This window comes from Muscardinus avellanarius, assembly GCF_963383645.1.
Source record: "Muscardinus avellanarius genome assembly, chromosome: 5".
Classification (NCBI taxonomy): Eukaryota; Metazoa; Chordata; class Mammalia; order Rodentia; family Gliridae; genus Muscardinus; species Muscardinus avellanarius.
Genome location: NC_137790.1, coordinates 63,902,027 through 63,968,123, shown reverse-complemented (window position 1 = coordinate 63,968,123; position 66,097 = coordinate 63,902,027). Strand labels below are relative to the sequence as shown.

General features: G+C 41.3%; 1 protein-coding gene across 1 annotated transcript; it reads left to right on the top strand.

The window, feature by feature from the left end:
* Nucleotides 1-21,909: 21,909 nt before the first annotated feature.
* Nucleotides 21,910-65,332, top strand: DRD3 (dopamine receptor D3; the record flags this gene model as incomplete). Its single annotated transcript, XM_080695803.1, has 6 exons — nucleotides 21,910-22,179; nucleotides 36,189-36,301; nucleotides 48,228-48,370; nucleotides 58,245-58,441; nucleotides 63,196-63,475; nucleotides 65,136-65,332. The coding sequence occupies 6 exons, from the start codon at nucleotides 21,910-21,912 to the stop codon at nucleotides 65,330-65,332; spliced, it is 1,200 nt and encodes a 399-aa protein (XP_080551929.1).
* Between the last annotated feature and the right edge of the window lie 765 nt (nucleotides 65,333-66,097).

Below are 66,097 nucleotides of genomic sequence, written 5' to 3'. Positions count from 1 at the left end.
TGATTGACTTTGTTATGTTTGTTAATTGCATCATGAACATTAGAGAATTTCTCTCTCCCCCCTCCCATTCCCTCAGTTCGCCTTATTTGCTCATCTATAATATCTCCTTATTTATTTAGAGTTCCTCCTATGACTCATTTTCTTTCTAGCTTTCACATATTAGGGGAGCATCTAATTTCTTATTTTTTGTTACTGACTAATCTCAATTTGTATAATGTTCTCCAGTTCCATCCATTTCTCTATAAATGATGTAATTGTGTTTTTCTTTATGGCTGAGTAAAATTCCACTGCATACATATCCCATAGTTTTGTAACCCATTCATCTATTGATGAACATCTTGGGTGGTTCCATAGTTTGGCAATTGTGAATTGTGTAGCTAAGAACATAGATATACATGCATTAGTTTGGTAGTTTGGATTCCTTTCTTTTGGGTCGATACCCAGAAGTGGTATTGCTGGATCATATGGTAAGTTTGTTCCCATTCTTTTGAGGGTCCTTGATACTGTTTTCCAAAGTGGTTGCACTAATTCGCAATACCATCAACAATGTAGGAGAGTCCCCACTGCTCCACATCCTCACCAGCAGGTATTGTTTGTGTTTTGAATAATTGCCATTCTAGTTGGAATTAGGTGAAATCTCAGGGTAGTTTTTTTTGTTGTTGTTTGTTTGTTTGTTTGTTTGTTTGTGGGTCTGGGGATGAAACCCAGAGACATTTAACCCCCAAGCTACATCCCCTGTCCTATTTTTTATTCTTTATTTTGAAACTGGGTCTCACTGAGTTGCAGAGGGCCTCACTAAGTAGCTGAGGCTATCCGCTAACCACGATCTTCTATTCTCAGCCTTATGAATGCTAGAATTACAAGTGTGTGCCACCATGCCTGGCTTCAGGGTAGTTTTGATTTGCATTTCTCAGATTGCTAATGATGTTGAGCATTTTTTAATGCATTTGCTGCCCATTTGAATTTCTTCTTTTGTGAAGAGTCTATTTAGTTTTCTTGCCCATTTTTGATTGGGTTATTTGTTTTCTTAGTACTGAGTTTCTTGAGTTCTCTGTATAGTCTAGATATTAGTCCTCTATTGGAGGAGTTTCCTTTGCTGTACAGAAGCTCTTCAGTTTCATGCAATCCCATGTATTGATCTGTACCACAAAAGAAACTATCAAGAACTTCAACCAAAAGCCAACAGAATGGGAGAAGATTTTTTCCAACTCCTCCTCCAATAGAGGACTAATAGCTAGACTATACAGAGAACTCAAGAAACTCAGCACTAAGAAAACAAATAACCCTACCAGGCATAGTGACACATGCTTGTAATTCCAGCATTTGGAAGGCTGAGAACAGAGAATCACGGTTTGCAGACAGCCTCAGCTACTTAGTGAGGCCCTCTGAAACTCAGTGAGACCATGTTTCAAAATAAAGAATAAAAAATAGGGCAGTGGGTGTAGCTCAGAGGTCAAATGCCCCTGGATTTCATCCCCAGACAGACCAGCAAAAAAAAAAAAAAAAAAAAAAAAAGGAAAACAAGTAACTCAATCAAAAAATGGGCAAGTGAATTAAATAAACATTTCACAAAAGAAGAAATTCAAATGGCCAGCAAATGCATGAAAAAATGCTCAACATCAGCTGGGCGTGGTGGCACACACTTGTAATCCCAGCATTTGGGATGCTGAGACTAGAGGATTGTGGTTCGCGGACAGCCTCAGCTACTTAGTGAGGCCCTTCACAACTCAGTGAGACCCTGTTTCAAAATAAAGAATAAAATAATTTGGCAGGGGTGTAGCTCAGAGGTCAAATGCCTCTGGGTTCCATCCCCAGACACGCAAAAAAAAAAATGCTCAACATCATTGGCAATCAGAGAGATACAAATCAAAACTACCATGAGATTTCACCTAACTCCAACTAGAACGGCAATCATTCAAAACACAAACAACAATAAATGTTGAAGAGGATGTGGAGAAGTGGGAACTCTAAAACATTGTTGGTGGGATTGCAAATTAATGCAAACACTTTGGAAAACAGCATCAAGGATTCTCAGAAGAATGGGAACAAATTTACCTTATGATCCAGCAATACCACTTCTGGGTATCTACCCAAAAGAAAGGAAACCAAACTACCAAACTAATGCATGTATATCTATGTTCATAGCTGCACAATTCACCATTGCCAAACTATGGAACCACCCAAGATGTCCATCAACAGATGAATAGATTACAAAACTGTGGGATATGTACACAATGGAATTTTACTCAGCCATAAAGAAAAACACAATTACAATATTTACAGGAAAATGGATGAAACTGAAGGACCTTATGCAAAGTGAGATTAGTCAGTCACAAAAAGAAGAAATCAGATGCTTTCCCTAAAATGCAAAAGCTAAGGAGAAATGGGTAACAGGAGAAACCCTAGAAGAAGAAGGAGATCATTTAGAGAAGCAAATAAGGTGACCTAACTGAGGGGATGGAAGGGGGGAAGAAGGAAACTCTCTAAAGCACATGATGTACTTAAACAAATATATCAATGTCAATCACTAAGCCAAGCATGGGAAGGAGCGATGGGGAGGGAATGGGGTAAGGATTGGGTAAGGGCTACTTGGGTGATGTTTCAAGTATGTCTCCACAAGTCTTTTATCCCATTAATATGCATGACAACAATGTACCAATAAAAAAAAATCAAAAAAGAATCCTATATCCTCCTTCAAAAATGAAGGAGAAATTAAGATTGCTATATAAACAAAAGCTGAGAAGCTTATTATCACTAGGCCTATCTTGTAAAACATGTTCAAGGTGAAATGAAAGACAGCAATTGAAGCCATAAGAAGAAATAAAGAGCTCAATAAATGTAAATATACAGATAATCATAATAGTTACCATTATTGTATCAACATTTTGTAACATCATGTTTTGCTGTCCATAAGATATAAAAGACTATTATAAATTTTTTAAAAATATTCATTAGTTTAAAAGGTAGTATTGCTGTAACTTTGGTTTGTAACTCCACATTCTGTTTTCTGTATAATTTAAGAGATTAAAGTATTTAAAATAATTATTAATGTATGTTTTGGGTCATATGACACATAAGGATTTAATAGAACATCAACAACCAAAAAGAATGAGGATAAAGATGTAAAGGAGCAGAATTTGTGTATGTTGTGAAGTTAGACTGTTACAAATTCAAATCATAGTGATAAAACTCAAGGGTGCTAAATGTAATCCCCATGGTAACCACAAAAAAAATAGCTAGAGATATACAAAAAAAGGAAATGAGAAAGGAATTTAAACATTTTACTAACAAAAATCAACTAAGCATAAAAGAAGATAGTAATGTAGAAATAAGGTGGGGAGGCTCTAAGGCATATAGAAAACTTAACAAAATGACAGAGTACTCTTATCAGTAATTACTTTAAATGTAAATGGATTACAATCTCTAGTCAAAAGATAGAGATTAACAAAATGGATAAAGAAACACATGATCAACTACATGACATCTATAAAAGACTCTTTATTGTATGCATGCATGTAAATGTATATGTAAATATGTATGTATGTATTATTTTGTATGTGTATGTGACACAGGAGATTGAACCCAGAGGCATTCTACCTCTGAGCTACAACCCCAGCCATTTTTACTTTTTATTTTGAAACAGGGCCTAAGTTGCAGAAGGCCTCATGAGGCTGCTGAGGCTGGCCTTGAACCTAGGATCCTCCTATCCCAGCCTCCTAAGCACTGAGATTAGAAGCATGTACCACTATCCCTGACAAAAGACTCACTTTATATCCAAAGACACAAATTGGTTAAATGTGAAAGGATGGAAAGAGGTTTTTCATGCAAATAGTAACAACAACAACAACAACAAAAAAAAACAGGGGTGGCTATGCTAATATCAGGCAAAATAAACTTCAAATTAGTAATGTTTATAAGAAATGAAAAGGATATTATATATTAACAAAGTATCATTACACAAAAATTGTGCAATTATGAACATTTACATACCTAATAAAAGGCCATCAAAATATGCAAAAAAACTAAAAGAATTAAAAGGAGATGAAGATAGTTCTCAGTAATAGTTGGAAGCTTCAACATTCCATGATTAATAATGGATAGAACAACCAGACAAGGGTAAATAAAGAAACAGAGGACTTAACATAATAAATCAACTAGACCTAATAGATATATACAGTATTTTTCTCTTATCTCAATAGGATAAAGTTAGAAATCACTAACATTAAAACTGGAACATTTACAAATTTGTAGAAATTAAATACGACACTCTTAACCAATGGATCAAAGAAGAAATCATAAGGGAAATTAGAAAATACTTAGATGAAAATGAAACAACATACCAAAAATTATGGGAAACAAGGAACAATGCTAAGGGAGAAATTCATAGCTATAAATGCTTACATAAAAAAAAAAAACAAGGAAGATCACAAATCAACAACCTAACTTTTCAGCTTAAGGAACTAAAACAGAAATAAACTAACCCAAAGCTAGCAATATAAGGGAAATAATAAAGATTAAGTTGGAGATAAACAAAACAGAATAAAAAGACAGTTGAGAAAATATACTATTTTGTTGAAAATACCAACTCCTAGAGCGTTGTTGTTTAATGGATATGGACTTCCAGTTTTCTGGGATGGAAAGAATCGTGGAGGTGAGTGGTAATGGTAGTTGTGCAACATTAGAAATGTGTTTACTATCACTAATCTGTATACTTTATAAATACAGAAATAGTTAAGGTGGTAGATGTGTTTATTTTACCACAATAAAAAATTAAAAACCAAAGCAAAAGGAAAATATTTGTCTAATGTCCATAGTTGCTTCTGCTTGCAGACTTGGTTTTTTAAATTAATATTATAGCAATTTATCCAAAATTAACAATGAAAATCTCACATAACAGATTCATTTGTCTGATATCAAATTTTTGATCACTTAGAGATAACATTTTAATATTTCTTTCTTGTTTTCTTTCTTACCAGAGGATATTTTTTCTTTCTTTTTTAAGGTGAAACTATCATACTTTTTTTTTAGAAAAAATCTATCCTAACATGAAATATGAACTCGAAACAACCAAAACAATCTCAAAAAAGAACAAAGCTAGAAGATGTACATTTTCTGATTTCAAACCTTATAAAGCTACAATAATCGAAACAGTGTAGTACTCCTATAAAGGTAGATACATAAACCAGTGGAGTAAAATAAAAAGCTTAGAAATAAATTCTTCCATATATGGCCAAGTTATTTTTAACAAGGTTTTGAAGAACATTTGGTGAAGGAAATAAGAATCTTTTAACTAAGTATTGTTGAAAAATAATAATTACATGAAAAAGAATAAAATTGGACCCTTACCTAACACCATATACAAATATTAACTCAAAATACATAAAAGACCTAAATGTAAATCTTAAGACTATAAACTTTTAGAAGAAAATCAGGGCCATAAAACTTCACAACATTGAAATTGGCAGTGATTTCTTGGATATGATTCCAAAAGCACAGGCAACAAAAAAATAAACAAACTTCATAAAAAATATTGTACATATAAAGACATAGTAATCAGAATTAAAAGTTAATGATACAATGGGATAAAATATTTCCAAATACTATATCTGAAGGTATATTAATATTCCAAATAAAAATCCTAAAAGGTGGCAACAATAAAATCAAACAGTACAATTTAGAAATAGGTAAAAGACTAAAATAGATAATGAATCTCCAAATATTTTTGTATGACCAATAAACACATGATTATCACTCACCATTATCATAATGTATCTAATTATTAAGAAAATACAAATAAAAACTATAGTGAAATACTACTTCACATTTGTTAGGATGGCTACTTAACATGAATTACCTTGCTCCAGCCCTTTACCTTGAGTTTGTTACTATCTTTACTTGTAAGGTGTGTTTCTTGTAAGCAGCAGATAGATGGATTCTGGCTTTTAATCCATTTTGCCACTTTATGACTTTTTATTGGAGAACTGAGGCCATTTACATTCAGTGTGATTATTGAGAGATAACTTTTAATTCCTAACATGTTAAGATTTTATTTCTATTTGAAATACTGTTTATTCTTCTTTGCTTAGTTGTCTGCTGGATGGAAAATATTGTTTCTCTGGTTCTGGTGTGTGTTACCTACTTCTTCTTTGTAGTTACCTCTTTGAGTATTTTCTCTAGTGCTGGTTTTGAAGACATAAATTCCTTCAGTTTCTGTTTGTCATGGAAGCTTCTTATTTCCCCATTTAATTTGATAGATAGTTTTGCTGGGTAGGAAATTTTTGGCTGGAAGTTTCTTTCAGAGTTTGGAATATGTTACTCTAAGCCCTTCTGGTTTTATGACTTGGTTTGGGAAGTCTGGAGTGATTCTAATTGGTTTGCCTCTGAATGTCACTTGGCCTTTTGTTTTTATTGCCTTTAAGATTCTCTCCTTGGCTTCCATATTGGTCATTTTGACAATTATGTGGCGTGGGAAACCTCTTCTCTGATACTGTCTAAAGGGAGTTCTGTAAGTTTCCTGGATCTGTGTATCTACCTCTTGCTCTATGTTTGGAAAATTTTCTGCTATAATATCTTTGAAGAGATTATTGATCCCTTTGGTTTCACCTTCTTTTCCCTCCCCTATTTTGATTATTCTTAGGTTATCTCTCTTAAAATGGGCCCATATTTCTTCAATGTCAGATTCCTGCTGTCTGATTATTTTCTAAGTTATAAATTATGCATTCATTTTTGGAGTGATCATCTTCTAAGAGCGAGATTCTATTCTCCATATGGCCTAATCGATTGTTTATCGTTTGAATTGATGCCTTTACTTCAATGATTGCATTCTTTATTTCTTTTAGACTCTCTCTAAATTCTCTTTGAAACTCCTGTATTATTTCCGTAGTTATATTCCTGATTTGATCTTCTGGAGATCTCTAAATTTCTGTGTTATCAGGTTCTGATATTATGGGGTTGTGGGCATTCATTGCTCTATTGTTGTTCCCCTTTCCCATGATTTCAGAAGTTTGTGCCTTCTCTGAGTTCTTCCCTGGGTTACCACGACTTCACTTAGGGTGCTCCGGATCTCGAGTTTGTGGTACTCTCAGCCGCCACTACTCCTTTACTGGGTTGCATCGCAAAGTCTCAGACCCAGGGAATTAATCTAGGCTGCGCGAGACTGTGGGGGTGCCCACCTGGCCATTTACCCACCGGGAGCTGCGACTAGGGTGTGTTATCTTTGCCACCACTACTCCTTCTTGGGTTGGACTGCAAAATCTCAGACCCAGGTGATGGGGTGTGTCTATACAGCGCCCAAGGAGATTCGGCCTGAGTGGCCTACAGCCTAAGGCAAAACTTTAAGTAAAGTGATTCAGCAAAAAAGGGGCAAAGATGGCACCTGGAAGAAGCTAGGAAGGCGTGGTTTCCCCATTCATTATGGGTGGGGAGACTGAGCGGTTTTTCCCTTTCTACCTTTAAAGGAGCTTTCCACACACATGAATGGCTCATGTACTGGCCTGGGATTGGCTGTAAACTATGTGCTAGTGATCTTTATCCCGGATAGGCTAGGCTATTTCTCATGGAAATTCCCCTCGTGGCTTGGTGCTATATAAAGGACTGCTTGGAGAGAAATAAATGAGATCTTGCTTGACTTGACTCCCGGCTCGTGGGTTTGTGTTCGAGTCGTTGGTACTCATCATCTCGCCAAGCCCCGTCAGCTGTCGGGCTGGATTCCCGACACCCAGGGAGATTATCAAAGCTGTGCAAATCCCTGGGGGTGCAGTGCTGAGATTTCTCCTTTAGGGGCTGCAATTTCACTTATGGTTATTGTGCACGCTGGTCTGGAGTTGTCGCAGGCATGGTGAACTTGCCGCTGCCACTGGCAAATATAGCGCTGCTGCCATGCCCTTGGCCATGAGGCTGGCATATTTCTTTTCTGGTTTTGATCTCTGTTCTGAGTCCCTGGAAGGCGTGATGATCTTGGCCACTGGGAGTTTTTGTTTTTTGTTTTGTTTTGTTGCAGGTCTGGGGATGGAACCCAGAGGCATTTGACCTCCGAGCTACATCCCCTGCCCACTTTTTTATTCTTTATTTTGAAACAGGGTCTCACTGAGTTGTGGAGGGCCTCACTAAGTAGCTGAGGCTATCTGTGAACTGTGATCCTCCCGTCTCAGCCTCCCAAATGCTGGGATTACAGTGTACGCCACCATACCACTTGGCCACTGGGAGTTTTAGACATTCTTTGTGCTGAAAGACCTTCTGAATTACACCCAAATGATGTGCAGCTGCTCACTTCAGCTCCTTGTTTACCTTTCTTCTCTGGAGCCTGATGCTGTGAGGCAAGATGGCGCTGGCGCGTCTCTGCTGCCACATGCCTACAGACTTGGTTTTTTATACCACTGTTTCTCTAAATTTAATGAGGGAATTTTGTGAGATCATATTCTTCAGTTAGTAAGTCTTGAGTGGGTCTCAATCTTCTCCATTTCTAACAACTTCCAAAGTGAGTCTGATGCTGTTGGTCCTGACCATGACCCATATTTTGTGTAACAAGGTTTTATAAAATTTGTAAATGTAAGATAGACAGCATCTAAGACTCAAACTAAGCACACTAAATAATTAAATGACAGTTTCCTCAAAATGAGATGGGATACAATAGAATTTGAGATGTGCTCTTTTAGAACACTAAATATGACACGTTCTCAAAAGGCTGTATCTCAAGTTATCTATTATCTATTGCTACATAGAAAAATTATTGGCTTACAACAACATCAAATATTTATTTTGATCATGAATCTGAAATGTGGCAAAGTTTTGCAGAGATAGCTTGTATCTGTTCCACATGGCACCAATAGGGACAGCTCAACTGGAGACTGAAGGAGCCATTTTCAAAATGTCTCATTATTGTGGCTGGCAAATTGCTGGTTTTTAACTGTGAGCCCAATCAGGACTGTGGAATAACAGTCTTGGTTCCTTTCCACATTGCTCCTCAATGGGCTGCTTAAGCTTTCTCCTAACATAGTGACTGAGTTTCCAGAGCAACTATCTCAAGAAAACAAAGTAGAAAGGGAAGTTTCCAGTACTTGGAAGGTTGAGATAGGAGGATCATAGGTTCAAGGCCAGCCTCAGAAATGTAGTGAGAATCTCAGCAACCTAACAATACCCTACTTCAAACAAAAAGTTTTTTTAAAAGGCTTGGAACTGGGCACAGTGGAACACACTTGTAATCCCAATACTTGGGAGCCTGAGAAAGGAGAATCACAGATTCACCAACAGCATTAGCAACTGAGTAAGTCCTTCTGAATATCAGAGAGACTCTATTTCAAAATAAAATAGGGCTGGGGTGTAGCTCAGAGGTAGAATGCCCTTGGATTTAATCCCCAATACATTAATTATTCATTAAAAATTTTTAAAGATTTTAAAAGGGCTAGAGGTATAGCTCAGAGGTAGAATGCTCCTGGGTTAAATTCCTAGTATAAAAGAAGACTCCATTCTACCTTTTGCTGGTGGAATGGCAGAGTTCTAAAAGAGACTGAGAAATGGGGTAGGTAGTTGATGTCATCTTAGGAAAATACAGTCAGCCATACCTATTCACCTCAAATCCTTTTATAAAAAAAACCAATCAATTAAGAGTCAAACTTCTTTAACTCTAGCCCATCCTCATATTTCCATTTATGTGTATTTTGGGGAAGAAGAAAAGAACTATAAAGAAGAAGTTGAGAAAATTTTTAAAGAATAAAAGATTATCTGATTAAGGGTATAAAAAACAAGAGGGAAATAGTTTTATGAAAATAGAAAAAGTGCCAGATATGGTGGCACATGTCTGTAATCCCAGCACTTAGGAGGCCAAGACAGGATGATCACAGGTTCTAGGCCAACAGTGAAAAAATAAAAAGGTTGGGGAATATAGTTCAGAGGTAGAGTGCCCTTGGTCCCATCTCCAATACTGAAAAAGAAAGAAAAAGAAACAGGTAAAATGCAAGCATACAGAAAAGTAGATGTAAATGTGAAGATAAATATTATTTACTCACTTCCTTTCCTAATATAGAAAGAGTGGAGTAGGCACAAGTCTGATTGATTGAGAAACACTTTCTGTCATGTGCTGCCATTCTCTGGTAAAAAGAAAGTCTGGAGTTGGTACTGGACAATAATAAATGAATTGAGCTATTTTTCCCAAGAACTGTGTTACAGCCACAGAATGAACTCAAATATAAGACATTGGGGCTACGTCAGACCATTCTCATCTATCTCAAGACTTCACTGAAGAGGTTGGGGACCAGAGTTGATAAAAAGTAACCATATCATCTGATTCATTTACTGTAAATTTGCCACCTGACATTTACCCTCTTAAAATTTCAGGTGATTTCAGTGAAAAACACAGATAGAGCTTGTTCTTCAGACTAGATCAGTATCCCTGCAATCTAAGCTCACCACAATAATCAAATCTTGCAGTTCACAGTGAGAGATTTTAGTTATAATGAGACATGGGAACAAAATATCCTAGTGTTCATATAGGGTCCTGCAAATTGCCTCCTGATACTGGTCTCCAACAGTCCTGGTGAGTATAGCCTCTGGGGAGGTTTAAAGTGGTATGTGAAAGTCATGTTGTACTTGATGATTGGTGCTGAAAGCAGTATTTTCTGTATGTTACCCTGTAGCAGCATTTTAAAGAGCAGAAGAAATTATTTCCACCCTTATACCAATTTCCTTTGAAACCACATCACCTAGCAGGCCATGTATGAGGAGCCCACCATTTCTCCGCTCTCCTTTAACCTCTCACTTTCAGGTTCCAAAGTTAACTCCTTCTTGGATGAAGCAGCCATTGGCTGGTACACAGGAATGTTCCAGTCATACTACTGAGATGGGTTCCTGGAAGAAAGATGAGGAAAGACGATCTGTATTTTTCTTGATTCCTGCCCAGGCATGTCTGTTCTGTAGGCGTCCTGGAGTTCTTCCCAGAAGGCAGATCTCAAAATCTTCAATGCCAATCATGAATAAGAGTTTCATTTCTTTAAAGAATGAAACTTGTTCTGTGCAGTAAGTATGAATGAAAAGTACCAGGTTAAAAGAAGCAATTGTTGATCTTCTTCTACACTGACATGTTGAGAGAAAGGACCACCTCATTTATTCTATTGCCCATACCAATCTCTTCTTCCCCAAGGAGTCAGGCAGCCTGCTGGGGTGACAGCTGAGTGGAGACTGAGTTGACTGCCTAGGTGTATGACTTCAGGTATGTCAGTTAATGTCCCTGTCTGGTGCTTCTACATAGTATTAGACTGAGTCTTTATCCCTCTTTATTTTCCATTGAATTTGTCAAAGAAAGACACTATGGAAATACCGGGGGAAATTCTATCAGCATTCATAGCTGCCCTGTGAACATACACTGTGCACTTGCATCATAGAAAGCCTAGAGGCAGGGCCTTTCCTACTATGTTAATGCATTATCAGGGAAGCATTAGCACTGAACACAGTATTTTCAAATGCTAAATTGAATAACCATAGGACACTGGAATCATGAAGCTGAAAATGAGTACTATGAAGCCCTGAACTCCTTAGACTCCTGCTTCATTCTGTGAGCACACCAGTCTCGAGTTATTCCCTACTTTTATGTATCAGACAAGACACACTTTAGCAGTGCATATTCTCTTGGTCCCCTAATTTAAGGGAAAAGATCCTGGGATTTCTTATTCAAGCCATGAGTTCTAGTCTCAGGGTAAGTTCAATATACTTATGGCATATCACTAATATGCTTATGCCCAATAAATCATAAGCCTCCTTCAATATGGCACCTAGCTGTCTAAGCCCCGTATTAGTCTGCTAAGGCTGTCATAACACAATACCATAGTAACAAAATACTTGTTTAAGTCATCCACAGACGGTGAGAAAATAAATTTCTGTTGTTTAAGTTACCCAGTCTGTGGATCACTTAAACAAGAGAAATTTATTTTCTCACAGTTCTGGAGGCTTGAAGTCCAAGATCAACATGTTGGCAGGTTTGGTTCCTCCTGAAACTCTTTTCCTTGGCTTACAGGCAGCCACCAACTTTCTGTGTCCTCATGTGGCTTTTTCTCAGTGCATTCCTGGTATATCTTTCTCCTCTTATAAGGACATCAGTCCCACTGGAATAGGGAATGCCCTAAAGACCTCATTTTAAATTAGTCAGCACTTTAAAGATCTTATCTTCAAATATATTCATAGTGTAAGGATTCAACATATGTATTTAGGGGAGTAAAATTCAGTCCATAGTAGACTTTATAAAAATAAGTATCATGAGAACTGATGTAAAATGCAGCCAAGAACATGATTTAGAAAATGCCTTCTAAGCTGGGTGTGGTGGTGCATGATTGTAACCCCAGCATTTGGGAGGCTGAGTCCGGAGGATCACAGTTTGTGGACAATCTCAGCTACTTAGTGAAGCACTCCGTAACTTAGTAAGGCCCTGTTTCAAAATAAAGAATAAAAAATAGGGCAGGGGGTGTAGCTTAGAGGTCAAATGTCCCTGGGTTCTATCCCCAGACTCGCAAAAAAGCAAAAACAAAAAAGGAAACACCTTCTAAGTGTCACCATGCAAATATTGCATTATTGATATTATTGTTGTCATTATAATTATTATGTTTTCTGAAATATTTTCAGCCTCCTGAGAAATCTAAAGTTTCTACCTTTGAAAGAATTAGACCACTGTGGCTAAGAGAAGTCTAGACCCAAACCTGACTGTATTAGCTGTGTGAACTTTAGAAATTATGTTAACTTCTCTGGTCTCCATTTCCCTATCTGTAAACAAGAGAAGATAAAAATAGTACCACTTTTCCATTTCCCTATCTGTAAACAAGAGAAGATAAAAATAGTACCACTTTACAGGATTGTTGAGAGAAATAAAGAAGGCAATATATGAAAATGACCAGCTAATAATAAAAGCTCAATAAATAGTGGTTAGTATTACTAATGGTAGGCATATCTTTTTGCTGCTGCCGCCTCTATCTCAGCCAGCAGAGGTCCCCATCATAATCAAATGGGGACTAGCTTCTTAATGACTGTAGGCGTTAAAACTCCCAAGCTCATCCAATGTTAGCAGAGAAAATAGTGAAATAATCACTGCCCTGCCTAAAGGTGAAAGAAAAAATTAAAAACAAGAGAACAGAAAGTAGTCATTTTACCAAGATGTCATGGTAAAATATTATATGAACAGGTGAGCATGAATTAAGATCATCTATGTTCGAGGGTGGACTTCCACTGACACTGCCTTTGGTTCGATCTCATTTTAGCTTGTTCTCAAGCTAGATTAAAACAAACAAAACCCACATAAATCACAGAGTAAGACTGAATTCACAAAGGCTTGTAAAGTTCTCTGAAAACAAGAAGTGCTGCTAAATAAACATTTAATATTTCTTATAATATTCACTCATTTCATCATGATCACCTGTAATACTCCATTCCTTAGTTTTGCTTCCACTGTAATGTATTTTCTTTAACTTTCTTTTCCCAGACAGGCATACACCTCCAAGTTCAATTATTCTGTCAATTGTGTTTTAAATTGTACTCATTTCCATTAACTACTTGTGGTATCAATTTGTTGATGTGTTCCTTCTGAACCAATCATCTTTATGTCCACCGAGTGCTGGAAAGGCGATTAAACTGAGGATGGTGAAAGTGACTCGAAAGAAATTAAAGCATACAGGTTAAAAAAAAAAAGAAGAAGTTAAAAAAAAAAACAAAAAACCCTGAGATTAAAAAAAGCACTGAGGGGAAAACACCATGCACTAAAAAGCACAGTGCCGAAGCAGATAGAGACACAGAGGGAAAAGAAGAGAGCGAGGGAGAAAGGGAATCCTGCTCATGCCTACTCCATCTCTCTTTCAGCACCAAGGACAGAGCCTCTGAGCACCTGACTCGAACAACGTTCAATTTAGGGTCCCTCTCAAATTCTCTAGAGGAAAACGGATGCTTTGGGAAGCAGCTATGAAACAGGCAGTGAGGTCTAACAGAAAAGCTGGAAGAGCAGCATACAGATAATTTTACCTTAGAGGCAAAAATGAGTGATATTCATTCTGTTCATTTCCATAGTTTCTGTGTCCTGGGAAGGCAAAGTTACTTTTGCTTGAGTCTTTCTACTGTCAGTAAATGGCTGCAGGAGCTGATGTGCTAAACTCCTCAATCTCCAGAATCAGAAGAAAAATTTAGGGTAAGTAATTTTGTTTTATTTTTCTCATTTATTATATACTGTGTCATTGGAAGGTTATTTGACTAGCTTGGAGTTCTTTGGTTCTCTAGGATATGTATTAAAATTTCATGCCACTCTGAGAAAACTGTTCTCAGTTTTTCTTAAGTGGTTAGATAGTAGAAACCTGTTCTATTTCTTTTTATTTTCCCTTTTTTCTTCTCCCACAATTGTGTCCTCATGGGCGGGCTCTAGAAGCTACATCAAGGTAGAAATAAAAGATAGAAAATAAAAATATATAATTATTTCTGAGATCTATAATGGAAATTGATTGTATTCCTCTTAAGTGTTTTACTTAACTTTAAAGATCTGTTACTTGAAACTCCCCAATTCAGCACACCAGTAATCTGGGGCTCAGAGGTTGGAGAGGCACTGTTTTCAATGGTCTATTTAAAGTCAGGCTGTTTTCAAGTCAAAATCCAATTATTCCCAACAGAGATGTGTAGTATTTGAGATGATGATTGCATATATTTTCTTCAGTGTTAATATATATATATATATATGTATATATATATATATATATATGATTTTGAGAGCATTATTTAATTATGGGGCTTCAACTTCAATTACTTACTGGAGTTTATTGGGTCAATAGAAGCTTTTGCAACCAGCCAGTTGTTCCAGTTCATGCATTTAGTTTAGTCAAATACCACCAAAATGCATGCATGAATAATAATGCAGCAATAGCAAAGTGAAACTTGAATTCTAATCTTATTCTGCATGTCTGTGTGAATTTTACAGGTGAAGCCCTTTGCTTACTGATACTAAAAGGTCAGTAAAATGTCTGTCCTTGGATAAGAGTCAAGGACAGCTGCTTGTCATGGCCTTGGGATCTCTTAAGAGCCAAAAAGGAGAGGCAATGTGAAAACAATTCTTATTCAAGCATTTGTTTATTTATAGTTGAATATTTTCAAAGGTTTGCATGGCTGGCACTGAGCAGGGGTGCTGAACAAGGAATATACTGATAATATCCAAACAGAAGGGTACCTATAATGGAATATGCATTAGAGCAAATACCAAATAGATTCTATCCAATATTAAACTTAATTTCTAATGCATTGATTTTATCAAGTAATATTTGCTTATTGATTGCTTTGTCTATTGAGTCCCCTCATTTTATCTTTGATTGGAATAATAGAATGCCCAGTCTTTAGAGATTGACAAGAAAAAATAAGGGTGCTCTGCTTTACTGGGAAGGTTTAATAATAGAAAAAAACTCCATTATCTTAGCTACTGGCTCTCAGTAACCAACTATGGTTCTTTACACATTTACCAACAATGCAACTGTACCAGCTTACATTGCTATGTATTTCAATGCACTTGTGAGTCTTCATTAGGAAAACAGACAGCAATTTGCAAGGATAAAGGACCATAGAAATGCTAAAGACTACCTCTAATAATAATGACAATGCAACTCCCACTAGTTCTATGAGCAGTATGCACCTGCATTGACTTCCACAAAGTTTGTAAGGTGATGTGCACAAGGTATTCTGAACAAGAAAACCTTAAAATTAGTCCTCATTTCAGATGTGTCTGCCTCATCTCAATAGTGGAATTGTTAAGAAAAAGAGGTCTGGACTCAGATTTTGGGTGAAATCTGCTCCATCACTTACTGGTTTATGACCTCAGCAAGACACTTAATCTATGAGTCACTTTCTTCATCTGCAAAAAAGGGAGATAATTATAACCCCTACTTTCTTCATTAGATTGTTTAAGATTTAAATATAAGGCTTATAAATGTTAGCTACATTGTATTAATTTTATCATAGAATTTAGCAAGTCTGACTAGAAGCCAAGGCCAGAAAAGTTATGGAGACTGGTATTCAGAATATGACTGAGGAGAAGATAAGAGATGGTACCCTGTGATATGAAGAGAGATATGAAATGAAAACTGCTACCGAGGTGTTTTTTTCTGGGTAAGAAGAACCCTTCTCAACCTGGAAATGGCTGTTGACATCAACCTCTACCAGCACAGACTCCATAAATAAGTTGTGAGTTTAGACTCAGGGAGACCCGAGATCAAAGATTGGCTCAAATCAACCTCTTACACACTGTGCAGTCTTGAAAATTACTGAAACTCTGTCTCTGCTTTTTAGTCCATAAGAGAAGAATATCAATACTCTCCTTTAGGGCTGCTATAAATGTTAAAAAGGGATGATACTTTGAGGTACAAGTGCCTGCCACATAGAAGTAACCCCAAAGTGGTCAAATTTGGAAGGAGATCCCAGTGTTTTTGCTTCTTTGTTTTGGGGTTTTGTTTAATTCAATATCCTTTAAGAAAGAGATTAAAACACTAAGGCCTTGTCAATGTTAATGAGTAGCCAGCTGCCCAGGAGGTGCCCCATAAATGTTTCAGGCCAATTTTATTCAGCACTGAGACACTGAACAACAGCCAAGCAAGATGTATGTCATAGCTGATGGGGGCCTGACCATTGTCTTTCTCTCTGCTTTCTAAACCACATAACGCACTCACTCTATGTGAGACCATGCCAAAAAAGACAAGGATAAATCAATGCTTTATGAGAAAATTTAAAAGCTCCTTAAGTTTTCAATAATGTTAGATATAATGCATCTTAAAAAGAGTAAGGCCTTCTCCACTCTCTCACCACCCATCCAATTTTAAATCCTAACATTCTTTGCTGAGGTCAGCAGCAACCTGCTAATTCCCAAGCCCATTAGACAGCCTGTAATCGTAACATCTATTCACACTTTCTTGTTAACAATGAAAGCTACCATATTCCAAGTGCTGTGTGCCACACCTTGCGCTAGCATAGTGATTCTCAATGGGGAGACAAATTCTGTCCCTTCTCCCAAGGGACATGTGACAATGTCTACAGACATTTTGGGTTGTCACAACATGGGAAGAGGAGTGTGCTTTTGGCATCTAATGGATAGATATCAGGCATGCTGCTGAACATCCTACTATGCACAGGATGTTACCCATAACAAAGAATGATCTAGCCCAAATGATCAGTAATGCCAAGGTTTTACATGTATAATTTAATTTAATATTCCCAATAAAGTGGAGATGATTTATCCTCATTTTGCTGATGAAGAAACCAGTCTATCATTATGAATTACTTTAGAGAGTGATTTTTGAGTTAATGAATTCTTCAAGCTCTCAGCTTTTTCTTACCTGAGACCAGTTTACTATTAATATGTTTATCAGAGGGAGAAAGAAAAAACATCTCAGCCCAGCTCTGTGTTATATAAGCAACTCTGGTTTAAAAAAATCTAAGGAGGAAAAAAGTTGAAATAATTAACTGAGAGGTAGGGAGCAATTTAACATCTCATTGATTTCTGCTTTCATCTTTCACACCCACAACTCATGGAGAACTCATGGACAACCACGGCTTACCCACCTGCTGCTACACAGAATCTAAGACCTGAGACAGCGCAATGTAAAAAAATAATAAATCAGAAATCCATGCTATTGTGATTCCAACATCAAGCTCAGAATTGATTTTCAGAATTGAGGAACTCCCTTCTTATAATTAGCCATTGGCACTCAGCTATACTATTTTTAAGTAGCTGTCAAATCTCTTGGCAGAGTGAAAAGTCCAGCAAGATGATAACAAACATTCCAAGGTCTTATGTTTCCCTCTTCCTTGACAGGTGAGATGAGGCTAAGACATCATTAGCCAACTGCATACTCCAGGAAAAAGCGATTCTAACCACTGTCTTCCCTGGTGGCCCAGCTATGGGGGGAAAAAAAGGTGTTCTAGGCATGAACCTGTTTCAAAGGTGGAAATATCCTTGAACACTCAGAAAATATTCTATTTTTCCAGCAGCAAGGCTATTCCCAGGGTTGAGGATAGCCTTATATGAATAAGAAAATTATTATCAAGAATTGTTAGTATGATTTAAAATACATCGGCTGCAAAACAATGTGCCAAGATAAAAAAAATATTAAGCAATTTTCTGAATTCATCCAAGTTGATCACCCCTTCCAATCACCAATCATTTGTTCATTTTAACATTTTTATGGTTCAGTCAGAATTCTCAGTGCTATGAGCCAAAATTCCTGGAGGCCACAACTTAGAGAAAAGAAGATTTATTTGTCATAGTTCCTGGAGATTTCAGAGATTTCAATCCATGTTACGCCAAGTCTAATCTGCAGAGCGCAGGATGTGGCAGTAGAAAAGAGAGAGAGGGAGAGAGACAGAGAGAGAGAGAGACACCTCAGTGCCACACCCCCAGTGACCTACCTCCTCCAGCCACAACCTAACTGCCTACATTCCAATCTATCCATTAATCTATCAATGCATTTATTCACTGATGAGATTAGAACCCTGTGATTCAATTATTTCACCTCTGAACATTTTTTGCATTACCAAGACACTTATCCAAACCAAGTTAAATGTCTCAAAATAGTCTACACTAAAATGCTTCAAAATGAGGTACAAAATGATGTCCATGATTAGGCGAATCACAGCTTAGGTAAAGATGCCAATACCAAGCTTGTGAGCAAATCCTGGCCACCACACCAGCTTGTACTTTTGCAAAGACCTGAAACAAGAGTTCCTGTAGGTATCTATATAGATCATGTTTAAATATTTTAATGTCATTGTCAATAAACCACTGAAAACTATTTTTAATCTTTCTTACCACTTTGACAAATATAGATTAGTAACAACCTAAAGGGCTAGGCTTAAATTTAGGGTTCTTAGAACTTTAGGGAGTCTATACAAAATGAAATGTATACACCTGTCCTATTGGACTCTCCTCTTTATTCCCCACCTCAGCTAAACAGAAGCTATTCATCTGAGTTTCAACAAAGAGTCACCTTGTGGCTCCAGGAGCCCCATACACACATGGTAATATTACCCTCGGGATGACAGATCCGGAATGAGGCCTGTGATGTCCTGAACACAGGCTGCAAGAAACTGAGTAAAGAATTCTGTGGTCTTGGCACCAGGAGGGTTGTCCAGATGGGGGTGAGGACTTAGTGGACCTGCTACTGGTGCTGTCAGGAGAGTATGGCCAGAGAAGGGTAGTTTAGTCCGTTCAAGCTTCTATAACAAAATAACTTATAAGCAACAGAAGTGTATTTCTCACATTTCTGAAAGCTAGACAATCCAAGATCAAGGTGCCAGCATGTCCTCACAGGCGGGAGGGGCTAGCTAGCTCTCTTTTATAAGGGTGCTGTTCCAAAGTCATCCTCAAATGTACCACTTCCTACTACCATCACCTTGGAAATTAAGATTTCAACAGATGAATCTGGGAGTACACAAACATTCAGACCATAGCAGAGGACCAGAGTGGAGCCCTCTAAAGCACAGAGCCTGGGCAGCAGGCATTCTTGCCTGGACTCCAGGGCCACACTGGAAGGCACAGACATCCCATCTTCCCCTTTCATGTGGCTTCATCACACAGCTACCCTGGACCCACAGGCATTTACTTTAGGAATATTGACTTGACTGCCCAATAGACACATGCCAACCTGGCTCTGAGAGCCCATAGGTCATGGTGCAGCTGATGGAATCTGAGGCCTTGCTAGTCAAAGTCCAAAATCTCCACAGTTTGAGGGTTGGTTCTTCCCAGTGGGGTGGTTAATATGACATTCAGACGTCAAAGGAGAATATTAAAAGAATTATAAAACCTGTAGGCTAGTTCTGCCACCAATAAGACACTGAACTTGAGATATGTTACTCATTTCTCTGGGTTTTAGTTCCCCTGTATGAAGTGCAAGGGCACTGGGCTAGGTTAGAAGTTGAAGACTGAAGTCAGGCGTGGTGGCACACGCTTGTAATCCCAGCGCTTGGGAGGCGGAGACAGGAGGACCGCGCAGGTTCGAAGCCAGCCTCACTGGTTTAAGAGACCCTGTTTCCAAATAAAAAATATAAAAATAGGTCTGGGAGTGTAGGCCGGAGGTAGAAGGGTTCCATCCTCAGTACCACCAAAAAGAAGACGTTGAAGACTGGTGGGTCTCTGGCCTATAATGTGGGATTTCAACAGGCTGGAAAGAAAGTAATGTGGGATTACCTCATAGGGCTTAAACATTTTTAATTTTTAACCAAACTTTTGAAATTAGGAAGTGGCTGGCATGGTGGCGCACGCTTGTAATCCCCACGCTTGGGAGGCTGAGACAGGGGGATGGAGCAGGTTCGAAGCCAGCCACACTGTTTTCCAAATAAAAGAAGTATAAAAATAGGTCTGAGAGTGTAGCCTGGAGGTAGAAGGGCTTCCAGAAACCCCAGTACCACCAAAATAAAATAAAATAAAATAAGGAAGTGTCTAGCTGGTTACAGTGCCACACACCTGTAATGTCAGTACTTGAGAAGCTGAGAGAGAAGGATTGCAGGTTCAAAGCCAGTCTCAGCAACTTAGCAAGACATTAGACTTAAGAAGACTTAAGAAGAGCATATTTCAAAATAAAAGATAAAAAGGGCTAGGGATGTATTTCAGAGGTATAATGCAGCTGGGTTCAATCCCCAGTACTGCCCCTCCCTAAATTAGGAAGTTTTCAATAAAATTCAACACATACTTTTTTACCTAAATATAAAAACCACTGTACTGGCAAGGCATGGTGGCATACTTCTGTAACCCCAGTACTTGGGAGGCTGAGACAGGAGACTCATAGGTTTGTAGTCAGCCTCTCAACTTAATGAGGCCCTCTGCAAAAAGTAAGACCCTGTTTCAAAATAAAATATAAATTAGGGCTGGGAGTATAGCTCAGAGATAAAACTCCCATGGGTTCAATTCCTAATACTACAAAAATACCACTGTACTAAAACCCAGGGCTCTTGAGACTTTCTCATGTTTTTATTTACTCCTCACAAAAACCCCTGCAAGGTGGATTTCATTATCCCCCTATTTAATAGAGAAAGAAATTGGAACTCAGAGAGGTGAAGAAACGTGTCCAAGTTTTTAGAGTTAAGAAAGAGCAGAGTTAGGATTCTAATCCTGCACCAGCTTCCCATCTAACTCGGAATCCAAGCATGGGTCTTCCAGTGGCCCTGCCCAACCTCTCACCCTCGAGCACTCCCACTCCACCACTGCCGCACCTGGCTCCACGCTGGCCTTCCTATCACACTGTCCACACGTCAGCCCTTCCCGCTAGTGCCTGCTTCCCCTGCTGACTGGACCACTCTCCTACTAGATGCCTGTATGATCTGCTCCTTATCTTCTCCAGGTTTTGATCCAACTACCAGTATTTCCATGGAGGCTTGTTGATTGTACTCAGACACACACTTAGACACATACAATCCACAGCCACTCCCTACTTCCCTCTCTAATTTTTCTCCAATATATATAATTTGTAGTACTGGGGATGAAACCCAGATGCATTCTACCTCCGAACTATACCCCAAACCCTATTTTTTTAATTATTTTTTATTTTGAAACAGGGTCTCACTGAGTTGCAAAGTACCTCACTAAGTAGCTGAGGCTGGCCATGAACTGCAATCATCCCGTCTCAGCCTCCCAAATGCTGGGATTACAAGTGTGTGCCACCATGCCCAGATCAAATTATGTATTTTATCTTGGGCATTATCTGCCCTCCCTTCTGAACAGAGACTTCATGAGAAGAATCCCTGTGTACTTTGCTAATTGCTGTCTCTCCAGTGGATATAGGAAGCACTCAATAAATACCTGTTGATTGATGCTTAGATAAAAATGCATCTAAGCATCGAAAACTTGATGAATCTGATATTTACCATCATTGTTTTCTGTCTCCTCCCAGAAACTCTTTGGGATCACACCCCCTCTCCCTCTGAGCTATGGCACCTCTGAGCCAGATGAGTGGCCTCATCAACTCCACCTGTGGGGCAGAGAACTCCACAAGTGCCCACCAAGCCCACCCGCATGCCTACTATGCCCTGTCCTACTGCGCACTCATACTAGCCATCGTCTTCGGGAATGGCCTGGTGTGTGTGGCTGTGCTGAGGGAGCGGGCCCTGAAGACCACCACCAACTACCTGGTGGTGAGCCTGGCCGTGGCAGACCTGCTGGTGGCCACCTTGGTGATGCCCTGGGTGGTGTACCTGGAGGTGAGTGGCTTCAGGCTTTGCTACTCATGACTGTGTGTATGTCTGTCTTCCTTGATCTCCTGGGTTTCAGGCCTCAAAACATTCCCTGCCCAAAATACTCCTTCCCCAGTTCCTGAGCTGAGGGGGAAGAAGAACTCATGCCATTCTCCCTCTAATGAGGGATGGGAAGCTCTTGGGACAGCGCCATCCTCCTATATCAGAACCACGGAGCTGGGAAGGACTGTGTTCCTGTGTGTCCAGTATCCAGCTGATGGGACTTAAGTGACGAGACTTTGCTCAAAAAATATTCAGTGCCAGGCACATCTCAGTTATATGAAGGGTTAAGGGAGAGTCCAGTAAGCCTCTCTTGGGTTCAGTGTATGTGGGGGTGAAGAGAATGGGAGGGATGCCAGGGCAAGAGGGAAGGAGAAATTCTAGAAAAATCTAACACACTTTAATGAATGAGAGGAAAGATAGACTGGCCTGCAAATAGATCAAATTTCTCTTGATGGTTCAGTTGCCCTCCATCTGGGCTCTTTCCTCCTGTGTACTGACTCTCCACAGACTGTACTTCTGAAGGAACAGACTACACCTTCAAATTTATGTTTTTCATACCTTCATTAGTAGTACAAAGTCTTCACCACTCAGACAATGCAGCAGACTCTAGAGAATTCTTCTGGGGAGAAACATTTCTTAAATTTGAAAGTATTTTCATTTGAAAGTGCAAAATAGAGTCAGAAGGTGATCAAGACAAAACATCCACTTGCTGACAAAAAAAAAAATCAGGGTGCCTATGTCTGTTCAAGAAACAGATATTCTTACTAGGAAAATAGGGGATTACTAAAGAGATTTAAAAAAAAACACCTTAATATGCTATTAATATTTCTCCTCTGCACCATGTGTCATTATAAAGAGATATCCAATGAAGGATCAAAATGATGCTATGATTAAGAGAAATTAAGATTCATCAAATTAATATTTCAGTTAATATTAATAGTGGAGGTGACAGTTAATTAAGTATGACATATCACAGGAGAGCAGAAGCTTTGAACACAAGCTGCCTATGCTAGTGCCCATATTAAAGAATGGTTAGGAACTAAAAATAGATTTGTGAGCTCAAGAGGAGCACATAAAGGAAAGAAATAAATAAAATAGAGAAAGGAGAGGAAAAGAAGAAAATAACTAGGCCGATTGGGATAGATCTAAAGGCTTAGGGAATACTTAGGGAGAAATATGTATTTATTCTTCCAAGTCAGGATAATCCTGATGGTGAAGGATCTTGTAATTATCTTGAGTATTCTGTCAACTCAAGTAGGCTGAGTCATTTTTGAAGTCAGAGGCTGTGTCTTTGTTCTTCTTTTCCCTTAGTCCAAACACACTACCTGGCATATAACAGATGCTGAATAATATTTGATCGATGATTGATTAAGTGAACCTGCTCCATAATGTATATATTACATGGGCAATTTCTGCATATAACATCTGCATCTATGACTATTACAGATATCTATTCACTGTTACACATTGACTTGGAGGAGTGAGGGGGGTTGTTATTTCCCATAACAATGAGAAAGGAGTTAGAAGTGTCATATTTCTGTTCACGAGTGAAGTACTCCCAGTACTTGGGTGGTTAAGACAGGAGAATCGCAGGTTCCAGAGCAGTCATAACAACTTACTGATACTCTCAGCAACCTAGAAAGATCCTGTTTCAAAACAAAAATTTTTAAAAAGATTGGGGGTGTAGCTTAGAGGTAGAATGCCTCTGGGTTCAATCCCCTGTACCGCCATCAAAAAAAAAAAAAAAAAAAAAAGTGTGAGGCGCTAGCCAGGTGTAGTGGCATATGCCTATACTCCCAGCTACTTGGCAGGCTGAAGCAAGAGGATTGGGTTTGAGGACAGCCCCAGCAACTTAGAGAAACTCTGTTTCAAAATAAAAAATTGAGCCGGGCGTGGTGGCGCATGCTTGTAATCCCTGCACCTGGGAGGCGGAGACAGGAGGATCGCTCAAGTTCGAAGCCAGCCGCGCTGGCTTAACAGACCCTGTTTCCAAATTTTAAAAAGTATAAAATAGGTCTGGGAGTGTAGCCCGGAGGTAGAAGGGCTTCCAGGAACCCCAGTACCACCAAAATAATAATAATAATAATAATAATAATAATAATAATAATAATAATAATAATAAAAAATTAAAAATTAAAAATGGAAAAGACTGGGTTCTATCCTCAGTACTGAAAGAAGGAGGTGGAGCGGGGACAAGGAAAGAGCCAACAGTGAGCACTTTAAAGACAACTCAGTATGGATTGGCCAATGAGGCATAGCACCACCACTGCCACCTAAAAATAGAAATGCAGGCAATGGACTTTCACTCCATTGAGTATTTCCATTCCTCTTAAACAAAATCAGACTTATGGTGTCTATAACCAAGCCATCAAAGGTTCTCTTTGGCTATCCATTTGTGATTATTCCAAGACTCTGAACCATATTGGAAAAACTCTGTAGATGCTAGCTTAGAAGACAGACATTGAAACTTTTCCACACTGGAAACTCAGGGCATCCCCTTCTAACTACACCTGCCGGTATAGATGTCCCTGTTCCACCGCTAAGCACAGAAGAGCAACTGAGCTTACAGAGAGTCACAGGAAACCTGGCCAAAGGCCTTAATGGGATTTCTGTAGCAGTGTCTATGTTTTTTTTTTAATTAGTGTTGTTTTGTTTTTCCCATGAGAAGAGTTCTGATGGAGCTCTTAGTCCCCCCTCCAAAAAAAAAAAAAAAAAAAAAAAACGAGAGAGAAAGAAAAAAACCACCACCAGGTTATTTGGTGTAAGTGTTCAGTCACCAAGGACATGGTCAAAGAAACCTTTTTTTATATAAAGAAGATTTGAGAAAGCAGAGACATCTCTCTACTGGGAAATCGGCTTGGGGGCCTCGTTTTGGTCTTACCAACTTGCTTCAACCCATAGACACTGCAACTCAGAATCTCTGCGTCTTCTGAAATCAACTAAAGCTCTGTCTTAATACAATAAGATTTAACATAGCCGTCATTAATAAATAGTTAAGATAGAAGCTTCTAGTTCCAAAGACAGATCTCCTATCACAGCCAGTCCATGACTCTTCATCTTAAATGCTTCTTTTTTTTTTTCCTTCCTTTCATTATTTCCTTAGAGGCAGATGAAGAATCTTAAGGAAGCAGAGCTGGGCATGTTGGTGTACTCTTGTAGTCCCAGTATTTGAGAGGCTGAGACAGGAGGCTCATAGGTTTTTCAATAGCCTAAGCAATGTAGCAAGACTCTCAGCAACATAGTGAGACCCTGTTTCAAAATTTAAAAAATAAAATAAAACAGGGCTGGGAGTGTAGCTTAGAAGTAAAATAGTACTGTCTTCAATCTTCCATCACACACACACACACACACACACGCACGCACGCATGCACACACGCACGAGAGAGAGAGAGAGAGAGAGAAAGAACAGACTACTTTCAGCCCACATAAGAACTATGAATATCTAAATCCATGTGTCTCCGAGAAGAGGGAAATGTTACTCTTACTAACCTGTCCTAATGATGGTGCAGTTTGTGTGGCTGCTTTAATTACTTGTTTATACCTAAGAGGAAAGAGTACAGTATTGACCACAGAGAGACAGGACACACATCACTTGGGGGCCAAAGAATTCACCAAGCCCATAATCTTATATGATTTAATTTTAACACATCTGTCTTCTCTAAAGGAAGAATAGTTCATTTTGCCACACACTAGTATGTATGAATTAGAAATGTTTCGATTGTAAATATTGGAAAACTTGACTGGCTATAATTTAAGCAAGTAGGGGCTACTTTTCTCAAATAGAATTCTGAAGGAAGGTGGTTGTTGGTGATGATTCAGCTGCTGCATGGCATCATCACAACCATACTCTTCTGTATGTCCTCATCCTCATTCTTGGCAAGGTGGCATACTTCACATTGTCACAGTATAGCTGCCAAAGCCCCCAGCACTGTGGAAGTATCCAAAAATAGGATGGGTAGAAACAACAAAAGGATAGAGAGAGAAAGAGCCCTTTCTCTGGAATGGCTCAGCTTGAAACACCTCTGTAAGGTTTTCACTGAAGTCTAACTGGGCAGAACTGAATCATGAGGTCACCTGTATCTGAAAAAGAGGATAGAAAAGAAAAAGTTCAAATTTAGATTTTACTTAGCTGGGTGTGGTGGTGCACCCTTGTAATCCCAGCATTTGGGAGGCTGAGACAGGAGGATCGCGGTTCCTGGACAGCCTCAGCTACTTAGTGAGCCTTCTACAACTTAGTGAGACCTCGTTTCAAAATAAAGAATAAAAAAATAGGGCTGGGGATGTAGCTCAAAGGTAGAATGCCCCAGCCCTAGTTTTTGGGTTTTTTTTTGTTTTGTTTTTTTTTTTTTTGTTTTGTTTTGTTTTTGGTGGTACTGGGGTTCCTGGAAGCCCTTCCAGACCTGACCTATTTTATATTTTTGAAACAGGGGCTCTTAACGCCAGCGCGGCCGGCTTCGAACCTGCGCGATCCTCCTGTCTCCTCCGCCTCCCAAGCGTGGGGATTACAAGTGTGTGCCACCACGCCTGGCTTCTATTTTTTTATTCTTTATTTTTAAACAAGGTCTCACTAAGTTGCAGAAAGCGAACCCCGATCCTCTTCATGATTTAGTTCTGCCCAGTTAAAATTGAAAACTAAAAGTAAAAAGTAAAGTAAACTCCCAGTTCTGAGTCTTTCTCCTAACATGGCCCTGTGTTAGAATGCAATTTATCCCAGTGAATTCCAAGAGAAGCAATAGTATGTAGAAAGATATTGTCTACTTCATAGCAACTCCCTACATCCATATTTTATTTTAAAATAAAATCCAATTTTTTTTGCTACATCCAGTGTAACATGAGATTACATGGCTACTGAGATTACAGGGATGCTCCACCACACCTGGCTGGAGAGTACTTTGATAACTAAAAACTGTGATTTATAAATATCTATTTAGGCAATTGTAAGTAAAAGAAACTCCAAATGTTTCAAATTGTAAACAGAATGGATTGTTCTTCGCATTAAAAACTTTAAAAGTCCTCTGATAGGGTAGGCTGTAGACACAGTTTGATCAGGATTCCAACTCCATTTCTCTACAATTCTTTTGGCTCTATCTTCATATATTGACCTATCCCCAGGCAAAGGAATAAACGATAGGCCTCATGTCAATACACCACCATCCACAGCAAGAGAGAAAATCCACACCCCAGAATGTCTAGTAAGAGTGTCAAGATGCACTCTGGGCTGGCTTATGGCTGGCTTATAGATTCTTTGAACTAATCACCAGTTAGAAGCCTAGCTTATGTTCCTCCTATAAAACATATCAATGGCTCATGATTTGATTCCTAGTGGAATCAAAAGACTATGCAAAAGAAGGCACAAGACAGTTGGTAAGTGTGAATCACAGTCAGCTGTCATTGGGAGATCTCTCGTCATTAAGGCACACAGAAGCCCACACTTAGGCAGTACATATTGGGAGGCAATCAGGGGCCAGTCACTGATTTACTTCAGTATTCTCTGTCCTCGGGCCTAGAAAAAAAGTCCATGACAAAAAAAAATTCATGCAGGAAGCCAGGTATCATGGCGCATGTCTATAATCCCAATATTGGGAGGCTGAAACAGGAGGACTGCAGGTTTGAAGCCAACGTCAGCAGCATAGCAATGCTCTCAGCAACTCAGTGAGACCCTGTTTCAAAACAAAAAATAAAACAGGGGTGCAGGTATAGTTTGGAAGTAGAATGCCCCTGATTATTCAATCTCCAGTAACACACACACACACACACACACACACACACGGAGACCTCACAGGTCTTATTTCAGAAACTCCCAGGCTGTCTCTTTAATTCCATTTGCAGCATTTTCTGGAAAACTTTTTTCAGTGCCATACCAAATAGTTCTATCTCAGATTCCCTCTCAAGTTTTTAATTTCCTGCTTTACAGGCTGCAGTCTGTTTGGAGCTCCCTCTCCAAGCACAAACATCCCATTTTGTTCCACTTGGTTAAGCACCTTTTGTGCTGTTTAATGCACTTACCTCAAAAGAGAAAGGAAAAGTAAGTAGCCAGGGGAACATTTGGAAGACAGATAGTTCCCAACTTACAATGGTTCAACTTATGACTTTTCGACTTGATGACGGTGTGAAAGCAATATGCATCCAATAGAAACCATACTGCAAATTTTGAATTCTGATTTTCTCCCAAGCTAACCGTATGTGAGATGATACCCCCATGCAATGGCGGGCAGTATCAGCAAGGCGCAGCTCCCAGTCAACCACACAATCCCTGGGGAAACAACCGGTACCACACAGTGTACTTACTGTGTTGCTAAGCTGTGCTATTTGGCAGTCTAGTTGTATTAAACACATTTTCAACTTATAATATTTTCAGCTTATGATAGGTTTATTGGGATGTAACCCCATCAAAAGTCAAGAACATCTGTACTGAACTCAGAGTACGTGAGTCCCAGTATGGATAGAAGACAAAGACTCAAGGAATAAGAAATGTAGACAACCAAGCTAGAATGGTATGGGTTCAACCAGAAAACACACCACACAAAATGTGATCGAGGTCAGGTGGAGATGACAGGAAAGAACGCCTGGGAGGTGTTCTTAGTGGGGGAGAAGCTTTGGGGCCTTATAATAACATTGGTTATTAAAACTAGCCGGGCGTGGTGGCGCACACTTGTAATCCCCGCGCTTGGGAGGCAGAGACAGGAGGATCGCGCAGGTTCGAAGCCAGCCTCACTGGCTTAAGAGACCCTGTTTCCAATTTAAAAATATAAAATATGTCTGGGAGTGTAGCCCAGAGGCAGAAGGGTTCCATCCCCAGTACCACCAAAAAAAAAAAAAAAAACCTAAAGAAGGTTTAGCCAGGTGCTGTGGTACATGCCTATATTACAGCAGCTCAGGAAGCTGAGGGTGGCAATTTTGAGGCTGGCCTAGGCAATTTAACAAGCCCCTGTCTCAAAATAAATATAAAAAGGGCTAGGGATGTCACTCAGTGTTAGAACACCATTGGGTTTGATCCCATTAAATAAATAAACAAATAAATAAACAAATGTGTGTGTGTGTGTGTGTGTGTGTGTGTGTGTGTGTGTGTGTGCGTGTGTTACTGGGGATGGAACCTAAGGGTTTTCTACCTTTGGACTACATCCCTGACCTATTTTATATTTTTTTATTTGGAAACAGGGTCACACTAAGTTGCTGAGAGCCTCACTAAATAGCTGAGGCTGGCTTCAAACCTGCATGATCCTCCTGTCTCAGCCTCCCAAGTAGTGGGATTACAAGCGTGTACCACCATGCCCAGCTAATAAATGTCTTTTTAATAGAGAATTTTAGTTTAGTTTAGTTTTTGGTGGTACTGGGGTTGGAACCCAGGGGCTTTTCTACCTCTGGGGTATACTCCCAGACCTATTTTATATTTTATTTGGAAACAGGGTCTCAGTAAGTTGCTGAGAGCCTCACTAAGTAGCTGAGGCTGGCTTTGAACCTGTGCAATCCTCCTGTCTCAGCCTCCCAAGTACTGGGATTACAAGCATGCACCACCATGCCTGGCTAATAGAGAGTTTTAGCCTGGCATGGAAGTGCACACCTGTAATCCCAGTACTTGAGAGGCTAAAACAGGAGGATTATAGGTTCTAAATTAGCCTCAGCAATGTAGCAAGACTCTCAGTAACCCAGTGAGACTGTTTCAAAATAAAAAAAATAAAAAGGGCTGAGGGTGTAGCTCAAGGGTACAATGCCTCTGGATTCAATTCCCAGGAGAGAGAGAGAGAGAGAGAGAGAGAGAGAGAGAGAGAGAGAGAGAGAGAAGAGGCCAAGAGGGTTTTTACCATAGTTGAAAAAAATAAGTAAAACAACAATAGATGTTGGTACTCGAAGACCTCCCAGTGGAAAACACAAACAAGAGATTCTCACAATGCCGCACCAACTCTGGATTTTGATAAAAGTCACAGGCTGTTAAAGGTAGAAGGGCTTAGTGATTATTATCCTATTGTCCCTCCTAAAGTGTGACTCACAGCCACAAAAAAATCCTGGCCACCTCCAAGTGATAGGGTTTCTGGCACATGGGCCGAGGAGTCTGCATTGTAAATGAGCGCCTCCAAAATCCTTAGGTGCCTAAGCTTTGAGCATCTTCAAGCTAAACCCCCGTACAGAGGCAGCTGCTTTTTAAAATCATAGACTGAGCCGGGCATGGTGGTGCACGCTTGTAATCCTAGCACTTGGGAGGCTGAGACAGGAGGATCGCACAAGTTCAAAGCCAGCCTCAGCTACTTAATGAGGCTCTCAGCAAGTTACTGAGACTCTGTTTCCAAATAAAATATAAAATAGAGCTGGGAGTATAGCCTGGAGGTAGAAAAGCCCCTGGGTTCCACGCTCAGTACCATAAGTAAGTAAGTAAGTAAGTAAGTAAGTAAGTAAATAAAAACATCGATTATTGAGTTGACCTAAGGTCTACCAAATGGATTTCCAAAGTGACACCAGAAGTTGGCAGTAACGGATCCTCCAACCCCAGTCCCAGCAGAGGCAACTTGTGTGACTAGATGATCAAGTCCCCAAACAACACTTGGGAATGACCAACCTATAAAACCTCCATTTCACAGATGATAAAATTGGGATTCACGAGAGTGAAAAATCCTTATTTATTACCCTAACTTGCCCCATAGCAAACTTTTCCCCTCCTCGAAAAAGAAATTTTTTTTCTAAAAGTGGCAAACAAAAATTGAGTGAAAAGGCTAGAGAAGTGATTCTATCTTTGCCCCCTGGATAACTCCCTAAAACAACTAAAACTCAATCTCTTTAGAGCAGGAATTCTTAACTTGAGGATTCCATCAACTTGAATGTAAATAAAATTACTTCTTTAAAATTCACTAAGCAGAAATTGAACACTTCCGCCAATTATGAACGTAAGCATCAACCCCCAGCAAAAGTATTCCTAATGTCAACAGTAGAAATCACAGATATTTATATTTTCAAATTACATTGGTTGTTGCAGACATCTTGAAATATCATTTGGATTCATCATTACTTAGAAATTAGAGGAGTTTGGGGCCTGCCACAAGATCTGGTTGTTTAATGAGTTGCTAAAGAAGTCCGTGTATTTAAAATACTTTAGCAACTATATTTTTAGTATCATTGGTATCTTTAGGGGATCCAATTTATGTTTTATGTTATTCACTGAAAACCACATTCCTCTGTGAAGAGGACCATGAAGTCAAAGAGATCCATGGCCTAAAGGATGCCTGTGGAGCCCTGTTCTAGCGAGTCATTTCTGAAGATAATGTGATGCTCCCCAGACCTATGTTTTCCAAATCTCCCAGGCAGTAAGATTCACTTGGGGACTTGTTATTTGGAGTGGGGCCTGAGAATCATTTGTTTAACAAGAGCCTCAGGTGAGTTGGGAAGTGCTGCCTTAGGCTGTGTCTGTTGAAAATCAATAGCCACTTTCAGTACCTGAAGACACTTTGCTTCCTCCTGCCTTCTGTATCGCCAAAGGGAGTTTGTTACATTCATTAGCAAGTAAGAGTAACACCACCTGGCTGCCTATAATTCTGAAGTGAGTTATTCATTAGAAAGCATCATGTTGCTAAAGAGCCTTAAATCAATCAGATTTTTTTTTACTTTTTCCTACTTTAAATTCAAAAAAATCACTTTCCTTTTCATGATCTCCCAACACTTTGTATTATTTCACTGTTAGCACTTAGCACATTACATCATAGTTTTTATTCGAGCATCTATCTTCTGGGCCCTCAATTTCCCTGTAACCATTCCTCGAACATCACATACACACACACACACACACACACACACACACACACACACACACACACACATCTTCTGAGGCCTAGGAACAAAGCAGGTTTAATTCATTTCAACACATTCACCCAAGCCAAGCATCAGGCATATATAATGAGCATTCAATAAATAGTGGATGTAGAGGTAACTGTATGGACAAATGTCATCTCTCTTCCCACCTACGGTGTTAGAATGAAATTAAATTGTACATTTCTCAGGCGTGGTGTGCCAAAATGCTGACCTTTAAGAAACAGAAGAGAATAATGATGGATGTTAAGGGGCTGAAATTCCAGCCCCTTTTTATTAGCTACGTGTCCTTGGGCAAGTCACCTCTCTAGGTTTGCACTGATCTATAAACTGGAAATCCTCTTGGCCTCGCTGAGTCGCGATGAGGCAATGTGTGAGGGTTGCTTAGCATGTTCTTTGCGTTCTGCCGCTACTTTATCGATCCCTTCCTATTATTTACATGGTGGGAAAGACTGCAGTACAAATACATATTTTCATTACAAGTTCACCAATTAGAGACTTGTTTTCATGAGTAAGCTCCAGGGAGAGCTAAGTGATGGCACCTTCGTGGGAGTTTAATCAGCTAATCAGGTTGTTTTCTCCTTGACACTCAGCCAAGATCAAGGAGAGAACAGGAATTTTGAGGGCTGATGATGGAGACAGGAAAAGAGGCTAGCCAGAATGAGGTTGCATTCCAGTGGTGGGGGGGGGGGCTGAAAGCCAGGGGACAGCTTGAGGGCTTTGGCCTCTGAGCGTTTAACAAGAGGGGGGCCAGATAAACCTGCCATGTGTGTCCCTTCACCCAGGCCCCATAAGCAGCAGTAACCATTGTGCTTTGCTTTTTTTTTTTTTTTTTTTTACAACCCTGAAATGAAAGCAATCAGGAAGGCATCTCATTTACTAGAAAGGCGATGATACAGTCTGTCATACCAAACTCCCTGGTGAGCACCTGACTTTCTCCTTTCTCGATGTCTACCCACATTCACCCCATTCCAACAGCTGCCTCTCCTGGCTTGATACTTCCTAGTGGCCTGTCAGCCTATGCTAGCCATGTGAACTTTGGCAGTGGACTTAAGCTCTATAAGCTTTAGCTTGTTTCTCTGTGGTGAAGATAATAATAGTCTGTTGACGTCAAATAACAACTCTGCTTTAAAGGAAATAAGAAAATACTTTTTCTGAGCCAAATATGAGTGATCATGTGGCCTGGAACATGGATTCAAATTAACCTGAGTGACATGTTCTGCAATGGAAGAGGATACATAAACTTTTACAGTCACAGGACAAAGAAAGTCATAAATCAATACATTCAAACAATGCATTGATGGTGAATAGGTAAGTGCACTAGGGCCAAGAGGGAAATTCTTCTCTATGAGTTTCAAATGTTATAGCTTCCTCTGCTTTAGGATTGGAGGCCAGAGGTCTACTGAGCAAAGCAATACATTCCAAGAGGTTGACCTAATAGTCATGAGAATGTTAGGTCAGTTACAAAGGTTAAAAGTAAATGGTTATTTTTCTAAAGGGCCTAAGATAGCCCAAGGTAATTCTGGATCTTGACCTGCAGCATTTCATCTCTCCCCAATCATGATGTCCTACTCAGCTGAGGTCAATCTGCAGGATCTTTGAGATAGATGTGGCTTCTGCACAGAACTGTAGCTTCACAGTCCTCTCTCATGAGATTATAACCAGCATCAGAGGGCATGTATGCAAAGTGTTTAGCAGAACACCGGGCACTTAGTAAGGATTCAATAAATGCTACCTATTAGTATGAACACACAGTCCATCGGAGACCATTCAATCTTTCAGAATCTATCGCCCTGCCTAGGCCCTACTTTAGGATCTGGGCTAGCAACACTAATCAAGTACATGTCTTTGCTATAATGGAGTTGGTTAAGTAACATTCAATTAATCTTCCATCAAATGAGATGCTCCTCAAAAAGCTCTAAGAGCACATACTATAAATAAACAAATTCAGTTTTAAAAATCTGAAGTTTCAAAGTTATATAGAGTCCTGGAATGGATCATGTGGGTGGGTGACCCATATAGAGTAAATTTCCAATAAGTGTTAGTTTGTATCAGCCATATTAGGCTTTCGTGCTGATCTCTAGGTATTATATCCGCAGATTCCTTGCTTCTCCAGTTCTCTTGTAAGTTCTTCAAGGAAAGTCTCTGTAGTACATTTTATAAAACCTCTCCACACACATAACGTACCTTCCTTCTATGTACTAAGTGTTAGGAACATCACAAATATCTGTCCTCATACAAGCACCAGTGTAGCTGCTATCCTATCTTCTTACCTCTACTAGCTCCAACACACGTACACAAACACTCACAATTATGCAAGAAAAAGAAAGTAGTTTTTCCCCAATTTCAGACACAAATTGCATAGTATATATGGTGAAATGAAATTTAGTGTATAAAATTCAAGTTTGGGGAATAGCTTTTACAGCATCCAACTGTCCTCTGCAATGAGCAAAACCACCTTTCACTCTCCTGTCTCCCATAAATCATTGTATGATCGCAACTCTTTCAATCAGAATCCTTCCCATCTCCCTTCTCCAAAAGTTTCTCACTCTCAGAATTTCTATAAATTCATATTAGGCCTTTATTGATATAGAGCCAGGTGGTTGAACTAAAAGAAAGTAAATCCTTAACCAAGTGAGCAAAAAAAGATGACTTTGTCATCACTAGTTTTAACTTTTTATTGTTGCTTTTAAGAGGAAAAGAATCCTTGGTCAGTGTTTCTCAAAATAGTCTAAAGATGACCAAATATAAAAATAAAATGGGAAGCTGAAAAGGAAATAAATCCAAGAGAGGATGTTGTTAGGAAGGACAGACAGCCTTCCTTGTTTTACTTGGATAAAACAGGAATGCGGAGAAGAGAGACTTGGTCATAATCAGAAGAATCTTAGAAAAAAAAAAAAAACTGACAGCAGTCTTTCTTTCTGCACATTTAGTCAATATTTGTCTTTTTCTTGAAAAGTTACCTCATGGGCCACTATGACTATCTTTCATTCTTCCTCTCAATAGCCATGGAACCTGCTCATGAACACACAGCTACATCCATGGCATAAAGCTTCAGATTTCTCCTTAAGAACCATGCTCTCCCAGAACAACAGCCCTGTGAGCAGGAAGCTGGCAAAACCCAAAGCCTCAGGGGCCATAAATGGCAGTTTTTGGACACTTGGAAAGTGACAATCTTCTGATATATCTTCCTGGCTCAATTAGGTTATATAAAAATCTGAAAACTAAAATAGAAATGTGTTCGACTACAAATTAAATTACCTAAGTCCCTGACTTTTTTAAGTGTTCCTCAGAGGAGGCTTGGAGCTTGAAACACATGTACAAAGGCAGGAGGTCAGAGCCATCCTCACTAATTCTGAGAGAGGTAGAGAGAATCCATCCCTGTATGATTTCCTGAACCAGCCTTTCCCCTATCTCATGGTGATTGAGATGTGAAGTTACAGGCAGTCACACTGGCATAGACTTATTTTATGTAGGTTCTTATAGATATTGTTTTGGGTTGTTTCCAAGCTTTAGATCCTGAAGCCACATAGATTTTTGCTTCGAAATCATGTTTAATGAAAAATGTGTTTTTAGCTTATTTCCTGGGGACATGGTGAGCTCTCTACTGGGTGAAGAGCTTCAGGGAGGCAGTTTTGGCACCGTGCACATATCTGGCAGATGCCCAAGCTCCTCTGCTACCAACTGTGCATCTAAGGCCAGCATGCATCTCTGGGCACATCACTTAACCACAGAGAGCATTTCCATGTTTGAACAAGATCAGTGATTCTCAAACCTTGGTACGTCGAGGGGTGTTTATCTTTAAATGAAGATTCAAGGGTCCCAGATCCAGAAATTCTGACTCACTAGTTCTATGGAGGATTCAGAAATCTCTATCGTTCATGAATAACTCCCTGTGGACCACTCTGAAACACACTGCACTAACTGATTTAGAAGATCCCTTCCAGCACCTACATGTTAATATTCTTTGAGTTTGACTTTTCTTTAGCAACCATTCTTGGGCAGCCTGGCACCCCCTCGGTTCCCATCTGCCCTGTGGTAATGACAGTACCAGCCACAGAGAGCAGGGAGGGCATGTCGGTATCTCTGCTGAGCATACAGGACAGGGCAGTCAGGAGAGTTGACTGGGCAGCTGTTCCTTTGTTAGGGAAAACACTAACACCCTTCTCTCTGATGCCCAGGTAACAGGTGGAGTCTGGAATTTCAGCCGCATTTGCTGTGACATCTTTGTCACCCTGGATGTCATGATGTGTACAGCCAGCATCCTGAACCTCTGCGCCATCAGCATAGACAGGTAGGGCCGGGCCACTCCTTCCAGGCGTAGGAGAAACATGGCCCAAAGTGGGGGGAGGAGGCACACACTTTGCGTTTGATGTGCTGGGTCACTTCCAAGTAGAACTTGCCCCTGGGATATTTTACTGTCTCTTTTTAAACTATGGCTTTCAGGTGAGAAGAACACGCTGTGACAGGAGAGAAACAGTTATTCTATAGAGCTGCCTATCCCGCTCCTTCCTAACAACTTCTTTTCCTTGGATTTGTTTCCTTTTCAGTCTTTCATGTTAACTCTGTCTTTGGTCATTTCCCCTGCTGCCCTCTCAGGAGGATCCTGGGTTTGTTTTCCCACCATCCTTTAGGGTTTTTGTGATTCTTAAGTGGAAGGAAAGAAGAGGAGGAAAAGGACAGGAGGCGTATTGACTCAATCAGTAGAAAAGTTTGTAGTTGGTTTAGCTGTCTGTTTTTGGTGAAGAGAGGGACGGAGGGTGGGCAGGCAAGAAAGCAAGGCAGATATGGGCGTATATTCTAAGAGAGAGAGAGAAGTGGGTGGAGGAGAAAGTCAATTTTAGAAGGCGTGGCTGTGACTTATAGATTTTCCTCATACAGTTTAAGAAAAGCAAATAAAAAGTGATAGGTTTTTTAAAATTCCTCTTTCTCTGGGCATGGTCCACACACCTGTAATCTCAGTGATTTAGGAAACGGAGGCAGGAGGATTGCAAATTTGAGGCCATCTTGGGCAACTTATCAGGGTTTTCATCTTGAAATAAAAATAATAAAATGACTGGGAATGTAGCTCAGTGGTGAAGAGCCCCTGGGTTCAGTCCCTGGGAGGGAAGGAGATTTGGCTCTACTCTCTGAGTTCTATTGAAGCAATATCACTTTCTTTTTTTGGTTCCTGGAAGCCCTTCTACCTCCGGGCTACACTCCCAGACCTATATTTTATACATTTTTTATTTGGAAACAGGGTCTCTTAAGCCAGTGCGGCTGGCTTCGAACCTACACGACCCTCCTGTCTCCGCCTCCCAAGTGCGGGGATTATAAACGTGCGCCACCACGCCCGCCCACAATATCACTTTCTATCCCTAAAAGAACCCGAATTCACTGCCATGCTCTAGGCCCCTCTGTTCCCCACTTCCCCTCTCTTTTTGTCTTTTTCCTCTTTTCCCCCTCCCCTGCCTGAGCCTTAGTTTTACCACAAGACATCAGCAGGCCCACTGAGCACCCTGTGGAAAGGAAGGTGCTTCTAACCTTTTCTTCTCCAAGTTTTCAACATCTTCCCTCTCCCTCCACATCTCCACCTTTTTCCAATGATATTATCCATCTTCTCCATAGCTCCAACAGATGAACTCATATAAGATCTGCCATTTACTGCCACATTGTGATAACCTTCAACATGCATTCATTCATTTCATCTTAACTCTTTCTTTCTTTTTTCTTTCTTTTTTTTTTTCTTTTGCAGTACTGAGGATGGAAACCAGGGACATTGTAACTCTGAGCTACACCCCCAGCCCTATTTTTTAGTCTCTTTATTTTTGAAACAGGGTCTCACTGAGTTGCAAAGAGCCTTGCTAAGTAGCTGAGGCTGTCCGCTGGTTTCCACCTCCCGAATGATGGGATTACCAGTGCGTGCCACCACGCCCAGCCTCATCTTAACTCTTAGGTACCATTTTAGTCTTCATTTACTAAGAGTTAAATATTTTGCCAAAGTCGTACAGCTAGTATAGACCTCTGCCAGGATTTGAATTCAGGTTCTTTAATTCCAGATGAATTATCTTAAACATTAGGTTAATTTCATCAAATCTCTAAGCACCTCTACCTATGCCTTAAATTTCAGATCACATTACTGCCTGGATATCCCATTGGCTCCTTTAAAACAAAATGTTTAAAAATAAACCATCAAGCCGGGCATGGTGGCACAGGCTTGCAATCCCCGCGCTTGGGAGGCGGCGATCCTTGGGAGGATCGCGCAGGTTCGAAGCCAGCCGCGCGAAATTTAAAAAAGTATAAAATAGGTCTTGGAGTGTAGCCCAGAGGTAGAAGGATTTCCAGGAACCCCAATACCACCAAAAAATAAAATAAAATAAATAAATAAAAAATAAACCATCAAAACACCAAACCACCTTGACTTAATGATTTCTCATAGACACCATCTTTGTCCTAAGAATCTTGGGTTTTCTTTGACTCCTCCCTCTTCTTAGTTGCCCACACTAAAAAAGAAAAAAGAAAAAAAGAAAGGTATAGACTCTAATTTTTCAATTATTTTAGGTTTACCTCTATGCTTCCTTTCTTGTTGCTCCCCCCTATTGTTTTCGGCTCCTACAACCTCTCCCCTGAGCCTCACAGCTTTCTAACTCGTCCTTCATGCCATCAGAATTATTTCCCCCAGAAGTACAGCCCTAATGTTCACTGTACTCAAAACTCTTCAATGTCTCCATGCTCTATGGAATAAAACTTAAAATGACCTCCACAGCCTGGGACTCGAAGTTTTCCACAATATGGCTTCCACCTGCTTCTAAATGTCTTCTCTTTGGAGTTTCCCTGTATCCGTGTTCCAAGGATTATCCCAGCAGCCTCCTTTTCCATAAATCCCCTTGGAATTTCTACAATTCTTACAATTCAGTACCCCACGATCCCTCGTAATGCCTTCTCGGAAGCTATGTTGTGACATACCCAGCCTGCCTTTTCTCACATGATGCAGGGCTCTGCTCTCAATAGCCCCAGCCCTAAGGCTGTGCTCTCAATAGCCCCAGCCCTAAGTCATTCTTCCATGAGCTGAAGGGGAACTATGAGCAAAGATGAAAGAATGGACAGCAAACCCCTTTCCCCCCTTTCCTAAGGTGACTCTGCAAACCAGCCAGCCAACATAATGTTTTTCTACTTATATCACTTGATTAACTCTCCAACTGAGAAGGAAAATTAAAGCACATGTCTATAATGCTGGAAAGAATATCATTAGAGTATGTTTAAAAATAGAGGACGTGGTTACATAATTCTGTAAATATATCAAAAAATGTTAAATTGTACCCTCTAAGTGGATTAATTGTGTGATATGTGAATTACATTTCAATAAAGCTGTTAAAAAAGTAAAAGCATAGAGATTTTATAATATTTTTAGCTTTAACATCTAAGTCTATTGCACGGTTTCTGGACACTCAGTTTCATGTTTTGGAGAATATCTTATTTATGGACATGGTGGGCTGCTGCTGGTTTGCTTTATCATCGCCTTCACCACCCCAAGCGCTTATGTTCAACCTAGGTCCTTATCACCTGTCCATCTCCCTGCAGTGCCAATGACGGTCTTAAACAAAAAGTATCTGACTGAATCCAGTGGTCACTGGCCAGGGGAACCAGTGTTCATACTGCAAACAGGCATCATCAGGCAGGGCATGAGCAGAGAGATTAGCCTTAGGAGATAGAAGAGTGTATAAAGAGAGTCTAAGGCCAGGCATGGTGGTTAATGCCAGTAATTCCAGTATTTTAGAGGCTGAGATAGGAGAATCACGGTTTGAGGCCAGCCTCAGCAATTTGGGGTACAGGGTTATTGGGGATGGAACCCAGGGGCATTGTACCTCTGAGCTACACCCCAGCCCTATTTTTCAGTCTTTTTATTTTTGAAACAGGGTCTCACTGAGTTTGCAAATGGCCACGCTAAATAGCTGAGGCTGTCCACGAACCACGGTCCTCTGGTCTCTGCCTCCTGAATGCTGGGATTACACATCTGTGCCACCATTCCCGGCCAGCCTCAGCAATTTAATGAAATCCTGCTTCAAAGTAAAATAGGGCCAGAGGTGTAGCTCAGAGGTAGAATGGGTTCAATCCCCGGTAACACACACACACACACACACACACACACACACACACGCACACACACACACACATTTTAAGTTAAGTAAAAAATAAAGAGAGCCTTGAAGCTGGTTATGGTGATGCACGTCTGTAATCCCAGCAGCTAGGGAGGCTGAAGTAGGAGGACTGCAAGTGTGAGACCAGCCTCTGCAACTTAACCATGTTGCGGGAATAGGTTGGGGGGGAAAAGGTGCGTGGTGTGTGTGTGAAGTAATCCCCCCCCACCAGACACACACACACACACAGACAAACAGAAAAACCGTGGATTCTTGTCCTAAGCTAAGAATAAGTATTCATCGCTTGGACAGGTGCTGAAGATTTAAAGAAGTTTATTAGAAAGATAGAAATATAGAAAATAGAAATACAGCCCCATGCCAAGATGGCATGAGGGGATGACTCGAATGAGTACACCAAAGGGCTTACACGTGGACCGGACTTTTTATATCCATGACCTCCATCTTGTTTGCGTGGCTCTGACGTGAATGTCCCTGTAAGGTACCTCCCTTGCACGGTGTGGTGAGGTGTCTCCTTTCATAAAGGGCAAGGTCAACCCTGCCCCATCCCCCCTAGATCATGTAGATCTGTCTTTAGAAAAAGGAAGCCCTAGCTCTCCTCTATTGACTTGTTAAGTACTTTGAGCTAGGTTGATTTACACTGGAATAGCTGCCTGTTGTTAGGCCAAAACCAAGTCCTTTCTTTATCCATGTCTGCCTCCATTTTGACACAACTATTTTGAAATATACCAATTATTTTCTTTTGAAATATATTAATAATCAGAGCTTTCCCAAATCTTTCTAGGTCATTCCCCATATTGGCACAAACCAGACCCATCTCAAGAATTAAAAATATAAATGGGCTGGGGATATAGCTCAGTGGTTGAATGGCCCTGAGTTTAATCCCCAGCACCAACAACAAAACAAAAAGAGAGAGAGGTAGGGCAGCCCTCCCTGCCCTTCTCCCTCACACATTCACTCACACACACAGTTATGAGTGAGGCTGAGGAGGCTGCATAATGGTGTGGGAACAGAATTCAGCCCGCGCTTCCCAAGCCCAGTCTGTCCTGAGAGGGTCCCCTTTTTTGCAATTTGACAGCCAGCAGGGAACACCTTTCTCTAACTGGCACAAGAGCACCATTTTGCTGGCAGCAGCCAGGCTGAACACACACGCACTTCTGCTTCCACCACTTAAAACACAACCAACAGGAGGAAACCTGGAAGTGATTCCGATCTTCTCTAGGAAAACTCCCAAACTGCTTAGCACTCACCTTCCTGAAACCTGACAGGAAGAGCCACGCCTCGGATCCCAGCGGAGAAGGAGAAGGGGGCTCCTTCCGGGCTTGTGTTTCCTTATGGATCAATCCAGCCAAACCTCCAAAGAGAGGCCCCCTCCCTATTCTAGGAACGAAAATAGGCCTCACAAAAGCTGCTTCCATTATCCTTCACAGCAGTTTGCAGTACACAGCATTAAAATCTGTTCGTGTGATGCCAGAGAGCCGGTCAATTCATTAGCAATGCAGTCATTCACGCGGACCTTTGGTCTTCACACAATGCCAGTCACCAGTCTGACAAACTTGACCAAATGGATTCAGTATTTTTTGGTCATGAAGCCCTGGTCTGTAATAACAGGGTGGTAAGAGATAGAAAAGAAAAGGAAATGATAAAAGGGTTTTTGAAAGCAAGTAATACTATTGTCATTAGATTCTGAGGCAGAGCACTGGATGCTTGGATTAAAGCCGCCTTTTCTTTTTTAAAAAGCAGAGTGGGAAGTCCAGGGAGTCTAAGCCCCCACCCTGTGGCTCCATGCCTTCAGGTCAGCCCCCTCCCACCATATCCTAGCTCCAAGCTAACTCAGGGAGCCGGCTGAGAATGTGTTAGGAGGACACGACCAAGCGGTGAAAATTAGAGTCCTCTGAGAGGACCTGGGAATAATGTAACCGAATTCATTCACCAGGCAGTTCTTTAAGTGGCTCTCAAATGGCACCCATCACACAGGCAAGCCTCCGCGCCTTTGCAGTGAGCACAATAGGTACCAGATGAGTCACAGGCACCTTGGATTTTTAGTTTGCATCTAAATAAGCACTTTATATTTGCAAAGGGCTTCCCAGTCATTTGCAAAAAGCTTTCTCCTTCAACAACTCCACTAGGGGAGTCCACGGAACTAAAGATTTATTGAGCCCCCTGTCTGACCAAATAAAAGGTGGTGAAAAGCAGCCCTCACAGAGCTCTGGGGCTCATTAAACCCCGGCAGGAGTTAGAGTCAGGGCCTCCCACCCAGAGCAGCCTCCTCTCCCACAGGCCACTTCATACAGAGGCACCCTCATTCTGCTTACCACACCCCCCATCTCCCATTTGGGACCCAGCTCCAGGGTGAAAATCAAGCACTGCAAAGGTACTGAGACCTAAAAGTAGAGTGACAAGCCACATAGACTAGCTGATGGAACTGGGAGGCCAAGGGTGCCGCATAGTTAACTCATTTGAGCACAGATGTTTACTACTTGCCAAGGGTCCTGCAGCCTCTTAGTGCAGGTCCAGGAATAGAAATGGGGTCCTCTCTCAATTGCAATCAATAGCTCCCTTTTTGGAGAACATACAGATGGGGCCAGGGGAAGTGCCTTTGGCCCTGCCAGCCCACCAAATCTACAAGTGTGGCTTCCTTGGACTAAATGAGGTCCATTTCCTACATCTTCAGTGTCCTGGCCATGTTTGTACAAATTCTAACTTGCATGAGTCTAGAAGCAACACTCATAAAAATAGTCACCTTAACTTAGTTTGTACTATATGCCACGTACTAACAACTTCTTACTCAGTATTACTGTCTCTCACAACAATGCACAGTAGGCGCTTTATTTCCACTTCACAAATAAAGATTGTGAGGTTAGTAGGTGTGAATAAACTGGCTCTGAGATTGCAGAGGTAAGAGGGGCAGCAGCGTCTTCCTGCTCCAGCCAGCACTCTGCCTGCTCTGGGCCTCTCCTCCTCCACTATGACACGCCTGGCTCAAATCCACCTACCCCATAATAGCAAACTGACCTTGGGCGGATCAATTAATCTTGCATGCCTCAGTTTCCTTATCTGTTTAGTGGAGTTAAGGACAAAACTACCTTAACAGGTTGTTGGTAGGATTCAATGAATGAGCATTTGTCAAGCACTAGCAATAGTGTCTGGCTCATGGAAAGTGCTCTGTGCTTCATTAGTAAATAATAAATTGAATGTTCTCTGTCAGGAGTAAAAGGAAGACAATTTAGAATTACTGATAGTAGCAGTTACTGATCTCTCGGATTAATACAATAATAATGACAGTGATAACTACAATAATATTGTCTTTTGAATGTTAAATATGTACTAGGTGTATGACCTTAAAAAAAAATAGAGCGATAATCTCATTCAGTGTTTGTAACAGTCCTATTGGGCAGGTATCATTATTCCCAATGTATAGATAGGGGGATTGAGTTTGAAAAGTCAAGTCCCCAGCCTGCAGTCACACATGAAGTGTCAGAACTAGGATTCAAGCCCTCATCATCCTGTCACTAAAGCCCCCAGACTTAGCCACAATGCACATTGCCGCCGAGAATCCCACCCCAGAAAGGGCACCCGTTGCTGGAACACCAGGGGAGCGGGCCTGCGCGCCCAGCGTGTCGGCCCAGGCAGCACCCCACGGAGCTGACAGCGGGATGGCCCTGGGTGGCCCTGCCCAGCCTCTCTCTCTCCAGGCCCACCGGCCCTCCCAGGACTCTGACGCGCGGTGCTCGCAAGGCGGTCAGTCATCTGCAGTCAGTAGGAAAGGAAAACAGGGACTATAAACAGTCTGCTTGGGTTGGGATTCCGGGTCTCCGCGGGGTTCCAAGAACCGAAGGGCGGGTTTTCCTTCCCGCAGATCCTGGAGAGCCCCCAGGTGAGTGGTGAACTTCTCACCCCGCCAAGCAGCCGGCTCTTGCTGCATTACGGTGCCCTCCCATGGCTGATTCTGGAACAGCCTTATCGGCTCAGTCACCTAGGCCAGGCTAGGGACCTCTTTTATCCTAACAGTTTGGAAAAGGAGAAGATTAAAAAAAAAAAAAAAAATGCAATGTGACAGTGGTAAAATTGAAGTCTCATGTCTCTGCTTCTTACCTAAGTTAACAAGAATCTTAGGCAGAGACTTCTCTAATGCAGACTTTCTCAGATTCATCTATGCCTAAGATCCATTTGTTTGCTAAAATATATATATATATATATATATATATATATATATATATATATATATATGTATATATTTCTTGGTTTCACTGCAGAAGTCCCTAATCAGAATCTCCAGGACATGGCCTGGGGATTCCGCATTTTAACCGGACCTCCCTTCATCCCTGCTCCTCCAGACAACTAACAGAACTAGCCTAACTGGGGAAACTGTTCTGGGCACCCACAGTGCTCTCCAAGTTCAAATTCTTGCCACTCTGACATTGCTGAGGAAGACTGTGTCTACATCCTGCAGGTCTTAGAGACCTGTCTATGTTCTTGAGAGGGAATGGGACACTCAGGAGAGACGCTGGCCTTGGAGATGAGAGACCTGGCTCTGTGTGCCCTCCTTTGCTGCTGGATGTTGGGCCCATCATGAACCTCCCTGTATCTCTCATCCTTCCTTTATAAAATGGTGCCAGGGTTCCCTATGTTCTCTGGTCCATTGAATTAATGGGGCCTCCAAGGAGTTGTTGGATATTAAAGAGTATTTAGAATAGCCCACAACTTTCAGTAGTATTCTAGAGCCAGCTAGTGATGGCTACCAAGAGCACATTGGCAAAATTTTAGGAATTTTTTTTTTTTGAGGCAGGTATTAGAGAGCCTTGGTGGTGGTTTGAAATGGGCTATGGTGGGCATATCTACACCACAGAAAATTGGAATGGTACAGATTAAGGTTTTTCTTCATCTAGAAAGCCAGTTGTTAGCCTTTTCCCAGCATACCACTGAATGCACAGGATGATCAGGCTTTTTTACATCAAGAATTTGGTGTGACTTGGGAGAATTGGAGGACCTGCAACTAACCACAGGTCTGGGGCACAGCTTTCCTCCTCCTACCCTCAACTACTTTTTGACCAGGACAGCAGCAGAAGTCAAGGCTCAGCCTCTCCTCCGAGGTACCCTGGGGTCACCTCTCACAGCAATGCCCTGACTTGAAGACAGCCAAGTCCAAAGTTCCAAGGAGAGTGCGAGGACTGGAAGGACACCAGGTTCTACTTGCCCAGCTCCTGCACAGCCAAGAGGGGGACTGAAGGGAGGACTTGTGTGTGAATCTGAAGAAGCAGGATTGCCATCGGCTTCCTTAGGGTTGGTTGCACAATCTTAATTTAACCTTATTTGTCCCCCTTCAGAAAGAAGCCACCTTTGTCACACATTCTGGTGCCAATTATGTTTTAGATCTGGAGTGTCTCCTAAGGCTCATGTGTTGAAGCCTTGGACCCAATGCTACAATGTCCATGGTGGGGCCTCGGGGAAGTGACTGGTCATGAGGACACTAAACTCATCCACTGACAAGTTGATGACTGAATGGGCCATTAGGAAGTGGGGCCCAGTTTGAGAAAGTAGATCACTGGGAGCATCCCTCAGTTTGAAGGCTATAATTGGTCTCTGGACCCTTCCTTGTTTCGTCACTCTCTGCTTCCTGGTTGTTATGAGGTAGCCACTTCCCTCTTCCGCCCACTTCTGCCATGACGTTTCTGCCTTGGAGCCAGCCGACCATGAACTGTAACCTCTAAAACCACGAACCAAAATAAACATTTGTGCCTCTAAGTTGATTTTCTAGATATTTTGTCACAGTGTCAGAAAGCTGACTGAGGCAGGGCTAAAGCCAAGTCCTGCAGAGTTTGCCTTCATCTAGGAAATCACAGCTGCCTCGAGTTGCTTTCGTGGGGAATACAAATGTTAACACTCTGAAACTAGGGACACGAGAGGCAGGTCCCAGTAGTGTTGGTGCACAGGGGCTGGACCGCAAGAAAGGCATCAGAGAATATTGCCCCACCCCCTACGGCCCAGCATCTGTCCTTCCCTTCCTCAGCCTCCCCAGCCCCAAGCCTTAAGATGCACAAGAAGCATTAATGAAGCTTCTGCTCTAAATTTGACTTCCAAGTCCTCTGGAAATTGAGAAAATAAAAAGTATTGAGAAATATGTAAACCCATATCTTAAAACCCTTGAGACTGGCTAGGATTAGAACTGTCCTCTTAAGAGAAAAGAGGCCTTTGCGACCCCTGAGGCGATCAGTCAACCGCTTCTTATGAGCTGCTTTGTGCGAGGACCTGTGGTGAATGCCAAGGCTGTAAGATGATTTGAGCCATCAAGGAACTTAAATCATGTGAGGGCTCACTCTCTGCTGCCACAAGGCAAGTTCATTAATGAGTCAAGACACCTGTACACAGGAGAACAACAGAATTGATTGGCATAGAAGTAGTTCAGGATTAGAGGTCTCTGTAAGATGAGGAAGCCAAGGAACATTGCTGGAGAGATTATCTGGGATGAAAAGAGTGCAAAATTGAGTTTGGGAGGAAGGGAGAGGGGAGAATGGACTAAACAAAGACACCAGCCTCTGACTGTTGAGTACCCATCACCAGGCTGAGGCTGGTTTGGCTGATGCTGTGAGTAGGTGTCAGAGGCCAATGGGAGGTCAGATTAGCAATTGAGGTCATGTTGGGGAATGATGCTGATTTTGGCCTGTGGGTAAAGGAAGAGCCATTGAACAAATTATCACAAATTTAGAAATATCAACTATTCCTACTAATTTATTTATTTTGCAGTACTGGGGGTTGAACCCAGGGGCATTCTGCCTCCAAGCTACACCCCAGCCCTATTTTTTTATCCTTTCTTTCTTTCTTTCTTTCTTTCTTTCTTTCTTTCTTTTCTTTTTTTTTCTTTTTCTTTCTTTTTTGAAACAGGGTCTCATTGAGTTGCAAAGAGCCTCACTAAGTAATAGCTGAGGCTGTCCACTAACCACAATCCTCCTGTCTCAGTCTCCCAAATGCTTGGATTACAAGCATGAGCCACCATGCCCGGCATTATACCCATTTTTTAATCTCAAAATTTCTGCAAGTCAGATTACTGTGTAAAATATGGGCAGGTTCTTGCTCAGGGTCTCACGAGGTTGAAATCAAGGCGCAAGTGGGCTTATGTTCTTGTCTGGAGTTTGGCATCCTCTTCCAACCTCATTCAGGTTATTGATAGAATTCCGTTCTTTGCCGTTGTAGTAGCAGCGTGGTCCTGTGTTTGTGCAGGCTGTCAAATGGGGCTGTTCTCAGTTCCTGTAGGTCTTTTGCCATTCCCTGTCAACCCTTCCTAAGCATGGCAATGTACTCTTTTAAGACCAGCAACGTAATTTCTTACACTTTGAATTTTTCTCGATTTAGAAATGGCTCAGTCCCTTTTAAAGGCTCACCTGATTAGGTCAGGCCCTGTTTACCTGGAATGCTAGTCACTCTTAGGGTTATAATTTATATTAAGATATAAGCAGGGAGTAGACATCTTCTTTGGGCACAGTTTTTTGTTGTTTTTGTTTTTGTTTACTTATTTGTGGTACTGAAGATAGAACCCAGGGACATTCTACCTCCAAGCTATACTCCCAGCCCTTTTTATTTTTATCAAATAGGGTCTCACTAAGTTGCTGAGGCTGGCCTTGAACCTGTGGCCCTACTGTCTCAGCCTCCCAAGTACTTGGACTACAGGCAGGTACTACTGTGCTCAACTGGGCACAGTTCTATTATCCTCTGTGGTAAAACTGTGGTATAAAGTAAAGGCACCAGACCAGTACCCAGAGTCTTCAGAGCAAAGGGCCTGCGGCTGCAGGGCCACCATGCTGGCCATCCATTGGAAGCCCCCCAGCATCCCCAAGTTACCAAATTCATCCTTTCTTCTTCCTCCCTTTCTCTGCCCATCCTCTTCAACAAGCTCTTCTTCTCTATTACCTAAAGCTTTTTATAGTTTTCCTTCAAACACTTTTCTCCCCTTCTCCAATTGAAATAATTTTTTTCCTGCTACATGTATCAACCCAATTCTTTCCCTAGTCACTTCTTTTAACTTGTCTTTTGAAAATAGCTCCCCATCCGTACTCAGTATGCCTATTGCCTCTCCCCTTCCTTCTACAGGTACACTGCGGTAGTCATGCCAGTTCACTACCAACATGGCACGGGACAGAGCTCCTGCCGACGGGTGGCCCTCATGATCACAGCTGTGTGGGTTCTTGCCTTTGCAGTGTCCTGTCCTCTCCTCTTTGGCTTCAACACCACAGGTAACATTGATGACTGTGCATCAAGCACCCATGAGATTCAGAGCACACCTGAGTGGCTGGAAGCGGTGCCCAATCCTGGCGTTACTGATCCCTGGCCAAAGTACTTGGTAATCAAATGAGGATACTAAAGACTCTAAAGCTTTGGTCTTTGTTGGGTATAAATAAAATATAAAGCAAACCATCACCAACTATGGGTAAAGGGTAAAGTTCTATCCCAAACTAATGAAAAGTCTGACTCAATCCTATTCTGAAAGAAATGTCATTGTACTCATTTGAAAAAATGTAGCTGTTAAAAAACTAAGTTATGCTAATAATTCAGTGAAGTTTGCTAATAAGAAGATAATTCATAACAGAACTACAATGCAAAATTAATAAAAAAAATCCTTGAGTATGGCATGTATTTCTTTTTTATGGTATTCTAACCTTACCTTCAATAAAAATCATTTATAGCACTTAAGAACTAGTATATATTTCTAAATACCTGAAGTATTTTTTTATTTTTAATATAGAAAAATTATGGCCATGATACTTGGCACATGATATAACTCCTACTAGATGGGTGTAATAAGTGGATGGACAGTGTATATGTCTGAGATATTTTGGATTTTAAGCCTATGACATCAATCCAAGTTTATACTTCATATGGAAGTGCCTTTTGTGTCTAATCCATGCCCATCTCTCAGCCTCAGGAAATTCATTTGTTGAATGAAAGCTATTGATTACATACAGTGAGTGTTTACTAAAAAATAACTGAATGTCTGGAGTTTGAGTGTTCATCTGGATTTCTTATTTTGTCTATTTGGATTGATTCACCCAATTCCTACTATCTTCCAGATTTGTGAATTTCTGGTGTATGTGTACTAGTCACATAGCCATGTGCTTATGTACATGCAGATATTCTATGTAACATATTATATATACACAGAAGCAAACCCTGATGCATAAATAAGATTCCAAGTGTCATTTTCTGGACAAAAATTTAGAAGTCAGAACATATTTAGGAAAATGGATATTCTGAAGTTAGAAAAAAAATCTAGGTTCAAACTCCAGTTTTACTATTTACCAGCTGTGTCTCCCTGAATGAGGTTTTTTTTTTTTATTGGTGCACTGTATTCATACATCATAGTGGGATACAAACTTTTGTAGACATACATGCACACATCGCCCAGTCAGCCCCCACCCGATCCCCACCCCATTCCCTCCCCATCCCTCCTTCCTATGCTTGGCTTAGTGGTTGACATCTAGTATTATAGCAATTTATCCAAAATTAAAAATGATAATTTCACATAACAGTTTCATTTGTCTGATACCAAGCTTTTGATGACTTAAAGATAACATTTCAATATTTCTTTTTGCTTTCTTTCTTACCAGAGAATATTTTTTTCTATTTTTTAGGTGAAACTATCATATATTTATATATTTATTTTTCAGAAAAAAAATCTATCCTAATATGGAATATGGACTCTAGATACCCAAAACGATCTTGAAAAAGAACAAAGCTAGAAGATATATATTTTCTGATTTCAAACCATATAAAGCTACAATAATTGAAGCAGTGTAGTACTATTCTAAAGGCAGATATATAAACCATTGGAGTTAAATAAAAGCCTAGAGCTAAATTCTTCCCTATATTGTCAAGTTATTTTTGACAAGGTTTCCACGAACATTTGATGGTGGAAATAATAATCTTTTAACTAAATATTGTTGAAAAATAATACTTACATGGAAAAGAATAAAATTGGACCCTTACCTAATCCCATATACAAGTATTAACTCAAAATAGATAAAAGACCTAAATATAAATCTTAAGAACTAAAACTTTTAGAAGAAAATCTGGGTCATAAAACCTCACAACATTGAAATTGGAGGTGATTTCTTGGATATGATTTCAATGGCACAGGCAACAGAAGAGTATACAAACTCCCTAAAAAATAAAGAAATATTGCATATCCAAAGACAATGTAAACAGAGTTAAAAGTTACTAATGAATGGGATAAAATATTTCCAAATGCTATATCTGAAGGTATATTAATATTCCAACTAGACATCCTAAAAATTAACAACAATAAAGGCAAACAATACCATTTAGAGATAGGTAAAAGACTAACATAAATAATGAATCTCCACAGATAACCAATCTTAGTTGTCTGTTGGATGGAAACTCTTGTATCTCTGGTTCTGGTGTGTGTTACCTATTTCTTCTTTGTAGTTAATCTCTTTGAGTATTTTCTCTAGCGCTGGTTTTGAAGACATAAATTCCTTTAGTTTCTGTTTGTCATGGAAGCTTCTTATTTTTCCATCTAATTTGATAGAAAGTTTTGCTGGGTTGGAAATTTATGGCTGGAAGTTGTTTTCTTTCAGAGTTTGGAATATGTTACTCCAAGCCCTTCTGGCTCTCATGACTTGGTTTGGGAAGTCTGGAGTGATTCTAATTGGTTTGCCTCTGAATGTCAGTTGGCCCTTTGTTTTTGTTGCCTTTAAGATTCTCTGTTTGGCTTCCACATTGGTCATTTTGACAATTTTGTGGCGTGGGGATCCTCTTCTCTGATCCTGTCTAAAGGGAGTTCTATAAGTTTCCTGGACCTGTGTATCAACCTCTTGCTCTATGTTTGGAAAATTTTCTGCTATTACTTCCTTGAAGAGATTGTTGATCCCTTTGGTTTCACTTTCTTTTCCCTCCTCTATTCCAATTATTCTTAGGTTAGCTCTCTTAAAATGGGCCCATATTTCTTCAATGTCAGATTCCTGCTGTCGGATATTTTTTTCTAGATTAGAAACTATGCATTCATTTTTGGAATGATCATCTTCTAAGAGTGAGATTCTGTTCTCCATGTGGTCTAACCGGTTGTTCATGCTTTGAATTGAGGCCTTTATTTCATTAATTGCATCTTTTATCTCTTTTTGGCTCTCTCTGAGTTCTTTTCGAAGCACCTCTATTGTTTCTACAGTTATTTTCCTGATTTGATCTTCTAGAAATCTCTGATTTTCTGTTTTATCAAGTTTTGATGTTGTGGGGTTGTGGGCATTCATTGCTCCAGTATTATTCCTCTTTCCCATGATTTCGGAAGTTTGTGCCTTCTCTGGGTTCTTCCCTTGGGTCACTATGACTTCGCTTAAGGTGCTCTGGATCTCGAGTCTATAGTATCTCTGACCCCACTACTCCTTTACTGGGTTGTATCACAGAGTCTCCGACCCAGGGAGTCGATAGAGGCTGCTTTAGACTATGGGGGGTGCCAGGTTGGGTGTTCTCCTATGGTGTGATATCTCTGCTACCGCCACTCCCCCACTGGGTCAAGTCCCAGGGAGTACACGCCTGGCTGTTCCGCAGAGGCTCACCTCAGCTTGCTGTGGCCGTCCGTTGAAGTCGCCGCTGCCGCCGGCAGTATGGCGCTGCTGCCGCGTCCTCGGGCGTGAGGCCGGTGTATCTCCTCTGTGGCTCTGAGCTCTGTTCTCAGTCCGCTTTCTCTCTGGAGCCTGGTGATTTTTTTGTTTCTCTGGTGATGGTGTTTTCTGGCCATGAAAGGCGCTGATTTTGTGGTAATGGAGATTGGTTGTTAGCGGGGCTCTTAAGCCCCGCTTTTCTCGGTCACCATCTTCCTGGAAGTCACTCCTGAATGAGCTTCTTAATTGTGTTTGACTTCAGTTTCCTCGTCAGTGAGTTTGGGGTAATAATACAGTGGAGAATAACTTGAGCAAATTCAAATATATAAATTAGGTCTGTATATTTAGTTAGGATGTTTTCAATATTCATTTTTACATATGGCCCCTCCAAATAAGCCCAGTAACTTCATTTTTAAAATGATAGTCTTCATATAATTTCTCTAATATATGACATAGTAATATATCACAGTTTTACTTATTCCTGTTCACAGTTATAATAAAACCATATATATCTTTATATGTGATTTTCAAAGCAAATTTTGAGCCTATATAATTTTTATTTTATTCATTGACTTCAGAATCTAACCCCACATATAATATAACTCTACTGTACCCCCTTCGTAGATTTTAGGTGAGGATTAAATTGGGATGACATCCATGGACCTACCAAAGCACATACCACCTTCTCAAGGTCGGCCTCCTTTCTCTACCACACTAAAGTTTATGTAGCCAAGTTAGCAACCAGTTTACGGAGCCTAGTTTACGGAGAATGTTCCTAAAGTATGATTGTTACATATGTGCATTACTCGATACCATTCATTTCCTTGGTATAACTGAATGTGACTTTATACGTGTGAGCTTCTGTGCACATCACATAAGCACCGCAAGGCAGCATCCTCACATTGCTAAAGCTGACTCCATCACACTAAAATATCCTTTTTGGTGAGTGTTAAATATGCATGGTGGGCTAGTCAGAAAATGAAGTTGCCTTCTGTAACCTTGTTTCTATGTTCAAGTCTGGAGATTTGTAGTGTGGAAACTCACTAAACCAAGACACTCTGGACTTGCGGGCCAGCAGCAATCCCCAGTGGTGTTTGCTGGGTGAGCAGGCATGGCCCCCTCATTCATTCTGGGAAGCTGGCAGGGCCTTCCGCTGTCACTGACACACAAACCCTGGAACGGCTGAAACTATCTTCAAGTCTAACATTAGACAAAGTTCCCAGTTCACATCAGCATCTAAAGCGAGGAAGAATGATGAGCTCATCGCAGTGCACTGGCCACCAGTGAGATCATTATTGTTCCAGAAACAACACTCAAAAAATCTTTCCAAAAGGACTTTCAAGTTTAGAGAAGGCAAAAGAGGCCTGTGACTAGGTTTGCTCTTGTGTCTCATGATCTCTCTCTTACTTTTAAGGCTATTAATGTTGTAGTAACCCTTCCAGTTATTCAGATATTGCATCAAAATGGCAGGCTCATTGTAAAAGTCTAATAGATATGGGCTGGTGTTATTGTTGTTATGATTTATTAGAAATATTTTTTTTGGTGGTACTGGGGTTCCTGGAAACCCTTCTACCTCCAGGCTACACTCCTAGACCTATTTTTTATATTTTTTTATTTGGAATCAGGGTCTTCTAAGCCAGCAAGGCTGGCTTCAAACCTGCACAATCCTCCTGTCTCTACCTCGGCAATTACAAGCATGCATCACCACGCCCGGCTATTCAAAATATTTTTAAAATTTAACAAAATATCTGCTCCAGGGAAGATCTGAATAGCAGTGGTTCTACCGGTAGTTGCAGGAAAACCCAGTTGCTCCTTCTAAGAACACAATTCAGAGAATCTGTAAGAAGAACTCTTAGGCAGGGGGCTCAGCCATCCTTTCGTATCCATCTGACCCTCACAGAAAAGTTTCCTTATCTTCACAGATGTGGCTTCTCCAGGCAGCTTGCCTGTCCATAGCCCTGATTTGGGAAGTAGCTGGACCTTCACTAAGAAGTGAAACACAAAAAAATAACTTTCTGGCAGACCTATTCTTTTAAGGACCTGGGATGCCATGGATTGTGAGAGAATATAAGATAGAGAAAAATTGAACTACAGTCTCTTCCAACCCCAATTTGCTCCTATTCTCTGAGGAAAGGGACACAGGAGGCAGATCTCAGGACATAGAGAGTCCCAGGCAGTGGGGCTGACCACTGTTGGCCCAGCTCCCAGCAGAGAGAGACCCAGCAGTCTAGTCAAATATCACATCAACAGCCCCTCACAGCAACAGAGCCTGGTGTGTTGGTGCTAGAGGCAGCCCCAAAGATCTCTGAATGAGGAACTCAACCCTTTTCATTTTACAGATAAGAAAAATAACTAGCTTTCCAATTTCTGCTAAATCAGATGGCTATTGTGTTGTAAGAAAAAGAAAAGAAGTCTAGAATGAATAAGCAATAGCTGGTGACGAGGGTTTAAGAAAGCTTCAAGGGAGGAAAAACTTAAGTTTTTCTTAAAAGTTAAGAAAATCCTATCCACCGGCTTGATTTTCCTTTGAAAACATAATGGAGGAGTGCTATTTATTTGATTTTTAGCAATAGAATATCTCGCCTGGCTTTTAGGACTTTGGAACCAGGAAGGAGACAGGGAGCTTGGTTGCTTGAAAAGCTTAAAGAAGAATAGAAGCACACAGTTGAAAAAAAAATGGCTCATCCAAAAATCAAATTAATCAGCATCTTCCGTCTTTGGAATCAAGTTGAGGTTTAAATCCTTCAGTGGGTTTGAAGTTCATGTATCTTTCAGGTCAACCTTCTTTTGGCCTTGCTATTCACGTCACTGTGGGGTTCAAGTCCTCAGGCTGGCCCACAAAAGCCTCTTAGAGCCTGTACTAGAGCTCTGGCGTAGTAGGTGCTCCACAAAGGTTTGTTGAATATGTGGGTGGGCCTTCACCATCATCCTTTCTTTCTTGAATAGTGAGATTAGCTGAGATAAGCACGTCTAATCATAGAAAATGAGACGCGAGATCCCCCACACCCCACCCGCCCCCTCTCCTTCAGCCAGTGAGTGTTTATATAAAATGCTCATGCACACATTTTGCTCGTGTGGTCATCATTCATGTGTTCATTCAGTTACTGCCGTGCTGCCTGCACAGTACCATCTGAGTTAAGTCATCAAGGCAAGGCACTCGTCTCCTGGGGAGACCTCCGCTTCCTGGGGGCCTCGGTGCTCAGACCACCTCTGCAGAACTCAATGGAGAGGCTTTCAGCAGCTCTGCTGTGTGGTGCCTCACGCTGCCTGCTGGCAGTAACAGGATGCACACCCGGCCAGGTCTGCTCCTTGTCTCCTGACTCCAGTGTCTGCTCTACCTTCTGTGCCTCTAAGACCACAGAGCCTGGGAAGATTCTGGGAGACACTGTGGAGCTCCACCAAGGGACAGGCAGTGGTTTACTTAAATGGAGGAGGAAAAAAGGGGTGACTGTGTAAGACTGTGGTTGTATATGAGGGACTTCATTGATCAGTGACCCTGAAATAGCTATGTGCCCTCTTTACTTTCTCTTTCTCTTTCAGACACACTTTCAATACTTTTAATGGAAAAAAATGCTTGCACATGATAAAACATTCATAAGGTATAATGAGATGTGTGCATATTTCTATGTAGGTCTCCCACTACCCCACATTGCTAGTTCCCCCAACCCCCTCCCCAAAGCAAACACAAATATTCTTGAAAGATAATACTTGAAATAAGCACACTCATGAATATGTGTATGTCCATTTTTATACAAATAGAAGTATAGTATACCTACTTCTGACCTCACCTTTTTGTTATTTTATTTTTATTTATTTAATTTTTTTTGTGTGTGCTGCTGGGGATGAAATCCAGGGCTTTTTCTACCTCTGGGTTACACTCCCAGACCTATTTTACATTTTATTTGGAAACAGAGTCTCACTAAGTTGCTGAGAGCTTCACTAAGTAGCGGAGGCTGGCTTCGAACCTGTGTGCTGCTCCTGTCTCAGCCTCCCAAGCGTGGAGATTACAAGCGTGCGCCACCACGCCCGGCTGACCTCACCTTTTAAAAAGTAATAGTTCAGCTAGGGTGTGGTGGTACACGTCTGTAATCCCAGTACTGGGGAGGCTGAGAAAGGAGGATCACAAGTTCAAGAGTAGCTTAGGCAACTTAGCAAGACCCTGTCTCAAAATTAAAAATTAAAGGGCCTAGGGGTGCATTTCAGAAGTCGAATACCCCTGGGTTCAATCCTCGGTACCACACACACATACACACAAAGTAGTAGTCCATCTATAAAATTTAGAAGTCATCTTTCATAGGCCCAGAGGGGGACAGAATGGTAGAGAGCGAAGGTGAAGAGACAAATGGGGCATATCCAGCTCACTAAGGAGGGCAGCATAATAGCTCATGGACGGTAGACCAGCCACGGCCTGGCCCTTCCCACAGTGAAAGCGAGCTGAGACTCCTCACAGTAGGAGGCACCTAGACCCTGCGCAGTCACTGACCCCGGTGAGCTGACTCGAGGAAAGAGATGATCACTGCCGCCATGGCTTCCTAGAGATTCAGAAAGACCCCTGCTGCCACCCTGCCCCTCCATCATCCCCCGAAGAACAAGCACTGCCGGTTTGGTAACAGCTGCTCAGGGCCTCACGAGTGTTCCCAAAGGGATGCTGAAACAGGCTTTGATGAGATGACAGGAATTTTACCCACTCCCCAAGAGAATTAGCGAATTTCGGAGTAGCCTAGGAGGATTCAGCAGCAGCGCTGGCGTTAGAACACCTCGTCAGTCACTGAGCGCCCTTCGTTCTGGTTCTTAGCCATTGTTCCTACCTCTGTTCCCTTCCTGCAAATGTGCTCCCAGAAGTCTTTCCCCAAATCTCCATTCCAAGTGATAACTTCCCTTTTAAGTTGAAAAGGCTCAGAGGAGATAAATAATAAATAATAGAGTAAATAGATAATAATAGGGCTCATTATAACTCACAAAGACTACACAAAAGATCTTTTCATCCTTCTTTTATGGGTAATGAGACGGAGGCTTGGTCCAGTTTGGTAATGTGCCCAAGGTCACACAGTTAATAATGGCAGATCTGGGTCTCACACCTAGGGCCATCTGGCCTTTACCTACCTGAGAAGAACAAGACTCAGAACGATGCCCCATGCAGCCTTCACCCTCTCTCTAATACATGCGCCTGAGGCTGCATCTTCCGAAACTAGGTTGGTTTTTTGGGGGTTTTGTTTGTTTGTTTGTTTGTTTTTTTGGTATTAGGGGTTGAACTCAGAGGCATTCTACCTCTAAGAAACACCCTAGCCCTTCTTATTTTTTATTCAGAAGCAGTCTCACTAAGTTGCTGAGGCTGGCCTCAAACCTTCGATCCTCCTGCCTCAGCCTCCCAAGTACTGTCCAGCCCAAGGCCAGACTGAGTTGGGGAATTTTCAACCCTTTTTGAAGGCTGACTGTGCCAGGTATGCCAACAGTTGTTGCGGACAGTGCTGGACAAAGCACACATGTGCCAAGTCACAGTGGTAGAGGGAGGCTGAGAGTCCACACAATAAAAAGAACATTGTTTTTGCAGTCAGATTGGCTAGAGGAATGTATCCTCCCGGCTGGGTGGCCTTGAGCCTCTTACTGATCTGTGAGTAGAGACAGTAGTGCTTGCCTCACATAATATTGCTGTAATGTCTAGGTCAGATAACCACATCTGACTCTTGGCACATCACCTGGCAGATATTAGTTTGCTTCTCTTTCCCTTTCAAGATGGCAAAAGTTTCAGGTCCTGTCCTGGGCATCAGAGCAATCTCAGCATCTGTGAGGGAAAAGGCAAACTAGAGCGACCTCCTAAAGAGGAATGGCAGGAGTGCTTTAGTGCCTAAAGCAGGGACAAGGACTCTTCTGAGTCGTCATTCTCCACGGTGACAACACCCTTACCAGCTGTCTCCCCATCCCTGCCCAGTGCTGGGATTCCCTGAAAGAGCCAATGCCTGTCTCACATTCAGACACCCGCTGCCCTACATCCCGAATTCAAAAGGAGCCTTCTTCCTTCTTCGGATTCCAGAAGCCCTTTCCTGCCTCTGCACCAGCAGGCCCTTTGCTGGGGGCTGGGGCCCTCCTGGGAGCTCTGCTTTCCTGCTCTAGCTCCACCCTACCCCTAGCCTCCCGGCCCTATTCCTCTCAGAGAGGAATAGGGATTGTCTGTCTTTCCAGGCCGTTTGCTTCTTTAAGGGCAGACCCAGTATCTGATTCATCTTTACAGCCTCAGCACAGCAGAGTGGTGTCTGGCATATAATCGTTGGAAAATTTTCTTTGTGAGTGAACTGCAAGACACACAAAGCTGAATTTGACTTTTTACCTTCAAGGAGCTGACAACATAGGTGTCTGAGACCGCATGCCCCACCCTGGCCCTCTATGGCATTAGAAGGGAGAGATGCCACATGACACCTGGGCCCAAGTTTTGTGGTCTCTATTGAGGTCTAATACTTGGCAAACCGTGTTACCCTTTCCCTTCTCTCATCCACAGGGGACCCCAGCGTTTGCTCCATCTCCAACCCCGATTTTGTCATCTACTCTTCGGTGGTGTCCTTCTACGTACCCTTTGGGGTGACCGTCCTCGTCTATGCCAGGATCTATATGGTATTAAGACAACGGAGACGGAAACGGATCCTCACTCGACAGAACAGTCAGTGCATCAGTGTCAGGCCTGGCTTCCCTCAACAGGCAAGTACCCTGGAGGGTGGAGGGAAGGCGGCACCAACCCCTCAGCTTCCCAGCCTTGTGCCTAGCGGTGCCTGGCTGTGCCTGTCCCGCCACATAGGAGATGCGGCTCAACACTCACTTTCTCATCTGCTGGCATTATCTATGCTCTGGAGATGGCAAATGCCATCCCAACAGTACACTGAGAGTCTTCCCCTAGAACTCACCTTAGTTGGCAAGATGATAGGAGTTTCTGGCTTGTGCTTCTCCTCAGAGCCTTTCAGGTGCTTCAAATGGCCAGCAGTTTAGATTTCCCACAAGGTGTGAAGTTTGACTTGATTTGATTTGGTGGGGGGATGGGATGGGACTTGAGGTTTTACTGTGGCAGTTGCAACCATGCATTTCTGGTCACTTTCCAGAACCAACTTGTTCCAAAACACTCATTCCAAGAATCACTGGGATCCATCAAAGCCTTTCCCCCCCCTTCTGATCTGCCCCTGTGTCAAGGCACTGACCAGCTGCTGGAATGGGATGGGTCTTTCTAGTCTCTGAAAAGGAAGGTTGTTGAGTCAGCACTGATCCTTCAATTGTTTGGGCTTTAAATTCTGCTAACCTTGGTGCCAGGCACATTGTCATTTTCCACGATATATTCAAAGCATGAATGGATGAATACTGATCCTTGTATTCTACTATGGAAGGGACTGTGGGAATATTAAATAGCCTCTGCCTTCGCAGAGGTTTGAATCTAACAAATAAAGTTCACCTCCACCCAAAGATAATGAACAGCTGAGTACTGAAGTGAACGCTTGCATTTGTGTAAGGGGAAGATGAGCTCTAAATAGAAAGTGCTATGGAGAGCCAGGCATGGTGGCGCACGCTTGTAATCCCCGCGCTTGGGAGGCGGAGACAGGAGGATCGCACAGGTTCAAAGCCAGCCGCGCTGGCGTAAGAGACCCTGTTTCAAAAATATAAAATAGGTCTGGGAGTGTAGCCCGGAGGCAGAAGGGCTTCCAGGAACCCCAGTACCACCAAAAAAAAAAAAAAAAAGTGCTATGGAGGCTATGAAAGGAGAAAGACCAATGTGCTCAGGAAGGATTCATAGATGGGGTAAGAACTGAATCTGGTCTTGAAGGCAGAACCAATTTGGGTGTCTAGATCAATCTCCAATGGCCTGATTGAAGGGTAGACCCTCAAAATTGAAGTCCCAAAGATTGGGCAGAGAGCCGGGTGTGGTGGTGCACACGTGTAATCCCAGAATTTGGGAGGCTGAGACTGGAGGCTTGCGGTTCGCGGACAGCCTCAGCTTCTAAGTGAGGCCCTCCGCAACTCAGTGAGACCCTGTTTCAAAATAAAGAAGAAAAATTGGGTTGGGGTTTAGCTCGGAGGTCGAATGCCTCTGGGTTCCATTCCCAGACCCCCCCCCCAAAAAAAAAAAAGTTGGGCAGAACAAGACTATTGGTTTCCATGAAACAGGAGGCCAGGACCCAAGGCTGAGGATATGAGCACAGTGCATTCGAAGCATTCTCATGCTATGCAATTACATGGGACATGGCTCAACTATGTAGAGCTCAGCCCATGACTGACTGTTTTTCCTTCACCCTACTCTAGTCTTCTCATCTGCGGCTCCACCCCATTCGGCGGTTTTCAGTGAGGGCCAGATTTCCATCAGATGCCACAGGGAAAACAGTAAGTAGAACAAGTTGTAGATCACGGGATAAGAATGAGAGACCTTTTCCCAAGATGCTGGCTTGTCTTGATTCCACTCCCACCCCAAGGTGGAATCCAGCCCTGATCCCACACATACATTCACAACATATAGCAAGATCTGAGAGTCTGCCTATGTGAAGCTTCAGAATGGGATTCATCAAATAATATTCAAACCAGATCCTGATGACTGAGCCCATGACTCTCGGATGTGGTTTGAAAACAATATCTAGAGCCACCTGCATGATAAGAAACAGGACGTCAGTGAAACACACATCGGCAGGGAAGGGGGACTTTCAAGCGCTCTATTTGCCATTGAATGTGAGGAAAACCAAGATAATGTCATGGTCTCCTGATTCTTCTTCTAATTCAAGCCAACCCTGCCTCTCCTCATGAGCAGAGTGCAGAATGGAGCCTGGAGGTGTTAAATATGAGACCAATATTCCTCTCCCTGAACTCTGCATTAGGGATCCAACATTGGAAACCCATAATGATGAAAGTCTTGTCCAGTCTCTGTATAGTTAATTAAGCACTCATACACAGGCCTGATGTAGCAATTAGAGAGTCTTGTTGTAAATCATAAGAGATAGCTAAGCAGCTTAAAGTTTCTTGTGGCAAATTCAAGGTCTGAGGAGACTCCAAGGCCAAAAGAAAAGTGTTGACTACAAGGAGCCAAGAGGCTGTACTGCCGGGAGTGTGAAGAATTCAGTTCTGTCCAGCCATCTGGGAGTGGAGGTCTCTGCCAGGGAGACACAGAGGAATCCAGCGTTTTCTTGTGTCTTGGAAGTGATAAGGATTTGCAGAGAGAGAGCTGACAAACACACTCCCCAGCATATCCTCTTGGAAGGATTGCTTTCTTCCTATAGGTCTGAATAGCTACAACTGTTTAATGAAAACTGGGTGTTCCCCAATCTTAGATTTCATAGGCACTCCCAATAATTTGTCCTCAAGTCCATATCTCAAAAATCATGCACTAGAAGTTAAATATTATCATTGGTAGAAGACCAATAGGGACCAGCTTAATCATAAACATAATTCTGGTTATAAATAATTACTACAAAATGTATTCATATTCATTATTAGGAAATCCCATCATAGTGAAAACCAAACATTTTAAATAAATATACACATATATATATTCTCCTAAGACTATTTCTGTGGAGCACATTTTAGAAACACTGGATCCTCTTGATGATCCCTTTTATTCACTCATTCCTTCAACAGGGTTTCTGAGTGTACATAGGGTGCCAGCACTATGTATCTGAAGATTTCAGTTCTTACTAAGAATTAAGAATATTCTTACTAATGAGTAAAAAGCAAGGGGTGTCAATACTGGCCAACTTAGGTAGGAAAGGAATGCTTTGGAAAGCTGGGAGGTAGCCCATAGGTTCAGAGAGGTCTGAAGAACAGTCCCAGAGATGTTGTCCATGCCTCAAGAATAGTCTAATTTTCTAATCAGATTAACCCAGGGCACTGGACACTGAATATGAACACTGTTAGAGGAACTCTGAAGTCTCCCTGCTTCACGAGTTTCAGTTCAAAGTCATAGGTGTGACTCTTCAATTGCTTGGGCTTCGTTCACGTGCCAGATGTCTAGCTGCCTGGGGGAACCTGAAAGAGAGGATGTGGAGCCAATAGCTGGCTTTTATGGCTTCAGAAAGGGCAGTTGGGGAGTACTGCTTCCTATTCAAGGTTGACACAGCTGTCTAATCCTTCAAACATGGAAAGAAGTTCACACGTCAGACATATACATGTCCACTCCTCTCACCCTGGCAAAATACCAGAAAAAGTCACATTCTATTTCTTACTGTCAGAGGCTACTCATTCCAAACCCATTTCCCTCTGTTTGTTCTTTGTTTTACAAATGAGTCTCAGAAACATTAAATTAACTTATTAAAGGAGCATGCCCACTAAGTAAGAAAGCTGAGATGAAAATCTTGGGGTTTTGTTTTCTGTTTTTTAAACTTTCTATTATGGAAAATATAAAAAGTAAAAAGACAAATATAGTAAAGTCTCTAGTTACCATCAGCCAGCTTCAGCAATTATCAACTTGTGGCCAATCTTTTTTCCTCTATGCTCACACCGACATTCGCATACCCCCACTGGATGGTTATGAAGCAAATCCCAAATATGTTATTTCAACTGAAAATATTTATGTAAGATCCTCTAAAGGATATGGAAATCACTTGTAAAACACATAATCCCAATATCATCTGACATTAAAAGATTAATAATATTGTTATCTAATATCATTCACTATCCAAACAACATTCAAATTTTCCCAATTGTCTTCTAAAATTTTTATGATTGGTTTGCTTGAATCAAGAGTCAAATAAGGCCTATACTTTGCAACTGGTGAGTTATGTTGATGTTGTAGTTGTTAATATTACAAATTTATTTGTGAACAAAGGGAATCATTTGTCTTGGAGAGTTTCTCCCATTCCAAATTTTGCTGCTAACATTCCAGTTGTATCACTTGCTGTGTTCCTTATTCAGAACGGCCAACCTTATTCAGACTGTACCAGCTTTGGTGGCACATTCCTGTAATCTTAGTACTTGGGAGGCTGAGACAGGAGGATTGCAAGTTTGTGGCCAACCTCAGAAACATAGCGAGACACTTAGCAACTTAGAAACTTGGATCCTGTTTCCAAATAAAAAATAAAATAGGGCTGGAGGTGTAGCTTGGAGGTACAATGTCCTTGGAGTCAATCCCAAGCAGCAGCAGCAGCAGCAGCAGCAGCATAGGACTAGAGATAGAGCTTGGAGGTAGAACACCCTGGATTCAACTTCCAGTACCAAAAAGGAAAAAAATTAATAAAGTCAAACTTCAATCCTATGTTAACCATCCTCAAGGGATTCTTGTGTTTACAGAGTGTTCTATATGTGCAGGTACTTTTGAGATGTAAAGTCCATTTCCCTTAAGTTTCCATGGTCCTACCATTCTCAAATACTCCCTCTATTTCATACACAATGCTCTCTTCTTCCTTCTTTACATTTTCTTTCCCCTTCAAGAGCATGCAGAAAATGAACAATATCCCTAGAAATGTCAGGAGCCTCTCTTGTTACACCTGCAGCCCCTGTCTCCTGGCCGGGCACACATGGAGCTGAAGCGGTACTACAGCATCTGCCAAGACACCGCCTTGAGACAACCAGGCTTCCAGGAAGAAGGAAAGTTGAAAAGGGAGGACAGGACACGGAACTCCCTGAGCCCCACCATGGCACCCAAGCTCAGCTTGGAGGTTCGAAAACTCAGTAATGGCAGATTGTCAACATCCCTCAAGCTGGGGGCCCTGCAACCTCGAGCAGTGCTGCTTCGGGAGAAGAAGGCGACCCAGATGGTGGCCATTGTGCTTGGTGGGTTCAGGCTGGTGTGAGTTGGGTTGAGTTAGTTGGACCTTGTGATAGGTGATAGAGTAGCCACATTTGGCAGAAATTAGAAATTCAATGACTATGAGTTTATAAAATCATTATAGTACAATTAAAAAGAGATTTGTATAAATTTTAATTTATATGTATAAATTTAGTGGTGGAAATTCAGAAGACCTAGATGGGCTCTATGAAGCTAATTAAGTTACCTTTTGAAGTCACCTAATTCAGTTATATTTTGCTATTATATGGAATTGTATAAGTCAAACAATAATGGTTCAATAAGTGCCTGGCACATACTGGATTTTATTTGTTCTGTTTTGTTTTTGTGATGTTAGGAATTGAACTCAGGTCTTTGTACCTCTAAGCAAGCACTCTACCACTAAACTACATCCCCGGCCACATATCAGATACTTAACAAATTCTTACTTACTTTAAAATATCAAGTGAGACGTGGGCATGGTGACAAACACTTGTAATCTCAGTACTCAGAAGGCCAAGACAGCAGGATCACAGATTTGAGACCAGCCTCAGCAACTTAAGAAGACTTTCAGCAATCTAGCAAGATCCAAACAAAAAATAAAAAGAGCTGGGGTGTAGCTTGGAGGTTGAACGTCCTTGGGTTCATTCCCCAGTGCAGTCAGCCAATCAATAAGTGCAAAACAGTTTCTATCATATGGTATGGTAACACCTAGATTATTTAAAATATTGAGAATAAAGACTGAAAAATTCACCAAGCTATCAAAAGTGGTTGTCTTTTAGTGGTGGTAATTTTTCTTCTTTCTATTTTTCTAAACTTAGCAAGTGTTCCATTAGATATACAATCATAGCTAATTTTATAATAGTAAAATATAAACTACATTCAGATAAAGAACTTAAAAATGATATTACAGGTGCCATAAGGAGTTAGCTAAGGCAACTCAATCTGTTCAATCTCACAGACAAACCCCAACATTTTCATATATTAGTGACTTTTCTAGAACCCTATCTGTCCTTTCCTCAACAATAGAAACTGTGTTTGTCACATTTTTAAGACCATCGTCTGCATCAGAGCCAAGAATTTTGTCTTGTATGGGCAAACACTAAATAAATGTCTGAGCTAAATTGAGGAGAAAAGAACTACTTGGCTGTGCTTGGTTACACACATGTGTAATCCCAGTATTCAGGAGGCTGAAACAGGAGGATTACGGTTTGCGGCCAGCCTCAGCTACTTAGTGGGGCCCTTTGCAACTCAGTGAGACCCTGTTTCAAAATAAATAATTAAAAATAGGGCTAGGGTGTAGCTCAGAGCTACATCCCAGTACCACAAAATTCCATCCCAGTACCACAAAAACAAAACAAAATAAAAAAAAGAACTACCTAAATGTCAAACTAGAAAACTGGTTTTGTAACAAAGGTCTAAGGTAAATCAAAGACATTAGCACACAATATTCTCATCTAAAAAATTAATAATAAATAAATAAATAAGTGAGAAAATAAGTGTCTAATTGCACCTACTTTGTAAGATTGCTGCTAAAAGCAACCAAGTATGTAAAACTTCCAACATAGTGGCTGGGTCAAAGTAGACATCTCTGACTCATTTTGTGTTTCAACAAGAGGGGTGAGCAAGCGCCTTATCCAGTTTCTTTCTTCCTTTGCTACCCTCTAGGGGCCTTCATTGTCTGCTGGCTGCCCTTCTTCTTGACCCACGTTCTCAACACCCACTGCAGAGCATGCCACGTGTCCCCAGAGCTCTACAGCGCCACCACGTGGCTGGGCTATATGAACAGTGCCCTCAACCCTGTGATCTACACCACCTTCAATGTGGAGTTCCGCAAAGCCTTCCTCAAGATCCTATCTTGCTGAGGGAGAGAAAGAGGAGGCACTGTTCCTGTTTCCACCTCTAACTGCTAGGCTGTGGGCACCCTGGCCAAGGCCTGCTCAGAAAGATCATGCAGTGTCCTGTGGCATGTGGTAGGAAGAAGATTTCTGGAGTAGGACACTCCTATGCAGCAGGCATAGCCAACCTTTTCCTCTAAAACAGAATGTTCTACCTCCCCAGCTAACCTCTGGCTTCATTCTGACAATCTCCAAATGTCTGAAGGTCCCTAAGTGGTAAGCAATAATTCAAAGAAGCTAATAAGGCATGACTCTACACACACATACAAAATTGTCATTGGAGGCATGATTCATTGCAGCGAAAGAAAATGAACAGACTTTATCATTCTCAACTGGCCAAGGGTCCTTGAAACCTCAGCCGGTAAACCATCTCACAGAATAGCCCATCTCTTCAGACCTCTAATTAACTGTCGGCACACCTAACCTTGTACTCATGTGTACTTTCCCCTCTCGGTTGCTTTTTTCCTCCACTGTCTCCTGAAACATGAGAGGCAAGGCCAGTGCTTCTACCTCTCCATAGCATCTAATTGGCTAATTTGGTGAGGGGAAGTCTTCACCCCCAAAGAGACACTGTCCCACCTTAGGACCTGAGCTTTGTTTCAGTCTCGCTCCCCTTGTCCTCGAGCTCTGGCTAAGAAATCCTTTGATTCAATTCCCTCACTCTCTCTGGGCACGCTTGAAGTCTCCACACTCAGAGTCATTCAAGATGGGGATGCTAACTGAAGAAGGAAT